The sequence below is a fragment of the Pan troglodytes genome, chromosome 12 (assembly GCF_028858775.2).
Source record: "Pan troglodytes isolate AG18354 chromosome 12, NHGRI_mPanTro3-v2.0_pri, whole genome shotgun sequence".
Taxonomy (NCBI): Eukaryota; Metazoa; Chordata; class Mammalia; order Primates; family Hominidae; genus Pan; species Pan troglodytes.
Genome location: NC_072410.2, coordinates 38,415,261 through 38,487,349, shown reverse-complemented (window position 1 = coordinate 38,487,349; position 72,089 = coordinate 38,415,261). Strand labels below are relative to the sequence as shown.

At 41.6% G+C, this 72,089-nt stretch overlaps 1 protein-coding gene across 2 annotated transcripts; it reads left to right on the top strand.

Moving 5' to 3' along the window:
• Positions 1 to 41,701: 41,701 nt before the first annotated feature.
• LOC742550 (FUN14 domain-containing protein 2-like) lies at positions 41,702 to 44,766 on the top strand. Of its 2 annotated transcripts, none has more exons than XM_054677982.1 (2): positions 41,702 to 41,998; positions 42,268 to 44,766. In XM_054677982.1, exon 2 carries the CDS (start codon positions 42,604 to 42,606, stop codon positions 43,057 to 43,059), a length of 456 nt encoding a protein of 151 aa, XP_054533957.1. In that variant the 5' UTR covers positions 41,702 to 41,998; positions 42,268 to 42,603; the 3' UTR covers positions 43,060 to 44,766. The 2 variants fall into 2 exon arrangements, 1 of the variants encoding a protein (XP_054533957.1); XR_169260.6 differs by lacking the exon at positions 41,702 to 41,998 and having other exon boundaries at positions 42,425 to 43,619; positions 43,917 to 44,766.
• Positions 44,767 to 72,089: the final 27,323 nt, after the last annotated feature.

Sequence of the window (72,089 nt, the reverse complement as noted above, 5' to 3'; positions counted from 1 at the left end):
TTTAAGATGCAACTCAAAAGTCACCTTGTTTGGCTTCATTACTTCATTCATTTGTTTATTCATTCAGTTCTTCACAAGGTGAAAGAGCAATGGAAAATGTATCACATTAAGATTTCTTGATGGAGTCTGGACTATATCAACACGGTATCAAGCTAAGGAGCCATTCAGAGCTCTCTGATAACAACCAACTCAGAGGACATGGCTTGTGCTTCCATCTGTTTTGTTTATTTTATTTTATTTTTATTTTTTAAGACAGAGTCTTGCTCTATCACCCAGGCTGGAGTGCAGTGGCACAGTCTTGGCTCACTGCAAACTCGGCCTCCTGACAGAGTCTCACTCTGTTGCCTTGGCTGGAGTGCAGTGGTGCGATCTCGGCTCACTGCAACCTCTGCCTCCCAGGTTCAAGCAATTCTCCTGCCTCAGCCTCCCAAGTAGCTGGGATTACAGGCATGTGCCACTACGCTCAGCTAATTTTTGTACTTTTAGTAGAGACAGAGTTTCACCATGTTGGCCAGGCTGGTCTTAAACTCCTGACCTCAGGTGATCCACCCACCTCAGTCTCCCAAAGTGCTGGGATTACAGGCGTGAGCTACCACACCTGACCAAGCTTTCATCTTGAGTCTTTACCTCCATACACACCTACACACACACTAACATAAATAACTCCATCCCCTCCAACACCAAATGGAGATGCTCAGGGGTCAATCGAGAGAACCCCAGAGAACACCAACGTGAAGAATGAGAAAAGAGCCTGAACCGGTACACTTATAGGGGCAAGAAGTTCCAAAGTAACTACTACAGGCAGTGTGGACCTTCAAAACACTGTGGCCGTACTTGCAAATGATAAAATTCCATCCTGTGAACACTCAGAATAGCAGCTCCTCCACTCTTAGGAATAGGATGTAGGATAGAGGAAATGGAAAAGGAGATACACAGAAGGGCGTATATGTAGGGAAGAAAGAATGAAAAATCCACCTCCATAATACATAGAACAATAAGAAACAGGCTTTCAAAATGATCAAAATCAAATTGCAGAGACCAGAAGCAGAAAAGGATGAGAAATATACAATGGAAAATTAATAGTGTGGACAAAAAGTCTAAGAGTTCAAGGAAAGAACAAAAATTGGATGGAATTATATAGAAAGATTGCAGAAGAGAATGAGACCTTTTGCAGAAGTGGCTCAGAGGTAACTTTATAAACTGTAGGCCAGGAAAAAAAGAAAGTGATCTTGCCAACCTGTACGATTATGGCCTTTCCTCATCTCCTCCACAGAACCAGCCTGAGTTTACATGTGCTACCAAGAGAACCAGCCTGAGTTTACATGTGCTACCAGGAGAACCAGCCTGAGTTTACATGTGCTACCAGGAGAACAAGCATTGGTCTGTTTGCCTGTCTCAGGGATCAGCTGCCCTCGTGGTCACTCTGCTCAGGCAGAGTGGATCCGAAATGAAATGCTTTTTATCGCTACTTCTCAGCCCTTGATTAAATAATTGTCAACTCTCATATGCAGAGTGTGAGAACTTCAGCTTTCTCCAACCCCAGTGGAGCACGTGCCTTTTGTTTTTTCTTCAACCAAACACACAAAGGTGGAAAATTAATAAGAGATTGTATTTTGCAGTTTGTTGATAAAACGTCCAGAGGTAAATCCCCAGACTTTCCATCATGGCAGAGCCTTATATACGTCTGTCAAGCTAGTAAATCTCCTTAGAGAACTTTTTAAGACCATGTGTTCCTAAAGCTGGGGCTTTACGGAATTATGTCTGGCATCTAATTTATTCTCTTTGTGAACCAAAACATAGGCCCACTGTGTATCACATTGTATCACCATTCTCAGTCATCATACTAAACACCAGTACCAGCAAATGATACCCAGATCAGAGAATCTCTGAGGTCAGAGCTAGGAGGTTGTGAAAAGAAAAGAAAATCTCGAGACCCCAAACTCACTATACCAAAGGGAAAAGTTAAGCTCAGAAACTGAGTCACACAAAAAAGAAAAAATGCCTTTCCTTTTGTTCCTAAACAGATAGCTGTACAATAAAAGTCCACATATCTCCCCAGGTAGCTTCCCTCACTCTGATAATGTAAATTAATGGCTTACCTTCACAGGTACAGGACAAAGAAAAGACTAGAAATCATCCCTCCTCCTACCTCAAAATAAAGTAGATTCTCTATTTACTTATCTTATGTAAAATGCAGATTTATTGAGTGCAAGATATATGTATAATTGATTGTTCCTCTATGCCTTTCACATGCAACATGGATTTAGTGAGTGCTAATCAAAGCCTCACAAGAAATGTGAACAGTTACCTCACTACATACCCTCCCTTTAATTTTCTTTCTTCCTTCCCCTCCTGCCTGCTTTTTCTCTTTTAAATATTCAAACCCCCAAAACCCTCTTAGGAAAAAAGTACAGGCCATAGATCCCACTGAGACTTGCGTCTCCTTTTCTCAGGCGTGTCCTCAATCTCAGCAAAATAAACCTCTAAATGGATTGACACCTGTCTCAAACACTTTTTGTTTTATAAGATCAAAGTAAGGTTTGAAAATATAACAAATCAAGTGTCCAAACTCAGCCAGTCCTGAGATTTGAGAAGCAGGTAAAGTGACAACCAAACTAAGAACCACAGCTAGCCCTGAAATAGAAAGATAGCAGAAAGGTGGTGAATAGAACATAAACAGTGAACAGCAATAAAGCAAAAAGATCCTCCAGTGCTTTCTCTCCTCACTTCCTTGTAGGAAGAGAAAAACTGTAGCTTGGATAGGTTATCACAGCCTACCTGAGAGGCATCTGAATGGCAGCAGATATTCTGCACTAATTGGTGCAAATTTCCCTCTTGCAACTTAGTCTGGCGGCTGTGCTATTACTTCCCTCATTGCTGACTTAGGGAAGATCTCTCTGGAACTCTCTATGAAGGAAATAGAAAATCTTTCTAGGATTTTCCTTGAAACCTAGAGGATGCTGGACAAGTCCATCCAAAATGCAGTTTCTTGATCAAGTTTTACAACAGTATAAAGGGCTCAAGAGAAGGGAGCTCAATGGAACATGTGTTAATATATAGGGATCATGTATTAAATTGATCTCCTGCCTGGTTGAAAACCTGAAAGTTGCCCACAGAAGCCTCTAGGGGCCATATTGAATATGTCATCTATGAGACCAGAAACAGAGAAATAGAGTATGTCAAGATGATGACGACTTAAACCCTCAACATTTCTCAAAGTGTGGAGGACCATGGGCCTCAGAATCAACCAAGGGCATTGTTAAAAATGCAGACAGTCTGGGCCCTACATAAATCTACTCAATCAGAAGAACTGAATCATGAATCTGTATCTTAAGATTCTCCTACCCCCACTTTTAACCTCACTCCACTGACCTAGGAAATTCCATTCTTTTCTGTCCTTCTAGTATTAGTCACTTTCAAGGGAGAAGGGGGTTAAATCCCACAGTCTACTTAATATCATAGGGGAGAATACAAATCATCACTCACTTTATCCCTCTGGGAAGAATAAAAAAACAAGATACCAGCAAACCCTGCAAGAGGATATGAGCCAATTAGAGCCCCTAAACTGAGAAGGGTAGTATCATTAGGACCTGAATGATTTGAAGCTCCCAGGGTATGCTGGTACTCAGTAGGTGCTTAATAAATATGGAGAGGGAGGGAGAAAGGAAAAGAAGGAGAGACAGGGGTTGGGGGGGAGGGAGAGAGAGAGAGAAAGAAGAAAGAAAGAAAAAGAAGTAGGAAAGGAAAAGAAAGGGAAAGAAAGAAAAAGATAAGAAAGAAAGAAAGAAAGAAAAGAAAGAAAGAAAGAAAGAAAGAAAGAAAGAAAGAAAGAAAGAAAGAAAAGAAAGAAAGAAAAAAGAAATAGAAAGGAAGGAAGGAAGGAAAAAGAAAAGAAAAAGGAAAAGGAAAGAAAAAGAAAGAGAGAGAGAGGGAGGGAGGGGGAGAGAAAGAGAAAGAGAGAGGAAGGGGGAAGGGACAGACAGAGACAGAGAAAATGAATGACCAGCCTTAATCTTGTGTAAATTTTCATCCTCCGCATTCTGCCCAGGCCTTACTCTCAGCTCTAACCCACTTACAGTCAACCCCTTTCACTTTCATTTGGGATAATAGGACTTCTCATTCATCATGCTGACTCTTTTTGATGAAGGTCTCCTGGCCTACAGAGTTAAGAAACCCTCAGCCAATGTCAACTGCTATTCTCTCTGATTCTCTAATCTGACAGCTTCTTAAAGAAGAAAGCATTTTTTCTATTTTACATAAAAGGTACTTCTCAAGGTCAGAGCAGCAGAGGCGTACACACAGAGGACAAGGTGTGGATCAATCCACAGCACCAGAGCTCAGCTCCCCTCACTGTTTCATCAGCTCTTTAGTTCCTGTGCAAAGCCGAGCTCCTTCCTCTGGCTCTGGGTGTGTGTAGGGGGTTTGGGGAGAGCAGATAACAGGGAGGAGATGGCATCTGTGGTGTTTTACAGATTGTTCACACTCTCTGCCTATGTGGCCTCTGGGTCTTCTGGTCTGCCATGAATCTGGGGGGCCCAGTTCCTGGCACCATCCCCACTGCCATTGGCACTCTAATTTCCAGATTTTCCATCCAACTATTAAAATGTTGTAGGTACTCTTTCTGAAGGAATGCTGTATGCTGGGCACTGAGCGTTGACCATTGGAAACAGAATGTGTGTGTGTTTATTTTTAAATTTCAAATTATGTGTAGCAGATTTGAAAAACAAAGAAAAATACAAAGAATGTAATTAAAATAATCTCTAATCCTACTACTCATCAATAATCATTGTTAAGTGGATCTATGTGCTTGTTAAATTTGTAAATAAGTACAGAACTGTTTCATTTTTTCAAAATTAAAATAATGTTATATGGTCTCTTTTTTTTCTTCTTCAATGTAAATGAATAATATTTTCCATGGTCATTACAATCTTTCATAACAATTTTTTAGGCTATATAATGTTCTATGATATAATTTATTTAGGCAATTATCTTTTTGGAGATTTGAGTAATTTCCAATTCTTCGCTATTTTTTTTAAACCACTGGGATAAACATATGCATTAGTAAGCATATACGTACAATTTTGATCATTTCCTTAGGATTAATTCCTAGAATAGGAATTGCTTAGTGGGCATAAGTATGTTTAAGGCTTATGATGGTTATCATTAAATCACTCTCCATAGGTTATAAGCATTTAAATTCCCATTAACACTAAGAGAGCATTTCCATTTTTCTTACCCTTATAAATACCAAATAGTACATTTCCCTTTTTAAAAAATTTCATAAGCAAACAACAAATTTTGGAATGCATTTTGTCATCTCCTACCAATTGTCTATCCATTTCCTTTGTTCATTTTCCTACTGTGTGTGTGTTTGTTTTTGTTTTTTTACCTTTTGTATATTGATCAGTGCTATGTTCTGACTGTTTTTGAGAATGGACTCCTCAAGAAGGGGATTAATGACCTTACAAAAACAGCCCCTAGACTGCTAGCTAGTTCCTTCCACCATGTGAGGACACAGCTAAAGGGTGCTACCTGTGAAGCAGAGAGCAGCCCTCCCCTGACATGACTCTATCAGCACTTTGATCTTGAACTGTCCAGCCTCCAGAATGGTAAGAAATAAATTTCTGTTATTTACAAGCTACCCAGTCTATGGTATTTTCTTATAGCAGCCTGAATGGAGTAAGACAATCTGTTAAGACTTTTTATGTAGTAAGGACTGGATTATAAGTCACAAATATTTTTCCACTTTAAAAATTTAACTTATTCACAAATTTTATGTGAAAAATAAGTATGGTAGTCTATTTTTGTGTAATGTTTTATGCATCTTTGTTTTTATGTCAAAAGAAAGACTTTTCCATTTAACTCTTTAATCCATTGTTAATGTATTTTAGTATATTGTGTGTTACAAAGATTAATTTTCTCAGGTAACTAATTGTTATAGCACCGAAAATTAACAAATTTCTTCTTTAATCATGAATTTGAAATCTTTACTTAACCATATACTATATGTTTATATTTGCAAGTATCTGTTTCAGAGTTTTGCTTTGTTTTGTTTTCTGCTCAATTAACTTTTCTGTGTTTTTGCTTCAATATAAAGTAGTATGTATTTTAGCTTTAAAATACATTTTACTATCTAGTAAGATAGCATTTCTTTTTTTTTCAAACTTCTCTAATTGGCTGTTTCTATTCTAAGAGATGTAATTTTTTGAACTTGCATTCTAATATCTGCTCACAGAATCTAAAATTACAAGATATAATGAAAGAGGGCATTTTTTCTTAACCTTCCATAATATCCCTTTGTTCTTAATTTCACCACTTTAAAAAATTTTTTTAACTTTTATTTTAGGTTCAGAAGTATATGTGCAGGTTTGTTATATAGGTAAATTGAATGTCACAGGGGTCTGGTGTATAGATTATTTTGTCACCCAGGTAATAAGCATAGTACCTGACAGGTAGTTTTTTTATGCTCTCCCTCCTCCCACCCTCTACCCTCAAGGAAGACTTGGTGTCTGTTGTTCCCTTCTTTGCGTCCATGTGTTCTCGTAGTTTAGCTCCCACTTATGAGTGAGAACACGTGGTAGCTGGTTTTCTGTTCCTGCGTCAATTCCCTTATGATAATGGCCTCTAGCTCCATCCACGTTGTTGCAAAGGACATGATCTCGTTCTTTTTTATGGCTGTGTAGTATTCCATGGTGTATATGTTCCACATTTTCTTTATCCATCGATGGCCATTCAGGTTGATTCCATGTCTTTGCCATTGTGAATAGTACTGCAATGAACATAGGTGTGCATTGTCTTTATAGTAGAATGATTTATATTCTTTTGGATACATACTCAATAATGGGATTACTGGGTTGAATGACAATTCTGTTTTTAAATTATTTGAGAAATTGCCACACTACTTTCCACAATGGCTAAACTAATTTATATTCCCACCAACAGTGTATAAGCTTTCCCTTTTCTCCATGACCTCAACAGCATCTGTTATTTTTGACTTTTTAGTGGAAGTCATTCTGACTGGTATGAGATAATATCTCATTGTAGTTTTCATTTGCATTTCACTAATAATTAGTGATGTTGAGCATTTTTCCATATGCTTGTTGCCCTTATGTAGGTCTTCTGTTGAAAAGTGTCTACTCATGTCCTTTGCCCACTTTTTAATGAGGTTGTTTTTCTCTTGTTAAGTTCTTTATAGATTGTGGATATTAGACCTTTGTCAGATGCATAGTTCGCAAATATTTTCTTCTATTCTGTAGGTTGTCTATTTACTCTATTGATGGCTTCTTTTGCTGTGCAGAAGCTCTTTAGTTTAATTAGGTCCCATTTATCAATTTTTGCTTTTCTTGCAATTGCTTTTGCCATCATCGTCATGAAGTCTTTGCCAGGTCCTGTGTCCAGAGTTGTATTTCCTAGGTTATCTTACAGGGTTTTTATAGTTTTTAATTTTCCATTTAATTCTTTAATCCATCTTGAATTGGTTTTTGTATATGGTATAAGGAAGGGGTTAGTTTCCATCTTCTCCATATGGCTAGTCAGTTATCCCAGCACAACTTACTGAATAGGGACTCCTTTCCCCATTGCTTGTTTTTGTCAACTTTGTTGAAGATCAGATGGTTGCATATCTCTGTTATTATTTCTGGGCTCTCTATTCTGTTCCACTGGTCTGTTTTTGTACTAGTGCCATGCTGTTTTGGTTACTGTAGCCCTGTCGTATAGTTTGAAGTCGGGTAGTGTGATGCCTCCAGCTTTATTTTGCTTAGGATTGCCTTGGCTGTTCAGGCTCTTTTTTGGTTCCTATGAATTTTAAAACAGTTTTTTCTAGTTCTGTGAATAACGTCATTGGTAGTTTGATAGGAATAGCACTGAATCTGTAAATTGCTTTGGGCAGTATGGCCATTTTAATAATATTGATTCTTCCTATGCTTCAGCATGAATATTTTTCCATTTGTTTGTGGGTCATCTCTGATTTCTTTGAGCAGTGTTTCATATCAATAATTCTCATTTTGTAGAGATCTTTCACCTTCCTGGTTAGCTATATTCCTAGGTTGATTTTTTGAGCTATTTTGAATGGGATTGCTTTATTTATTTGGCTGTCAGCTGGGATGTAGTTGGTGTATAGAAATGCTACTAATTATTTATATTGATTTTGTATCCTGACATTTTGCTGAAGTTGTTTATCAGATCAAGGAGATTTGGGGCAGAGAGTATGGGGTTTTCCAGGTATATAAAACCTAGAAAAGAATTGATGATTCTTTTTCTATTCTCCCCCTGCTTTGTATAACAAGAAAATTTTCATGCATACTTCTGGAGTTTGGTGGGTCATATCATCTGCAAACAGGGATAGTTTGACTTCCTCTCTTCCTATTTGGATGCCTTTTATTTCTTCCTTTTGCCTGATTGCTCTGGTTAGGAATTCCAGTACAATGTTGAATAGAAGTGGTGAGAGAAGGCATCCTTGTCTTGTTCTGGTTTTCAAGGGGAATGCCTCCAGCTTTTACCCATTCAGTATAATATTGGCTGTGAGTTTTTCATAGATGGCTCTTATTATTTTGAAGTATCTGACAAATGAATTTTTATCATTAACAGTTTCTAAAAATCTTGGTGGAATTTAATTGGAATCACATTAAACCCATAATAATTTGGGAACACACAATGTCTTTACAAATTGAGGGTTCTCATTCATAAACTCTGTTTTCATTTTTCTAATATTTTGCTCAATTTGGGGGGTGGTATATGTGATTTTCTGATATATGTATATAATATGTAATGACCAAATCAGGGTAATTGGAATATCCATCACCTCAAACATTCATCTTTTATGTTGAAAACATTCCAAGTCTTCTAGCTATTTTGAACTACACATTATTGTTAACTGTAGTTACCCTACTATAATGCCGAACAGTTGATCATATTCCTTCTAATGTATTTTTCTATCCACTAAACATCCTCTCTCCATCCGCTCTCCCCTCCCCTGTTTGCAGTCTCTGATTTTTATTTATTTAGTCAAGTTATTTTAATAATCTTAAAAATAGCTTCTATGGCATTTGCAGTTTTATCTAGGCTTTGCACTTAATTTCAAATTAAGGTAAATCACAGGTATTTTACATTTGTACTGCTCATATGGATAATAGTTTCCCATTATATCTTTGAGGCCATAATAGATGTATAGACAAAAGTTACAAAATTTCTTATATCTGAAATTTTTTTTACATTTTTATTACTCTATATTTGTTTTTATAGTTAGTGTTCATCTATTTTTGATGATTCTTTTTCTATTCTCCCCCTGCTTTGTATAACAAGAAAATGTTCATGCATACTTTTGTAGTTTGGTGGGTCTATGCTCTGTGGCCCCCAGGGCAGATGGTTTGGTAGAGGTGGCCTAAAGGAATGTTTGCATTTTTCAATGTGAGCATATCCATCAGACAGAGACACAAAAGGAACATTCCTATTTTTTCCTCCTACCTTCAATCACTCTGACATCCTTCAGATTCTTCTCCAGCAACTCATTCTGCCTGGAACTATCTCCCTCCAATCCATCTCAGCAATATTTATCCCTTTAATTCATTTTCTCCTAAAAGGCTTCTCCTACTCCATGATCAGAATTGTCCAGTGCTCTGAAGGAAATTAGTTATTCCTTTATTATGAAACCGTATGCATGTCTGTCTCCACACCAAAATCTAAAACAGAAAATGATGATCCCCAGCACCTAGCACTGAGTCTGGTACACAGTAGGTACTCAATAAATGTTTGTTAAATTGAATCGAATTGCGTGAAACGTTCACTTATATATGTCTAAGCGAGTTAATAAGAAAAGAACCAAGAGGAACAAGAAGTAAACATATTTTCAGCCATATTGACATGTGCAAAAAAAAGTTTTCTATTTTCTTATTTCACTTTTTCAAAGCTAGTGTTTGCTTAAGTCACAGACACCGGCTGCTCTGCAGCTGTATCAGGGAATACATTTGTGCTCTAAATTAACAACTTAGAGCTTCCCAGTGGCTTTTCTACTAACAAGCTGCCAAGTCTAGAATGATGAGGTTTCTGTTTTAGCTGACAACCAAAACAAAATCTGGCTGCTCTGAACAGGCTCTTTCACTCCACCTGCTGTTTCTACAGCTAAAGTGTAGAAGGACATAGGAATCACCTAAGCCCAAGGCCAGGATTCTGATAGAAATCTAGAAATCCATGGATTTCAACGCAAGGCATTGTGAAATTGCTTGCACATTATGTGTTTATTCCTGTTGAAACCACCCATGAAAAATATGAGAAAGTTTTAAAACTTTAAAAGCTGTCCATGGCTTTTCCTGTCCAGGAACCTATCTTTGATAGCAGCATTAAGAGCTGGAATATGGTAGGGCTCAGGAATCCACCCATCTTCTCACCTCTAAAAGGGAGGAATAAACTAGTACAACTCACCTTTGCTTCTCCAAAGCTTCCCTTGCAAAAAAGAATGACTCATGGGAGAAATTTCAGAGACTGAGACAAGTTGTGAGGAGGTATTTGGGCACTAAGAGGGCCTTTCAGTCTCATGCACATCAATCTTGGCACCAACTGAGGCTCTGTCAGAGTGTACTGAGAAAAGTATAAATAAATCCATCATTCTCATCACATTGTGTCAACTTAATAAGACTCTCATCTGCTTTGGATGAACCCACTTGGTGGGGCAGGAGGTGAGAGACTAGGGAGACCTCAGAAGGCCACCGCAAACACACCAAACCATCCCCCACATTTCACAGCACCAGACACAGAGAAGACACTTTGAATTGCTGGATATTTTGAGTGAATCATGAATAAATGAAAATAGTGTTTTAATAATAATTTAAACATTATAAAACATCAGTTTATTGAATGTTTACTATTCATCAAGCACTGTGATAGCACTTTAAATGCATTATCTAATTAAACTGTCACCCCGAAATCACACAGTTGGTAAAGGATTTCAGAAGAATTTAGACCCAGGAAACATTACATTTATTTTCTCTTATTCATTCCCAATCTAGAAAACTTGTGAGCTGTCCTCCCAGAATATCCCAAATCACAGAAAGAAAATTCTCCTAATACGCAGGGAGAAATCAAAAACAGGAAAGGTTACGCAGATAGGCCAAGTAAAGTTCCAGGATGCCTGTCTTCCAGAAAGGGTTCTCACTGTAACAGGGACACCAGAATTGCTACCTCTACAAGAAGGGCACAAACCCTGGGTTCTATCACACTTTGCAGATATCCGATCCTGTAATAAATTTCTGAGGACATTTCTCCAGATGTAACTCCCTCCCTTCCCAACAAAATGTCAAGACTGCCTGCCTCACATATGGTGGCCTTCATAATAGGCATTTCAATGAGCTTTAGATTTAGATAAAGAAAATTGTATTACAGCATTTTAAAGCATCCTTAATATTGCTCATTTTAAAATACTATTAGATAGAAGCATATCTTGGGGACATGATTTCTAAGCTAACTTGTTTGGGCTAAGCAATTGATTTAGTTAAGTTGACAAAGATGCATGTACATATTTTGAAACAGTGTTTCCCAAAATACAGTATTTAATGTATTCTCCCTCAATTCTTAGTTTACTGCTGAGCTGTCCTTTGGTTCCTGACAAATAAATCTAATGGTAGAATTGATTCTCTTCCTAAAATGTTTATTTCCAGCTAATATTATTTGAACTTAGGTGGTACCAGTATGTATGCTACTCCCTAAGACTAGTAAAGGCCAGTTATTGAAAACCACAACTACTCAGAATAGGTAACGTTTGCTTGTAATATGGAAGAAAGAGTAGAGGTTATAAAATAGATATGATAAGTACGTGAACTAATATGATTCATGACTTAGAGAAATGCACCTGGGCCCTTAATCAGTCTGTCTATTCCTGTTTTAGGGACTACTCTAGTAAGTTTAGCCATTTAGTACCTAAGGTTATCCTTGAGTTTCAGCAAGAAATTAGGAGCATTTTTTGGTAAACAAATTCTGACAATGTGAGCTCCTGTCCCTAACGATAAACAAAAGTAAATATGAAAAGCAGGCAAGAGACACCCACAAGCAGAGCCGTCTGTGCCTACTGGGGGGCATGCTGTGCGTATATCAAAGGTCAGCAGGAATTATTCTACATCATTCCAAACACAAAACAAAACAAAGCAGATGGTGTTCACTGCCCCCTGCTCAAGATCAAAGAAGAATTTACACAGACTTAAAAAAAAAAATACTTAAAGGAGTAGGCTTAATTTATAACCTCCCTGCCCCAAAGCTCGCCTGCCAATCAAGCTCACTCTGAGACTTGAGCATTTAGTCTTCCAACTCCAGTTTGTCCTACTGTGCTGATGCCAGATCAGCTCAACTTCTACCACAGTCCACAAACTGCAGGAAGTGGCAGAGGATCTTCTTGAATTTGAACTCTGGTGATAGTCAACTAAATAAATGCCAAGGCTTTCTTTAAAATAGCAGTAAGAATTACTGAGATCTATCCCATACATTCTCTCCCTATCTCTTTTTATTTTTCTTTCTTTTTTTTGCACATGTCTCGGTTATAAAAAGGGAGAATGGTGCATCTCTTAGGGGAGACACTTGCCATCTCCCCCTCTTCGGCCTTTCTATTTCTGCAAAGAAGAGTTGCCTACCTCTCCCCAAAGCCAGAAAGTTAAAGAGCAGGAATGCGGGTTCCCTCACTTTTACTACTGCTTCCTGATTAGTGAGAACTGTCACTGATTGGGCCACAGTTCTATCGGGTGGGGCTAGGACTTGGCCTTCTACATTTGTGTCTCGTGGCCTCTGGATCTTTTGTTCTTGCTGGCAACAGTGAGTGCATATCTTCTACCAGGCTTCTTGGTCCCAGTTACAATTGAGCAAATAAGCGAACCTTCCATCCGGTGCAGGAAGCCCACTGCTTTCTACACCCCCTGAAAAGGTTTGGGAGTGTGAGACGTGCCTGCTGCTGGTGGCGGAACGTTCCTCAGGGTCTCCTAGACAGGATCCCCCCAAGCATTGGGTCCCAAGTCTTCATGAGGGTGGGAGTAAATCCCCATCTAAATTGCATTCCCCCATGCACATGACCGGGCATTTAGGAGATATTTTGCAATTGCCCAGAGAGTATCCCAAGTCTTTAATCACCATATTGCTAGTGATCATTATGCCTATGTTATCAATCAGAATCCTGAGAGATAAGAATTAGGCTCCCCTAAATCTGATGTCATCCAAGTTTCTCACTAGGAGGAGGCAGTGAAGGGATCTGAACTCAGGTCTTCTCATTCCAGATCCAACCATCCCAAATCTCACATCATATCAGGCATTCAGGGCCAACTTTGTAAGAAGCGGGACAGGGAGATGGGGATGGGAATAGTGAAGTAAAATATCCAATTGCTTCTAATTGTTTTTCCTGTGATTCAAGTCCCTGATTAAAACAGAGTTACTAATCTGTAAAAATAAGACCACAAAAGCACTGGCAACAAAGACAAAAATAAACAAATGAGATCATATCAAACTAAAAAGCTTCTGCACTGCAAAAGAAACAGTCAACAGAGTGAAAAGATAACCTATACAACAGAAGAAAATATTTGCAAACTACTCATTTGACAGGGGATTAATATCCAGAATATACAAGGAACTCTGATATCTCAACACCAACAACAGAAAAATGATCTTAAAAACGGGCAAATAATCTGAACAAACATTTCTCAAATGAAGACATACAAATGACCAACAAATATATGAAAAAATGCTCAACGTCTTTCATCATCAGGGAAATGCACATTAAAGCCACAATGAGGTATCATTTCACCCCAGGTAGGATGGCTATTATGAAAAAGACAAAAACAAAAAACAAATGCTGGTGAGGATGCAGAGAAAAATAAACTCTTATACACAGTGGGAATGCAAACTAGTATACTCATAATAGAAAACAGTATGAAGGTTCCTCAAAACACTATAAATAGAACTACCATATGATCCAGCAATCCCACTACTGGGTATTTATCCAAAGGAAAGGAAATCAGTGTATGGAAGAGACATCTGGACCCCCATGTTTACTGAAGCACTATTCACAATAGCCAAGATATGGAATCAACCTAGGTGTCCAACTACAGATGAATGAATAAAGAAAATGTGGTATAGATATACAATTACATATTATTCAATCATAAAAAAGAATGAAATTCTGTTATTCAAGGCAACATGGATAGAACTGGAGGACACTGAAGTGGTTCCAAGATGGCCGAATAGGAACAGCTCCAGTCTACAGCTCCCAGCCTCAGTGACGCAGAAGATGGGTGATTTCTGCATTTCCAACTGAGGTACCGGGTGCATCTCACTGGGGATTGTCGGACAGTGGGTGCAGGACAGTGGGTGCAGTGCACCGAGCATGAGCCAAAGCAGGGTGGGGCATTGCCTCACCCGGGAAGCACAAGGGGTCAGGGAATTCCCTTTCCTAGCCAAGGGAAGGGGGAACAAACGGCACCTAGAAAATTGGGTCACTCCCACCCTAATACTGTGCTTTTCCAACAGTCTTAGCAAATATCACACCAGGAGATTATATCCCGTGCCTGGCTCAGAGGGTCCTACACCCACAGAACCTTGCTCATTGCTAGCACAGTAGTCTGAGATCAAACTGGAACGCGGCAGCAAGGCTGGGGGAGGGGCACCCTCCATTGCTGAGGCTTGAGTAGGTAAACAAAGCGGCCAGGAAGCTCGAACTGGGTGGAGCCCACCACAGCTCAAAGAGGCCTGCCTGCCTCTGTAGACTCCACCTCTGGGGGCAGGGCATAGCCAAACAAAAGGCTGCAGAAACCTCTGCAGACTTAAATGTCCCTGTCTGATAGCTTGGAAGAGAGGAGTGGTTCTCCCAGCATGCAGCTTGAGATCTGAGAATAGACAGGCTGCCCCCTCAAGTGGGTCCCCAACCCCAGAATAGCCTAACTGAGAGGCACCCCCCAGAAGGGGCAAACTGACACCTCACATGGCAGGGTACCCCTCTGAGACGAAACTTTCAGAGGAACGATCAGGCAGCAACATCTGCTGTTCACCAATATTTGCTGTTCTGCAGCCTCCGCTGCTGATACGCAGGCAAACAGGGTCTGGAGTGGACCTCCAGCAAACTCCAACAGACTTGCAGCTGAGGGTCCTGACTGTTAGAAGGAAAACTAACAAACAGAAAGGACATCCACACCAAAACCCCATCTGTACATCACCATCAACAAAGACCAAAGGTAGATAAAACCACAAAGATGGGGAAAAAACAGAGCAGAAAAACTGAAAATTCTAAAAATCAGAGTGCCTTTCCTCCTCCAAAGGAATGCAGCTCCTCACAAGCAATGGAACAAAGCTGTACGGAGAATGACTTTGACAAGTTGACAGAAGAAGGCTACAGACGATCAAACTTCTCCAAGCTAAAGGCGGAGGTTCAAACCCAACGCAAAGAAGCTAAAAACCTTGAAAAAAGATTAGACGAATGGCTAACTAGAATAACCAATGCAGAGAAGTCCTTAAAGGACCTGATGGAGCTGAAAACTATGGCATGAGAACTACGTGATGAATGCACAAGCTTCAGTAGCCAATTTGATGAACTGGAAGAAAGGGTATCAGCAATGGAAGATCAAATGAATGAAATGAAGTGAGAAGAGGAGTTTAGAGAAAAAAGAGGAAAAAGAAATGAATAAAGCCTCCAAGAAATATGGAACTGTGTGAAAAGACCAAATCTACATCTGATTGGTGTACCTGAAAGTGATGGGGAGAATGGAACCAAGTTAGAAAACACTCTGCAGGATATTATCCAGGAGGACCTCCCAAAACTAGCAAGGAAAGCCAACATTCAGATTCAGGAAATACAGAGAATGCCACAAAGATACTCCTCCAGAGAGCAACTCCAAGACACATAATTGTCAGATTCACCAAAGTTGAGATGAAGTAAAAAATGTTAAGAGCAGCCAGAGAGAAAGGTCGGGTTACCCACAAAGGGATGCCCATCAGACTAACAGCTGAACTCTCAGCAGAAACTCAGCCAGAAGAAAGAGGGGGCCAATATTCAACATTCTTAAAGAAAAGAATTTTCAACCCAGAATTTCATATCCAGCCAAACTAAGCTTCATAAGTGAAGGAGAAATAAAATCCTTTACAGACAAGCAAATGCTGAGAGATTTTGTCACCACCAGGCCTGCCCTAAAAGAGCTCCTGAAGGAAGCACTAAACATAGAAAGGAACAACCAGTACCAGCCACTGCAAAATCATGCCAAATTGTAAACACCATCGAGGCTAGGAAGAAACTGCATCAACTAACGAGCAAAATAACCAGCTAACATCATAATGACAGGATAAAATTCACACATAACAATATTAACCTTAAATGTAAATGGGCTAAATGCTCCAATTAAAAGACACAGACTGGCAAATTGGATAAAGAGTCAAGACCCATCAGTGTGCTGTATTCAGGAAACCCATTTCACGTGCAGAGACACACATAGGCTCAAAATAAAGGGATGGAGGAAGATCTACCAAGCAAATGGAAAACAAAAAAAGGCAGGGGTTGTAGTCCTAGTCTCGGATAAAACAGACTTTAAACCAACAAAGATCTAAAGAGACAAAGAAGGCCATTACATAATGGTAAAGGGATCAATTCAACAAGAAGAGCTAACTATCCTAAATATATATGCACCCAATACAGGAGCACCCAGATTCATAAAACAAGTCCTTAGAGACCTACAAAGAAACTTAGATTCCCACACAATAATAATGGGAGAATTTAACACCCCACTGTCAACATTAGACAGATCAGCAAGAGAGAAAGTTAACAAGGATATCCAGGAATTGAACTCAGCTCTGCACCAAGCAGACCTAATAGACATCTACAGAACTCTCCACCCCAAATCAAGAGAATATATATTCTTCTCAGCACCACACCACACTTACTCCAAAATTGACCACATAGTTGAAAGTAAAGCACTCCTCAGCAAATGTAAAAGAACAGAAATTATAACAAACTGTCTCTCAGACCACAGTGCAATCAAACTAGAACTCAGGATTAAGAAACTCACTCAAAACTGCTCAACTACATGGAAACTGAACAACCTGCTCCTGAATGACTACTGGGTACATAATGAAATGAAGGCAGAAACAATGATGTTCTTGAAACCAACAAGAACAAAGACACAACTACCAGAATCTCCGGGACACATTTAAATCAGTGTGTAGAAGGAAATTTATAGCACTAAATGCCCACAAGAGAAAGCAGGAAAGATCTAAAATTGACACCCTAACATCACAATTAAAAGAACTAGAGAAGCAAGAACAAACACATTCAAAAGCTAGCAGAAGGCAAGAAATAACTAAGATCAGAGCAGAACTGAAGGAGATAGAGACACAAAAACCCTTCAAAAAATCAATGAATCCAGGAGGTGGTTTTTGAAAAGATCAACAAAATTGATAGACCCCCTAGCAAGAATAATAAGAATAAAAGAGAAAAGAATCAAATAGATGCAATAAAAAATGATAAAGGGGATATCACCACCAATCCCACAGAAATACAAACTACCATCAGAGAATACCATAAACACCTCTACACAAATAAACTAGAAAACCTAGAAGAAATGGATAAGTTCCTTGACAAATACACTCTCCCTAGACTAAATCAGGAAGAAGTTGAATCTCTGAATAGACCAATAACAGGCTCTGAAATAGAGGCAATAATTAATAGCTTACCAACCAAAAAAAGTCCAGGACCAGAAGGATTCACAGCCAAATTCTACCAGAGGTACAAGGAAGAGCTGGTACCATTCCTTCTGAAACTATTCCAATCAATAGAAAAAGAGGGAATCCTCCCTAACTCATTTTATGAAGCCAGCATCATCCTGATACCAAAGCCTGGCAGAGACACAACCAAAAAAGAGAATTATAGACCAATATCCCTGATGAACATCGATGCAAAAATCCTCAATAAAATACTGGCAAACCGAATCCAGCAGCACATCAAAAAGCTTATTCACCATGATCAAGTGGGCTTCATCCCTGGGATGTAAGGCTGGTTCAACATATGCAAATCAATAAACATAATCCAGAATATAAACAGAACCAATGACAAAAACCACATGATTATCTCAATAGATGCAGAAAAGGCCTTTGACAAAATTCAACAGCTCTTCATGCTAAAAACTCTCAATAAATTAGGTATTGATGGGACATATCTCAAAATAATAAGAGCTATTTATGACAAACCCACAGCCAATATCATACTGAATGGGCAAAACTGGAAGCATTCCCTTTGAAAACTGGCACAAGACAGGGATGCCCTCTCTCACCACTCCTATTCAACACGTGTTGGAAGTTCTGGCCAGGGCAATCAGGCAGGAAAGAGAAATAAAGGGTATTCAATTAGGAAAAGAGGAAGTCAAATTGTCCCTGTTTGCAGACGACATGATTGCATATCTAGAAAACCCCATCGTCTCAGACCGAAATCTCCTTAAGCTGATAAGCAACTTCAGCAAAGTCTCAGGATACAAAGTCAATGTGCAAAAATCACAAGCATTCTTATACACCAATAACAGACAAACAGAGAGCCAAATCATGAGTGAACTCCCATTCACAATTGCTTCAAAGAGAATAAAATACCTAGGAATCCAACTTACAAGGGATGTGAAGGACCTCTTCAAGGAGAACTACAAACCACTGCTCAATGAAATAAAAGAGGATACAAACAAATGGAAGAACATTCCATGCTCACGGATAGGAAGAATCAATATCGTGAAAATGGCCATACTGCCCAAGGTAATTTATAGATTCAATGCCATCCCCATCAAGCTACCAATGCCTTTCTTCACAGAATTGGAAAAAACTACTTTAAAGTTCATATGGAACCAAAACAGAGCCTGCTTTGCCAAGTCAATCCTAAGCCAAAAGAACAAAGCTGGAGGCATCACGCTACCTGATTTCAAACTATTCTACAAGGCTACAGTAACCAAAACAACATGGTGCTGGTACCAAAACAGAGATATAGACCAATGGAACAGAACAGAGCCCTCAGAAATAATACCACACATCTACAACTATCTGATCTTTGACAAACCTGACAAAAACAAGAAATGGGGAAAGGATTCCCTATTTAACAAATGGTGCTGGGAAAACTGGCTAGCCATATGTAGAAAGCTGAAACTGGATCCCTTCCTTACACCTTATACAAAAATTAATTCAAGATGGATTAAAGACTTAAACGTTAAACCTAAAACCATAAAAACCCTAGAAGAAAACCTAGGCAATAACATTCAGGACATAGGCATGGGCAAGGACTTCATGCCTAACACAACAAAAGCAATGGAAACAAAAGCCAAAATTGACAAATGGGATCTAATTAAACTAAAGAGCTTCTGCACAGCAAAAGAAACTACCATCAGAGTGAACAGGCAACCTACAGAACGGGAGAAGATTTTTGCCATCTACTCATCTGACAAATGGCTAATATCCGGAATCTACAAAGAACTCAAACAAATTTACAAGAAAAAAACAAACGACCCCATCAACAAGTGGGTGAAGGATGTGAACAGACACTTCTCAAAAGAAGACACTTATGCAGCCAACAGACACATGAAAAAATGCTCATCATCAATGGCCATCAGAGAAATGCAAATCAAAACCACAATGAGATACCATCTCACACCAGTTAGAATGGTGATCATTAAAAAGTCAAGAAACAGCAGGTGCTGGAGAGGAAGTGGAGAAATAGGAACACTTTTACACTATTGGTGGGACTGTAAACTGGTTCAACCATTGTGAAAGACAGTGTGGTGATTCCTCAGGGATCTAGAACTAGAAATACCATTTGACCTAGCCATCCCATTACTGGGTATATATCCAAAGGATTATAAATCATGCTGCTATAAAGACGCATGCACACATATGTTTATTGCAGCACTATTCACAATAGCGAAGAACTGGAACCAACCCAAATGTCCAACAATGATAGACTGGATTAAGAAAATGTGGCACATATACACCCTGGATTACTATGCAGCCATAAAAAATGATGAGCTCGTGTCCTTTGCAGGGACATGGATGAAGCTGGAAACCATCATTCTCAGCAAACTATCACAAGGACAAAAAACCAAACATTGCATGTTCTCACTCATAGGTGGGAGCTGAACAATGAGAACATTTGGACACAGGAAGGGGAACATCACACACTGGGGCCTGTTGAGGTAGGGGGAGGGTGGATGGATAGCATTAGGAGATATAAGTAATGTAAATGATGAGTTAATAGGTGCAGCACACCAACATGGCACATGTATACATATGTAACAAACCTGCACATTGTGCACATGTACCCTAAAACTTAAAGTATAATAATAAAAATAAATAAATAGATAATAAAGCTACAGATAATAGCCTACCAAAAAAAAAAAAGTACTGGAGGACATTATGATAAGTGAAATAAGCCAGGAACAAAGGTTAAACACCACATATTCTCACTCATATGTAGAAGGTAAACAAAGTTGATCTCATGGAATTAAAATGTAGAACAGAGGATACTAGAATCTGGGAAGGGTGGTAGGGGGAGGGATAGGGAGATATTTGTTAACGATACAAAATTACAGCTAGATAGGAGCAATAAGTTCTAGTGTTCTATACCACTGTAGGATGACTGTCATTAACAATAATATATTATTTCAAGTAGCTACAAGGAGAATATTGAATGTTCCCAGCACAAAGTAATGAAAACTGTTTGAGATGACAAATATGCTAATTACCCTGATCTGATCACTATACATTATCTGTATCACTATGTGCCCCATAAATATGTGCAATTTTTGTCAATTTAACAAATAATTTTAGAAAAAGACTTAAAAAATAAAAATGGGTAAGGAAAAATATTTTGAATATTTTGAAAAATTTTTTTAAATTTTAATTAAAAACAATAAAATAAAAATATTATTTTAGAGCAGTGGTTCTCAACCAGAGGTGATTTGGTGGCGTCCCTCTCCCTGTCCAAAATCAGGGGCCATTTGGCAATATCCTGAGCCATTTTTGGTTGTTATAACTGGTGGATAAAGGACAGAAATGCAACTAAACATCCTGCAATCCACAGGACAGCTCCCAAAACAAAGAATTGTGGCCCCAAAATGTCAATCATGCCAAAGTCGAGAAACCCTATTAAGGAGGCTCAGTGAAATATGGATACCAAATATAAATTCAGCATTGCATATAAATGCGTATAGCATGTAAATGCATAAGGGCCTCAGATTGGTAAGAAGGGAAACCACCCTTGTTGTATGATTACTGCAACTTTGCCATAAGCCTTTTGTGGATCTATCAGCCTGGGCAAGTCATTACCAAAACAGTCAGGTGGGGAAATCTTGTATTTGCCCTTTCCTATTCTATCTTCTCCCCTTTTTGAGGTCCTTAGCCCACCAGCATCTCCTACTCCTCCAGTCTCTGCTTGGAGACACTATAACTTCCCCATGCCTAGATGCTGTCTTGTGCAGTTCCTAACCAATCATGAGCAGGATGAGAGAAAAAAAGCATATTAATATCCTTTGCCCCAGTAGAAAGTTCCTGTAACTATTAAGGAATGCCTATATTTTAGCTAGCTGCTTTATATATTATAGCTCATAAATTTAAAAACAATCATATGAGGTAGGTATGATTTCAATTTTAAAGCTGAGGAAATTAAGGCTCAAAGAGGTTAAGTAACATGCTCACTTTCTTAGAGATAACAAGAAGCCAACATTCATATCTGTTCTGTGTTAATTTCAACGCACATCCTTATGCCACATTTAGTTAATACCTGACTTCCCTGTCCTAAAATCATATCAAGTTGGGTACAAGCAGTTTTTTAGATTTATATTTTAAATTATTGGAAATAAATCTACAAGCCAAATAAATTATCGGTGTCTTCTTTAGTCTGTATTTTAATTAGGATGCTTTGATTGCAAGTTACAGAAACCAATTCAATCGAGATAAAATAAATTGGGGTAATTTATTACAGGGATGTAGGGATTCTCACAAAAACCAAGGAGATAAAAAACTGCAAAGCTGCTACTGCATTTTCTCTTTTCTCATTCTCACTCCAGATCAACTTTCTCAGCTTTCTCTCCTCCTTTGATAGTAAGGAAATACAGTTTGGACTGGCTCTGCCAAAGTTTCTGAAGGAGGGCAAGGGCTATCTAAAAATGGACAGTTTTCTCTCTATAAGACACAAAAGATGCACCTTCCATAGAAGAGAATTTCAATTGACTATTGAAATACAACCTGAGAGTAATCCTACTGATGGGTACAGAGCTTTTCCTATTTCATGATACTGCCTTATTTATTCTTAATAAGAATGCTTGGCAACATAGAGATTTGAAAATGAGGATAAATTGACTAAAAGTTTCACCTCTAGGGTTTGAGATTCACACAGATAGATATTTCAGTCAAAACTATCAAATCACCTCCTGCCTTCTCTCCCATCTCACACTCAGATTGGCCTTCTAAGCTAACCTGTTTTTGGCTGTTGTAAAAATAAATGGAAATACCTTGGATGCCAACAAATGATGTTGAGAGATAGAATAAATGCACTGAACAGAGGATAAGTTGGGGCAAGTGAAGACACTTTCTCTTTTACCCTATAAAATGCAGATAGCTGAAGAGCTACTGCAGACATCATAAAGCAGCTATATTTTTAGTCCCTACTCATTACGGCTTTTAGTGAATAGTATCTCTGTTGTCTTAAGCCATTCATCTTTGGAGAAATATGGCCCCATTTCTCTGTTTCTTTATCTCTTTGGAAATGGGAAAACATAAACTGTTGCACTGTAATAAATTTTCTCACTTTTAATAGTTCAAATGGTTGAACAGTAAAATGAAAGTCAAGCATTATTTTTTATTCCCTGGGTTTTTGTCATTTTGAGTATCCTTAGAACCATTTAATGTCACGATCCCTAAGAATGGCCTCAGTTCTATTATCTGTCTTCTGAAGATGTTTTTCTCAAACTTTAGACATTTAAAAGTGGACTAGCAGACAGCCTAATCATCCTTTGTGTCTAGAAGTACAGAGAAAGCAGGTGTTTTTAGCTATCTAATTTCTAACCCACCCATGCAAATTTCAAAATGTAGAAAAGAAAAAAATAGGAAGGACTAAAATTATTCCAAAATAAAAATGTTTTCTAGGACAAGAGCTAAACAACCTCGAATTATTCTTAACATAAAACTTAATTTGAAAATACAAAGTTAACAAAATTTTAGATGCACCAAAGAATATGACACCTTTAGTGTCTTAGTGACACCTTTGCTATTCAGGCAGATAATTCATTTTCATATGAAGAGATCAGTTTTGGATTTATGTAATCCATCTGCCTCATCCTGGTTCCTGAGAATTATAGCACAAGAGATATTTCAGATAAACGCATACTCTCTATTCCTGGATAGAGCTTCTAACCTGAATCCTTGTCTCTTTTCCTATCCCAAATGAGCTGAGATGGGCAAGTTAGAAGGAAATCCAAAGGTTTTCTTCTTACCTTTGAAGTCAGCTCCACACCATGCAGTCTGCCTGCTTATCTTCCCTGAGCTTTTCCAGATTCAACAGGGAGTATCAGAAGGAAAGTAATTGAAGAAGGAAAATAGAAAGAGAGACAACCCCACAAAAGCACTCAGGCCAAAATACTTCCAAAAACACTAGCCAATAGCCACTGCCTTCCATCCAAAAAAAAAAAAATGCCAAGATTTCCCACTCCCACCAATTGAAACCAATGAGACTCAATTCCCACCTACAATATCTAGGATGAAGAAGCAAAGCAAAGAAATGTCCATTCACTCTCCAGATGGAATAATTTCCTATCTCCTTATTTTTCCCTGAATAAACCATAAACCTTGAATGAATTGACCTATGTTCTTGGCTAATATTTTCCCATGAGTTATGTCCAGTGTGCCATCAAAATGACATCTCACTTAGCTTCAGCATGTCTGCCTTTAGATTGTAGGCTTTCATTTCCTACTGGTTTGTAAACTACCTGGAGACAGAACTTTTGTCACCTGCAGCTCAACAATTAATAGCACGGACTTTGAAGCCAGACTATCTGATTGCTAATCACGGGTCTTTCCTTTACTGACTATGTGGTTTTGTTACTTTACCTCCTTATGCCTCAGCTTCCTCATCTGTAAAACCAATGGAGAAGTTGCTAGTAACCGCCTCGTGGCAAGGCAGAGAGGATCAAATGAGACAGTTTGTATAAAGAACTTGGAGCAAGCCAGGTGCAGTGACTCACACTTGTAATCTCAGCAATTTGGGAGGCTGAGTGGGGAGGATCACTTGAGCTCAGGAGTTCAAGACCAGCCAGAGCAACATGGTGAAACCCTGTCTCTACAAAAAATACAAAAACTAGGCAGGCATGGTGGTACATGCCTGTGGTCCCAGGTACTTGGGAGGCTGAGGTGGGAGGATCGCTTGAGCCCAAGAGGTGGAGGTTACAGTGAGCTAAGATTGTGCCACTGCACTCCGGCCTGGGCAACAGAACAAGACGCTGTCTCAAACAAACAAACAAAAACTTGAAGCACTATAAAACATATGACTAGCAGTCACTTAATGTTGGCTACTATTATTTCCCTAGTATGTTGCACATAATGGGTACCCACTTAGTGTTGGATGAATGAATGAATCCTGAGAGGCATTTGAGCTCCTTCTCAGAAGAAAATCTGACATTATTGTGGAATGTTACTCTATGGAACCCTTTTGTGGCTTGAGAAAAGCATATCCAGACAGAATGACAAAATATACATATCTTTCCAAATAAAAATTTTCAACTCATCCTAATAGATTCCATACTTCCCCTGCTGCTTCATTTATCACTGGTTAGGGACAAATAAAAAATTTTCTTTGAAGAAAACAGAAGAAACTCAGAGTTAGGGTGAAGAGAATGTGAAAAAGGAAAAGTTTGAGTCTTTCATAGGCTTTCTTCCCATCCCAGTCAGCCTGAAAAATTGTCTCTATCAGGGAAAGAAATGAGGTGCAGAGAAAATTAAGAATGCAAGTAGAAAGTTGATTTTGGTTTTACGGGCACTTGAGCGGTATCTCAAAAAATGTAGAGGCCATTTAAAGGTACCTTCTCTTATTTATGGTTGCACTTCCTGAATGAAATATTGTCTGCATTAATCCCATCTGGAATTACAGGGCCTTTCTATGTTTGATGCCTCCAGAAACTTAGAACACAAACACCAACCAAAGAAAAATATATGGACAAACATAAATTAGACTTTTTCCCCGCACTGGGATGCATCCATGCATCATAGCTTATAAATTTAGATTATATCTCTACTGCCATCTTGTGATAGAATGGTTTTTAGTGAAGATATCCTAAAAAGTGAGCCAAAAATTCAGAATACAAGGAGCTTTCAAGGAAAAAGGCTGCATGCTGCGTTTGCCTGCCTTCCAAGCAACGGCATGCTTTCTGATTACTCATGATCAAAGTAAAAATTGGGGAAGTGCTCTCTGTGTCCATGCAGCAACGGATCGGGGAGGCAGAATGGAGAACACTGAAAAGAACATGGCGACAATACCCAGCTATACTTCAGTCATGTGTCATAAAAGTGTGATCCTATTTTGCCTCACTCTAGATGTAAAACCTCTAATTTTAGAATGATATGCCCTCACCCATCCCCCAGGCCATTTATCCCCCAGCCTAGAACTCTCTGTCCCGTAATGGGTTCAGGTCATGGCAATATCACTTTTCCCACCTATATTCTCGAATGGCTTCCTCCCCACTGGACTTGGGCATCTCCGTTCACACCCATTTTTCTTTGGTTGCTTTCACCCCTGTCACATAGGAAATTTCTTCCATCACTTTGCATCACCTGGAAATCTGAGAAGTGTGCCTCCTACAACATTTTACAAATCATGGAGTCAATTTTTGACCTGACACTGAATACCGACTCCATTCATCCTCTGCCTGAATGTGCTGATTTCATGTTTCCTCAATTTTGGCAGAACTGTAACGTGTGGGAAGCTTGTCTTTGGTGCCCCTCAATGTGCTCCCTGTTTTCCTTTTCCCAAGCCCTAACCATCCATCCCAGCCTTTCACTACCCACAAAATGCCCTCTGGCTGCTCCTTCCTTCCACTCCACCTATTCTCTCTACTCCCCTTATCCCAAATCTGCCTCTCCACTCTCCTTATCAAGCCTGGTCTCAGAAATCTGTGTAAAGAAAAGAAGTTAATGTATTTCAAGTTGCTAATACAAACTGATGATGGATCCTCCATTTTGTTCCTTCCATATTTGTGTCCATCAGAGGAAAATGGACTTAAATAAAAAAAATAAGTGTCCAGTTGTATCATGGGGTCATTTTAGCTGTCGCTGCAACCTCCCACCTCCACACTTTCTGATCAGATTTCTCATCCACATCCCCTGAGTCAGTGGCAGGTGTTACCTACTGGGAGGTGTTGCCCAGAATATGAAGAAACAGAGGCTCACTATGCTTTTGAGCTTCTAAATAAATTTTGAAAAATTGTAGCAAACGCTTGAGAGTCATGAATTTTTATTTCCAAACCTATTGGGATTCTTTTAGTTGAAAACTTAATACCTAAAGAATACAGAGCTTGAAATGTTAGCTTCTTCAAATAAAAATGAAAATATATAAAATGCCAGGGTCCACAATGATCAAGAGGAGATTTGCCAGGGAGAATCAAAGTCAGAGAGTAGAAAAAGAAGTAGAAACTTTTCTGTGCATCTGTCAGTCCCATGCTGAGCTACCGGAGAGAAAGAGAAAGGGAAGGAGGGGACAGAAGTACCAGATACAACTGAGAAATTTAAGAACAAAGAGTCCCAATGACTTACATCCTACCAAAGTAAAAACAGCTTCCTGCACCAGCATGGTAGGACAGAAATTGAGTATAGCTTAGAGCACGATGTGTTTTGGTATTTGGGAACTTAAGATAGAGACCCCAAAAGACATGAACAGCTTTTCATGGAGGCTTAGAAGTAGGGTGAGAGAGAACCTATGGAACCTAGGAGACAAAGAAATGTAAATTTGAGGAACTGTAGCCATATGACAGAGAGTGAACATAGATATTTTAGTGGGTGTTGGTAGAAACAGAGACCAGTGACCTAGAGCCATTAAAGCTAATAAATATCTCATCCAAGGCCATTATAACCAAGGCCCAGATGACCTTTTCAAAATCTAGATACCTCATAAACCCCCCCTCTTCCATCTGCATCAAGACCCCGCATCTGGAGAAAGAGAATGAGACGAAATCCTGAATTGATTGGGTTTATACCCGAAATAACATAGAAAACCTGAAAATGACAGAATTTACCTGGAAATAACTAGACTAATTAGGCAGAATGGGAGCTTGAGGTAGAAACTAGGTTGTTATATACATTTTTTTTTTTTAAATGGGAAGTTGTACTTACACCGTATATCTGAGCTTGTGGTCAGAACCAGAACCATCTGAGGCATTAAGACATTCAGGAAAGCCTGACTGCAGGTTGGAAATACTGGGAGAGATACTAAGGTATTAAGGTAAAGGACCTTCTTAGTGTCCTTTAAAGCTTAAAGGTAGCCTACATGCCTGCATGCTTGGTTGATTCAGCCTCCACATCTGCCTACTTACCAGGTTTACCTGCAGAATTGCACCTGCCATACACTTTCATTCTTGCAACCTCATCAGCACAATAAAACCTCAACTAAGTGGAACACCAGGGAAATAAAAGTGTCTCACAAATTTAGCTTTCTGGTTAACTGAGGCTTATCCTGAATCTCAACACATATTGTGAAAATTATCCTGAAAATTCTAGTCTACTTCCTTCGAGTCTTCAGGGTCATGATTCTAAGCATTGTTCAGGACTTTTTCCTTTATTCTCCATGAATAGATTTCTTAGTTTCCTCAGATTTTCTGCAAACAACAAGATTCCATGGCCACTCTCATCTGCAAATGTCTGGCTTATCTATATGTCTTTGAATAGTCACTGAAAATGGAGCACAAATTCCCAGGGTCAGTTGATGTGAACAGGTTAAATATGGATTATCGCTAAACACTGTAGTGTATTTCATTAATTCACTCCATGATCCCATGAGATTTGGGGTGACTACATCATGCTGGTGACTGAATCCCCTAAGTCAAGTGTTCTTAACATTGAGTTCATGGATGGGCTTCAGGGACATATGAACCATTTGAATGCGGTATGCAAAAAATGTTATACGTATGCTTGTGTGTGTGTGTGCGTGCGTGTGTGTGTGTGTATACTTATATGGGAATATGTGTTTCATCAGTTGCTCAAGAGGGTCCATGACCCAAAAAAGTAAAAAAAAAAAATAGTGGCCTTGTCTTTCTCACATGCTGCTGACAAGCCCAGATCTCTACACATTTATACCTCTTAACTTAGGATTTTGAGAAGCTAGGAGAGTTTCACATCGCAAGTTGGTGTATACTAGGATAAAAATGAAGGTGAAGACGTTTTTCACCTTCATTCTTTCTTGCCATCTCTCTCACTCTTCAACCATACAATCTATATACATGCTTTAGTATCTTCACCCACATTATAAAGAAAGTTTTAGGGGAGGATAAAGAACTCTAACATATCATAAAGTACCCACTTCCTGGTAGATATCACATATAACTTACAGATTATCAGGATATCTCACCTATGACTAAACCACTGAACTGTGGTAACCACACCCACACTTTAGCATCTTATTCACAAGTATATAAACATCTCTTTATGTGCCATTGTTAAAGTCCAGAAATGTTAAATCTGTGGCATTTCTGTAAGTATCCTCAGCTGAAAGGGAATGTAGAAATTATCTATATCAATCCCTTCATTTTATTAACAGGAACAATGAGGTCTAAACTATGTCAAAGGTGACCTTAGAGCCTTCTCTTGATAATAAGCCCAGGGCTCTTTACCCTGTTCCAAGTAGTCCATTGGCCATGATTCACTGCTCCTACTGATGCATTGATCCCTATATTATCCTTATGACACTTCCAGCATATAGTTCAGACTCCTGGACCAGACCCTTAGCATTCTTGGGAGTGGGTGCATAGAAGAGAATCTCAGCTGGTTCATTTTTCCCTCCACACAGAGACTGCAATGATTGTGAAAATGTGGAAATATGTGCTTCCTATCAGAAAGGCAGGGTCCACCTTGCCACCAAGGGTAACCTGGATCTTGTGATTTTCAAATGCATGGAAAAATTCCTTTTAGTCCTCCTGCCTGGAATGTCATCATAGCCTGAAGTGCACTACCTATCCCTGACAGCAACTGACAGGTTTGCACACTGTGCGGCGACCCTGTGTCCAGCTTCTGTCAAGTTGGGCTAGCATTGCAGTGACCAGAGGTACAGCGGGAAGACCACATGTTGAGAACTTTTCACTTCACTCCTGTTGAGAGGAACATTAACATGTACGAATGGTACCCAAGAACAGAAGAGAGAGGACAATTAGTTCTGAGGTCTCTTCATCAGGCTGACAAGCCAGAGCTGGGGCAGGAGGAAGAGAGGCAGGGGTAGCAGATAGACACTGTACTAAAACAGAAGAAAGCAGAAACCTGGGAGTGGTGTCCCTGTCCCCTTGGCTTTAACAGCCACAGCAGAGCCTCAGACTTGGTGATCATTGCCTGCTCTCTTGCCTTTCCATTGGTGTACCTTCCTGCATATCAGCATAAAAACCCATCTGCATACCTCCACGGAGCTCCAGGAAAGGACACTAGGAAACTATTTGCAAGAGTGTTGCCAGGTCAGCGGGGACTCAGATTGAAGGTCTGGCTCTAGGACATTGGGATTATGACTTTTGGACAAAGAGGAAAGTGATGGCGGCCTAACCCACACAGAGGATCCCACTAAAGAGAGCATCCAGAAAGGCAGAGAGCACACTGCAATAGGAAAGAACTGAACTATCCAGGACCCAAAATCAGCCACTGGTATGAGGGTAGTTCTGGGTGGTGACACAGGCTCCCATAGACAAGTTCCCTTGAAAATTTATTTGAAGTATTTTAAGAGAAGTACAATCCCTGAGATCTGTGATTAGGTATCAACTCATGTCATGTTGGTAAAAGCTCTGCAATCTCCCGTAGGGCTTCTCTCCAGGTGAAGGAGAAATGGGGTCCTGGGGGCGTGAACAGAGTCCTCTGCTGAAAGAATACACTTACAATGATTTAAAAAAAATCGGAAAGACTGCTAGCCTTTACACAGTTCCTTTCTACCCAAAGCTACCAGCCCCCTTTGAAAGGCTCCCACCTTCTGCTGATCATTGCCTCAAAGATCTCCCCAGGCTCTTTTCCTGCCCGATCTCCTTAGGCAGCAAGCTCTAGGCTTTGCTTCCTACCCTATCTCTAAACTTTCCACCTTACTAGACACTGTGCCTGGGATGCTTCCTGCCATTCCCTTTTGCTGTACAGCACACAGCTGCCAGCTAGCCACAAGTCAGGCTGAACCCCAGGCCTCCTGTAAACCCAGCAGGGCCCTTCAGACAAGATCAAAGGAACAGGGACAGGAAACTACAGGAGCCACTGAGAAGCAATACCACTGAACAAGTGAGTGAGCCACCAGAAACCCAAGATAGACGTAAAGAGCCCTGGGAATCAAATTGTGCAAGTTATCAGAGTCAAAAACTGCAGTCATGATCAGTGGCAGCCAAGGGTATCCCAAAAATAGATAAGGCCAGGGAAAACAAGCATAGCATACAGAAGCATAGAGTACTCATTATGTGGGGTGGTCCTGTCTGTCCAGCTAGGTTTTCAGCTGCCTGAACACACAGTCCCTACCCTTAGAATGGAGTTATCCACATTCAGTAAGTCTTAAACATAATTCTGATACTTAAGTACCTGTTTGGTTAAGCCAATTCAGTAATTAAAATAAATTAATCCTTAGACTTATGGATTCCAAGTAGTTACAAGCTTGACTGATTTTATTTCCAATTGTTTATGAGATGCCAGACATGTGCATGGACAAGGGCAATTAAGGAGGGCACCTATCAATCAGAATAGTCACCATGGACCTATCAAAATGTGCGCTGGCTGGTTCACTGCTCCAGTATATTCTGTCAGCTAAATACCACTCTAAGTATGGGACTCTAAAGAGATTCGTCTCTTGCATGATGATTATATATTATGAGTTATCACAACTATTTATAACAGATGCATTATATGCCAGGAATTAATAATAATTCAATAATTCCCCTTTGCCATTAATAACAATTACCATAATTATTATAATAGCTATGAATTAGTAGATCTGTTATAAGTGAAATGGCAATGGATTAGTGGGTTTTAAGTGTCTTTTTTAAAGGACCAATAGGGAAAACATTTGGAACATAAAACCGAGGGTGAATATTTGAGAGAGTAGGGATCTGTGTGCCATATGGGAAAACATGTTACTGACTTTAAATATAGGAACTAGCTGTAATCATTTTCATATTCTGATAAAATTCAAAGAAGCAGGAAAGTTTGCTCTTTCGTTTAATAAGACATCTCGGTGGGCATTTTGCTTGTGAAAATGGGGGCTGTCTTGTGCTGGACTGAGTGGCTAAGACAGAGGGAAGACAAACAGCTCTGAGTAATAATGGAGTACTATTTGAGTTTTTGTTTGAACAACATGACAGGCAGGGGTGGAGGCTCTGAGTACCATAATGAAGAAGGCAGAGAAATTATCTATGAGAAGAAAGCTTTAACTCACCACCCCACTAGCAGGCTGGGGCCTCAAGTGAGGTATGATCAAAGAGAGATTCCTTTTAGTGATGACCAGTTGATTTGGGGAAGAGTTTGAAGATATTTCTGATCTGTGCTATAATTCTTCTCAGTAGCCCTAAGATTTCAGTCTGAGACTCTTGGTGTTACAATGGTGGTATTAAGGAGAAGCACAGAATGGGCAGTGTGTGATGTATGCAGTGGGGACATGACCTTCCCACACACTGTCCCCCAAATACACTCTGTCACTGGGAACAGTGTCGGGATAGTAGCATCTTATTGAGGGAGGACTGTAGCTCCCAAAATCAGGTTATCGGTCGACAAGAGCTGAGACTTAAGATGGACCTGAGACTGATAGTGGAGAAGCAGGCTAAATATGGATCAATTCAAGAGCTGTATTTGTCAGTCTTCTCCAGAGAAACAAAGCCAGTAGCATAGATAGATATAGATATAGATATATAGCTGTATAGATAGAGAAAGAAAGAGAGATTCATTATAGAAATTGACTCATGTGATTATGGAGTTTGAGAGGTTCCACCGTCTGCTGTCTTCAAGCTGGAGAACCAAAAAAGCCAGCAGGGTAAGTCCTGAGCTGTGTCTGAAGGCCTGAGAAGCAGGAGCACTGATGTCCAAGGGCAGGAGAAGATAGATGTCCCAGCTCAAACAAAGAGTGGGCAAATTTGCCCTTCCTTTGTCTTTCTGTTCTATTCAGGCCCTCAACAGACGGGATGATGCCCTCTCATGTCAGTGATCTTCTTTCCTCAGTCCATCAATTCAAATGCTAATCTTTTCTGAAAGCACCCTCATAGACACACCCAGAAATAATATTTACCAGTCATCCGGGCATCCCTTAGCCCAGTCAAGTTGACCCATAAAATGAACAATTACAGGAGTAGATATGAGAAGGTCCACTCTTCCTGAAATATGCTCGGAGATGGAGAATGGATTGGGAGTAAGTCAATGCTGCTGTGATGTGGACTGGGACCAGGCACTGAGAGGACACATGGGTATACACACGTATGAGAGACAGACTGAGAGCCCAGAGTGCCTTTGTGGTATAAGGTGGCCAAACACAAACTAAAAGTGAAATCTGACAAATGGAGGATTTCAAGTGCTTATCAAAAGACATTCTTTCACTGAGAGGCTTTTACAGAATTCAATCATACCTAAAAATGGAAGCAAAGTAAGCACTGAAAAAAAAAAAACTTCCTGCGTCCACATGATAAGATATCAGGGCTTTCCAGGAAGACTAGAAATCCTAGGCCTACAGAATACTAATGTGGACAGCAGCCATCAAAACAGCTGACAAAATCCTGGTAAGTAGCACACACCAGCTGAACACATATAAGAAAGATATGTAACAGCTTTGGACTTAAAAAAAAAATAGACATGAAATTAAATGAAATGTCACTGGAGCATAATGTCATAACTGCAACCAAAGCTGCCTCAACTTCTCTGTCACCTGCAAGACTACTTCCTGGAGGTCTGTTGTGTAACCAACCAAAAGTAAATAAATAAACTAGGAACTGGACCTGTATATACAAGAGAAGAGAGAGTCTTTGTGTTTGTGTGTGGGTGCGCATGCACAAAAATAAAATGTAGAAGCACGTAAATATATTTGCAAATCAGAATGTTGTTCCTGTTGGTTTTTATGTAAGTTTTTCTCCTTTATTCATTCACTCAATTAACATGTACTGAACACTCAGTAGGTGGCCGGCACTCTCCTGGGCAGCTTCTCATAGTCACAATTATTTCTCAGAACTCTGCAAGGTGTACAAACCCTCTTTTTTTCAGACAGAAAAACCAAAGCTCAGTGAGATTAAGTGACTACCTACTGTTGCAGCTACTAAGCGGCTGAGGATTTAGAGCCAGGTCTCCTGATACAGGGGACGCCAACTTGCATGCAAAGGACTTTGGGCTGCAGCCTGCAGGGCAACAGTTCTCAACTTCTTTCAACTGATTCCAAATTCAAAACCCTTTCCACAGCACCAGAGCTGCCTAAGTACAAAAATTATATATTATGTTTAAGAGCTCATTTAAGAAACATTTGTGAAATGCCATCTATGTGGCAGGCATAAATTTTAACATCAAGTTCTTATTCTCAAGTTGCTCATAGAGAAAAACATCAGAAAAAAATAAAATAAAAATGAGCACGGTGTACTAGACTGAATAACAGAAGTGCTAGAGACAATACTGACCAAAGTCGACATGATGACTTCAGCTCAGGGGTCAAGAGGGAAAATTAATCATTGAAAACAGTTACAGAAAAGGTGACGATTAAGTTTAGTCTTGATCGAAAGATAGGAATTTCCAAAGAGAACCCCAAAAAATATTCTAGGGAAAGGAAAAGCCTTGGCAAAGGCAGATGTGTGAAAGCTCTGGGCTGAGAGAATTGCAAGGAGTATTGCTAGGGTGAGATATGGTCTGAGGGGTGTGACGGGGAATGAGGCCGGTGGAGCAGCTGGGGCTTACGTAAGTGAGGAATCTGAGAGAGGTGTATTGAGACACTCTGGATCACCTGGAGCTTGTTCTCGGATGGAGCTGAAGGCTGGAAGTAGGTGATTTCTCCCCACATAGGGGCTCACAAACCTCCTGGTAAAAAAATGCTTAAACCCTGTCCCCTATTGGGGTTTGGACATGTGCAAACATGATTGATATGACCTCAAAAAGACAACAGATGGAATAAAGAAGTTTATTAGTATAAAGAAGTTTCCAGGGCTGGGCGCGGTGGCTCACGCCTGTAATCCCAGCACTTTGGGAGGCCGAGGCGGGCGGATCACGAGGTTAGGAGATTGAGACCATCCCGGCTAACACGGTGAAACCCCGTCTCTACTAAAAATATAAAAAATTAGCCAGGCATGGTGGTGGGGGCCTGTGGTCTCAGCTACTCAGGAGGCCGAGGCAAGAGAATGGCGTGAACCCGGGAGGCGGAGCTTGCAGTGAGCCGAGATCGCGCCACTGCACTCTAGCCTGGGCAACAGAGCGAGACTCCGTCTCAAAAAAAAAAAGTTTCCATTAAGGAATGAGGAGGCTGGCTGAGTCAAACAGCGCAGCCTGAGGACCAGAGTAGAGTGGGAATCTGGACTTGGTGAGGCGGCCTCTTTCAAACCCTGTTCTAACCCAGGCCTCCAGATCAGCCTGAGCCGTGTTCATTAATTGAAAGGACTGGGCCATATATTTATGAGACTGCACAAACTATTCTGGAAGTTTGTTCAAGTAAATAAGATGGAGGAACTGGTGTTCAGGATTAGAGAGACTTGCTTTTCATTGTTGTATCATTTCGTACTGCTGGGATTTTTTTGTTTTTAATCACATACCTGAAGTAGTTATTCTAAAAACTTAAAACAAATTTATACTTAAAAGAAAAAGTTGTATCACTTATATCACTTACTAAAAATATTTAGGACCCAAACAACACCAGTATTGAACAATTTCTGAATAAAACAGAAGAAACACCTTTCTCAGTGCACAAGGGCCTTTCTAGGTGTTGAATGGTTTCCTGCACTAGGTTGATTAAAATCTCAGCAGTGGAGCAGATATTTCAGCTCCCCTGGTGAAGACAGTGTTAAGAACAGGGTTCAACTCAGAGCAGTGCTTCTGAAGCCCATTAGAGACAGTGAGAGAGACAGAAAGACAGAGTGTGTCTTATAGTTATTTCCAGCAGGAAGCACAAGAGTTTTCTGCTGTAAAACTTTTGCATTTAGCAAGTGTCTCCAGAAAGGATCACTTTCCTTTTTAATCTGAACAAGGAAAGGGGTATTTAACACGTGCTGGGGGTGTGAGGAGGAACAATAAATGCTGCATGGTGGTAGGAGGTGGAGACCATCATCAGGGGACCTCCAGGTCTGCAGGCTGCTAGGCAACATCAAGGGGAAAATAGTTCCAGCTGAGAGCAGTATGGCCTGGAGCCTATCAGATCTGCGGGACTATAGGTCCTGCCTTAGGAAGCAACAGTAGTAAATAATATTTGAGAGTGATTTGCATGCACTTAGAAGCCCTGCTGGAGGCTCTCAGAAATGAATAGGGGAAAGTCTGGTTTGGGGGTGAGAATTATAGAGCATACAATAAAGCCAATAGGGACTCAAATAGTCACGAATATTAACAAAACTGCACCAGCTTTAAGGAAAAAACAATGGCTTTGCTCCTTAGGACAGTTTTTCTGCTTTTTTCCTCATTAAAAAAATGGTAGATAATTCAAGACTGGTATCTTGAATGTACCCTATTTTTTCTTTTTTTCTTTTCTTTTTTTTTTTTTTTTTTTTTTTTTTGAGATGGAGTGTTGCTGTTGTTGCCCAGGCTGGAGTGCAATGGCACAATCTCGGCTCACTGCAACCTCCACTTCCTGGGTTCAAGCGATTTTCCTCCCTCAGCCTCCCAAGTAGCTGGGATTACAGGTGCCCACCACCACGCCCAGCTAATTTTTTGTATTTTTAGTAGAAATGGGGTTTCATCATGTTGGCCAGGCTGGTCTTGAACTCCTGACCTCAGGTGATACACCCGCCTCAGCCTCCCAAAGTGCGAATGTACCTTTTTTTTTTAAGTGTTATGAACCATTAATAAGTATTGGCACCTTTTTGTAATAATTAATTACCCATGGGATCTCAACAACTGATGGGAAGCACCAGGGTACAAAACATCATAGTTAGAAATGACTTTTACCAGTTAGAAATGTGTTCAGCTTGAAACTGGTAATCAGAAATAAACTTGGGGATGTGATACAGTTTGGATATTTGTTTGAGTTTCATGTTGAAATGTGATCCCCAATGTTGGAGGTGGGACCTGGTGGGAGGTGTTGGGTCATGGAGACAGATCTTTTATGTATGACTTGATGACTTGGTGCCATCCCCATAGTAATGAGTGAGTTCTGGCTCTGGTAGTTCATGCAAGAGCTGATTGTTTAAGAGTGTGACACCTCCCTCCCTTCTCCTTACCTATCTGTCTACCTCTTTCTCACTCTGTCTCTTACCATGTGACATGCCTGCTTCCCTTCTGCCTTTAGCCAGGAGTAAAAGTTCCCTGAGGCCCTCACCAGAAGCAGATACCGGCACCACACTTCTTGAACAGTCTACAAAATCATGAGCCAAAATAAACCTTCTTTCTTTATAAATTACTCCGCTTCCAGTATTCCTTAACAGCAATGCAAAACAGACTAACACAGGGTGTCTATGGAAAATTCTCAAAATACTATCAGGGGATGTCTGGATTCTGCGAATTCTACCCCCTAAATATTTTATCTTCTATCCGTCCCTTCTCTTCTCAACCTCCAAGGCCAGCACCATTACTGCCAGCTCCATGTGACAAAAACAACCTCTATGGAAGCTACACATATAAGATTTATAGTTCTTATATAATAATAAGTCCAGCACTGGCATTATGACTCACAGTAACCATGGGGATCCAGGCTCTTCCCATTCTGATTTTGTGCTCTATGACAGACTGGTTGCAAAATGCCCATACCCATGGCTCCCATCCTGGAACACAGGCCCATTAATCTGAGCTGGTCATGTGACTTGTTTTGACCAATAGAATATGGCAGAGTTTCTTTGTGTGATTTCTGAGCCATATCCCTAAAGAAGTCTTGCAACATCTGCCCTCACTTTTCAGCCCTGAAACAATCATGTAAGGATGCCCTAGTCTCCTAGAGAAGGAGAAACCAGATGGAAAAAGAGGCACATACATATGATTGAAGCCATCCAGGACCAGCCACATAGATGACCCTAGGGCAAGAGGTGCAGAAGAACCAATTCAGAAGGCAGAATTGTGAGGAAATAAATGGTAGTTGCTTCAAAACACTAAGTTTTTGATGATTTGTTGCACTGCAATAAACAAATGAAACACCATCCTTTGTGTTTTTCTTCTATTCTCACAACCAGCAAGATGGCTGCCACATCAAAATCATGTCCCAGGGAAAAGAAAGAAGAATAAAGGACAAAAGGTTAATGCCAGTCAAGTCTATCCTCTTTAAAGCACTTTCTATCAGCGCCACCCAGTAATTTCTGCATATAACTTGTTGTTGAGTATTGGGCCACATGCTATAAAGGAGTCTGAGGAAGTGAATGGGGCACACTACCACCTGAAAAAAGTTGGGAGGTGGATATTCAGTAGGTATCTAGCAATGAGTACCAGATCAGATCACTGCTATTGGCAAAAAGAGAACTCCCTGAAGGGCTTGTGCATGGAAATAACGCGATCAGAGCTGCATTTCAGAAGGGTATGTCTAGAAGATGAATGAAGGAGAGATCAGAAGGGGCCAGATCAGAGACAGAGAGATCAGTTAGGAGGTTGACATATCAGTCTCGGCAAAAGATGAAGATCTAACTAAGGCTGTGACAATGGGAATGGAGAGAAGAGGATGTTTGAGGGGGAGCTTCAAACTTGTTTGATGTGAGGAGTAAGGAAGTTTCTATCTGGCTGGGGTGAGTCAGTGAATGGCAGAGCTAAAATTATCAAGATTAATAATACAAAAGGAGAACCCTGTCTGGAAGAAAGACAAGGAGTTCAGTGTATTACAAACACAGAGTTGATTCTTGTTATTTACAGTAACTATATTCTGTAGTCACTGTGAACACTGCATTGTGAATACTGAACCATTGCTCCTGAAGGAAATACAGGGATAGGTTCTGAGAAGCCTCTAGTCAAAATATTTTCCATCAACTCATCAATACATAACATTGTGTTATGTGTGTTTTTGTTTAAAGGCATCTTGTTTAATATAGACTGTTGATTCATTAACATTGAATTCACAGCCAGCCTCACTATAACTCATGCCTGAATGAAGCTTATCTAACATATGTATTTTCTCCATAAGGCACATCACAGCCTCCTAGTGCTTAGAAACACTAGACAGCACTGCAGCACTATGATTGGGGGCCATTTTAAACAGTGAAATAACCAAGGAAAAGCATAAAAATGCAAAAAAGAAAAAAGTGGCACTCAATGGACCACAAAAAGAGCATTTACTTACAGTGTGAGAGCTGAAACACGAAGTCAGAGCATTACTTTGTTCAGCCTTGGCTGGGAATGTGCTATCAGGTGACTCAAGCTTTTCATCACTCTATGCATGGCCACAAATGACCACAAAAGCATCTTACATATTGATTTGGGGATTACAAATAAATTTTACCTAGTAGGTACATTCCCAATTGCAAAATTTGCAAATAATGAGGACTGAGCATTTAACTTAAGCTGCCCACGGGATCTCCAAAAAGCAATCGAATATACCAGTCTGGAGGCAGGAGAGAGATGTAAATTAGATGGGTAACGCCTCTGCCCAAAGCCCAGCAATGCTTCCCTGTCACTATGAGCAACAGCCAAAGTCCTTGTCACAGCTCATAGGACCCTAAGGTAATCTACTCACCCCACATTTCCATTTGATCTCATTTCCTACTTTTCTTCCTTGGCTTCCTTGTCGTGTCCTTGAACACGTCAAGAATACAACTCAAGGAATTTGCACTGTAGTTCCCTCCACGTGGATGTTCTCCCCACAGAGAACTGCACAGTTTACCCCCTTGGCTCCTTCAGAGTACTCAAATGCTGTCATCTCAATGAAATCTACCCAGACCGCCCTATTTATACTTGCAAACATCCCCCCTGCCCGAGATGTACGCAGTCCTTCCAATACTGCCCATCCTGCTTTGCATTTCCTTTTTTCTTATAATGTACTACATAATTTTCTTATTTTGATTATTATGTATTGTCTTCCCCCATTCCCACCCAGCTACCAGACTGCAAGCTCTATGAAAGCAGTGATCTTAGTATGATCTGTTCAGTCTTATATCTCCAGAACCTAGAATAGTGGTGGGCATATTCCAGGCTCTCAGAAATACTTGTTAAATGAATGAATAAATGAATGGAGGAATTATGAATTGGGCATATAGACCACACTTAATCTACACATAAATACAGGCAAGAGCACTCACAGCGAGTAAACTGAGACGGTGGTCGAAGACAGAACCCCTGGCAATGCCATGCGAAAAAATGAAACAGGGACAATGAGCCAAGAAAGGAAGCAGCATGGAGAAAGGGACCGAGAGTGAGATTCAAAGCCAAGGGAATGGGGGTTTTCAAGGAGGGAGACTTGAACAGTGTAAAATATCACAAACAGGCCGAGCGCAGTGGCTCACGCCTGTAATCCCAGCACCTTGGGAGGCCGAGGCAGGTGAATCACCTGAGGTCAAGAGCTCAAGACCTGCCTGGCCAACACGGCAAAACCCCATCTCTACTAAAAATACAAAATGAGCCAGGTATGGTGGCGCATACCTGTAGTCCCAGCTACTTGAGAGGCTGAGGCAGGAGAATCGCTTGAACCCAGGAGGCAGAGGTTGCAGTGAGTCAAGATCGCACCACTGCACTCCACTCTGAGCAACAAGACCGAAACTCCACCTCAAAAAAAAAAAAAAGAAAAAGAAAAAGAAAAAAGCACAAACAAGTCATTGAGTTGAGAAAGGAAATCTGTTATCCATTTATGTACAAAAAAATTGCTGCACATCTTCTATGTGCCAGGCATTGTGGGCACAGGAACAAGCCATGGAAAGAGCAGGACTCTAATGACAACGTCAATGCTCCACCCAGGATCCCGGGGTTCACTTTCTGCCATTTTTGCACACCACCCACCTTCAGTATGCCTCGGCAGTAAGGTCACCCCTCCAGCTATTCAGAGGCTTGTCCACACACACTCACGCAAAGAAGAGCTGGAATCCTAGGAATTTACTTCCCCCAGGGCAGCCATTGACCAGTAACCATAGGTACTGGGATACTGCAGTCCATCTCCCTGGCCTTCCATGGGCAATTCCAAGGTGTAACTTATACTCCAAAGCTCCCCTGCAGGGTCAGGCTGTAGCTACCACCCCCAGGATGTTGCCTGAGGACACCCTCTTGCTGGGTTTCCTCCCTTCCACCGTCCTGCACCTCCACTCCTTACCAGGCTCCATGGGAGCCCTTCCTTAATATATCACTTATGCATGAACCCTAATGTTAGTCCCTGCCTCTGAGGCCCTCGGGTGTCCAGTCTCTAGAAAGGGAGATGGTCAAGAGAAGAGAAAAAGACAGTGGGAAAGAATGTGGAAAACATATCATGCTGGAAGGGAACATGGGAAGGACCCAAGATCAAGACTCCCAGGACTCGAGAGGGCTTCCAGGAGACAAGGGAGGCTGTGCTGATGCTGGAAAGACGAATAGGAATCAGTCCAGCAAAGGCAGAGGGCATTTGTGACAGAGAAGGCAATCAGTGTAAAGATCCTGAGAAGAGCAACAGCAGAGCTCCTTAGGGAAATTGCAAACAGATCAGTATGGCTGGAGGGCAGAACACCAGAAGGGCTGGGCAGGCCATAAGACCACAGGTGGGCACTGGCCACTTCAAATGGCTTAGTAAGCCAGGCTGGGGGATTTGGAGCATCCTGACAGCCTTGAAGTGCCTTTGAGCATCCCTTTGGCAGCAGTAAAAAGAATGGATTAGTGAGGGGCAAGATAAGAGACAAGAGGACCCATTAGAAAGCTGTTGAAGTAATTCAGCCATGAGATGACAGTGGCCTGCAATAAAGTAGCAGAAGTGGGGCCAGAGAGAGGAAAAGGATTAAAACTGAGAGATCAATTGTGATATCAGGAGGGCAAGGCCAGTGAACTGGGCAAGGCAGAAGGCAGACAGAGTAGGTGGGCAAGTTATGTGCAGTAAAGAGGTGGAGATGATGAATAGAGATTATTTTTGAACAGCTTAACCGTACGAAGAAGGAAACAATTCAGTGTCAAAAAAGGGTTTTGCAGGGGCTGAAGGGGGCAGCCTTTAAGATGAAAGAGAACTGGAACTCATTTATAAAGTTACAAGGAAAGTGAGATCTACCCATCAAAGTTTCTGCCCATTTCTCTCTCTGCCTTTCTCGCTTTTATTTTCCTTTTTACTTAGATGAAGACTTGTTGTCATGTTATCCTTAAGATGAGCACGAGAAATTCCAGCAGCAAGAAGATACCAGGACATAAAAACTATATACTTCAAAAGTTCAGACTTAATTCCTGTTCATATACTGCGTTGGATAAAATTTGTTTTTTTTCCAGTCCAGCCCTGGTAAAAAGGCCACAATGGCACAAGCAGTCCTGTTATGGCTGCAGAACAGAAGGTGGGAGGAAAAGTTCAATTAGAACCATGCCTTCCTCAGCCCGATAATGGGTTTAACATTTGCAGAGGGTTCCCAGGCAATAACCCCTGCCATTCCACACCCTACAAATTGGGAATGGCTTTTTGTTGCAGGCTGAGAAAGCACCACACAAAAGGTCCCAGGCAGCACAGCTTTTTCATGTTTGAAGGGTCGTCAGCCCAGCCCCATCTGCCTCCCAAAGCATATTCCCCTCTTCTCTTTACCTTCCCACAGATGACACTTCGGACAGCTCTTTTCAGGTAAGTCCAAGAGAAAAAGTAAATGCTAGGCCTGGTGAAGTAATTTCTCACTCAGGTTTTGCAAAATGCAGAGAGGCTACAGGTTTCCCCAAAGATACTACAAAAATCTTTGAGTCTCAAAAGGGGAGACTGTCGACAGTGTGAAGGGAAGTGTTTTCAAAGGTAATTCACCTGGACATTTGCCTAGGAGTTTTGCAATTTACAAAATATTTCACACACATAATTTTATTGGATCCTCACAATAATACTGTATTTTTCTTATTCTATAGATGAGAAAACAGACTCAGGTCTTCTCCTTGGACATGTGGTCCATTGCTCTTTCCACCATTCCACACTGCTTCTAAAAACAACAAAAAACCAAGATGGCATCTGTTGGGCGGGGCTACAGGGCTTGTGATGCCGCCCGCTGAACTTTGTGACGCAGCCGCTTGCGGAGACAGGAAGCGGTCGCAGCGCGTCAGGCCCGCCCTCTTCCGCGGCCGCGGTGGGAATGGAAACATCTGCCCCACGTGCAGGAAGCCGGGTGGTGGCCACGACAGCGCGCCACTCCGCAGCGTAACCTCGCAGATCCCCTGCGTGTGTCCTCGCAAGACTAGCTCACCGAAATGGCCGCGTCCAGTCAAGGAAACGTTGAGGGAGATATTGAGTCAGTGGACCTTGCAGAATTTGCTAAGCAGCAGCCGTGGTGGCGTAAGCTGTTTGGGCCAGAATCTGGACTCTCAGTCGAAAAGTATAGCGTGGCAACCCAGCTGTTCATTGGAGGTGTCACTGGATGGTGCACGGGTTTTATATTCCAGAAGGTTGGAAAGTTGGCTGCAACAGCTGTGGGAGGTGGATTTTTTCTCCTTCAGCTTGCAAACCATTCTGGGTACATCAAAGTTGATTGGCAACGAGTGGAGAAGGACATGAAGAAAGCCAAAGAGCAGCTGAAGATCCGTAAGAGCACTCAGATACCTAACCAGGTCAGGAGCAAAGCTGAGGAGGTGGTGTCATTTGTGAAGAAAAATGTTCTAGTGACTGGGGGATTTTTCGGAGGCTTTCTGCTTGGCATGGCATCCTGAAGAAGATACCTCATTTTCATTGTTCCTGGTTTTTTCCAGCCAGCAGCCTCTACATTCCATCATAGGACATTGAGTCCTTCCTCCTCTTCTCCCATGCCTTCCTCCCTGCTGTGGCAAATCTGAGTGGCTTCTATAAGCATCCGTTGGTACAAGTTAATGTGGCACCATGAGCCTGACTGGCTTCTATAAGCATCTGTTGGCACAAGTTAATGTGGCACCATGATCTTGATGGCGGCAGAAGAGACAATAGTCCTTAGCTCTTCTTCCAGTACACCCCCTACTTAGTCAGTCTGTAGGTCAGCAAGAAGGTCCCTCTACCCCTATGCAAGACACTTACAAGAACACATTGCAAGATAGCTGACCGTGGAGGATGAGTGGATCCTGAAATGTTGTCCCAAACTGTTGATTTGGAAAAGAAATAAGCACATAGATAACCTTATTGTGTGCTGCATGGAAAGGAACTGAATACAATTGCCTTTAAGCATTAAAAAAAAAAGGATGAAAAATTGGGGTGTCACATTTGCAAAATGGATGGACAAATGTGGTCAGGGCAGATCAAGGTAAGGGATGATCTGAGGCAAAACTGTGAAGGATAAACTTTGGTGACCCTTACATATTTTTTACCGTTACCCCAGGTGCCCCCTGTTTCCCAACCCCTAATGCCCAGGACCCTCATTCTCTACACTTTTGCTAAACAAGGCAACTCTTCTCTGTTGCCCACATGAGCAGAACCTCATACTTTGGCTTCCGTGACTCCTTCTATCCCTTCAAAACGTACCTATCCCTACCTGTGTTCTTCTCCCTCAATTTCTCTCTGGGCAACTGATCTACTTTAACCTGATCATTTGACTTCCTAGGAAGTACCTTCCACTCTGAGAGTCAGAATGCTCTGCATGTGTGCTAAGGCATTAAATGAAGATTGAAAGTCACTGCTGTGTTACCCCTCTCTGGCAGCACTGCTACTTTGACAAGGGTTCTGTTGACTCAACCTGAATTCCACAGTGTTGTGAGAGTTTCAGGCACTGCTGCAGCTAATAGGTACAGCTATTACTGGGTAGGGACTCCCTCAATTGGCGCACCACAGTCTATCCATCAAAAATTTCTCAACCATGGCCCTGGGATTGATTGCCCAAAACCCATTAGAGGACTGCAGGGATCTGCCAGAAGGTGGGACATGAGATATGAATACATTCCTTAAGGCTCTGTAGCCCTGAAAACTCAGCCCCAGAAGATGATCTGTGCAGGAGGTTTTGAGCCTATCCAGGGTACCAGAGACACCAGGAGTACCTCCTCCAGCCAAGACTGACCACAGTCCAGAGAACAAAACCCAGATATCAGAATCTATCTCTGACACTGGACTCTTCTTTCTTGCATTGTGGGAAATGTAAGAACTACTCTTGGAAAGAAACAGTAGAGACCAAGAGACACTGGGATGGAAGCTGACTGGTTTCAGGGTTCAAAGGTCTGTGTTCCACCCCAACTTGGCCAGTTATCAGCAGGAGGGGCCATGAACAATCCAGAAAAACCCTCTGGGCCTCTGGTTCCCCATCTGAAAAATTAAGGATAGTGAAACTTGCCTTGCCTACTCACAAGTCTGTCCTGAACTCATGAAACTCTAGCAGCTTTTCTATCTCCTCAGTTTTTCTATCACTTAGGTGAAAAACCTGTGGCCTAAGAAATTAAATGACCCACTTACCTGTTGTCTTAGTTTGTGTGTCCCCAGACCTTGAGTGTCCCCAGACCTTGAAACAAGCAATCAAATACAAGTAGTGTATTTAAGACAGGCAAGAAAAACTGTCAGAGGAGTGGAAAAGTGAACCAAGGAAGAGAAGGTAGCCAGTAAAATGATTTATCAGTCTTGCTGCCTTTGGGGACAACTGAAAGTTAATTCCCTGAGGAAATTCTGGAAATGGAGTACAATGCAGGCCTTGAAGTTATCCTGCCCATGGAATAAGGGAGCTTGGGTGTTTGCATGCCAGTCTTGCAGAGTCCTTGGTTGAGGCTGCTGGGGCAGGATGTGAGCAGAGTGGACTTCATGGCCCTTTAAAAAAAAGAAAAGAAAAAGCCTGCAGACAAAAGGAAGCAGAGTCTGGCTAGTGGAGGTTGGTCAGAATGCATGGAAATGGCAAGGCCCATTGGGTATGTGTGTGTCATTGCGATGGCTTCAACAGCTAACAGTCAACAAGGCTAAGATCTCAACTTTGGTTCCCTGACATCCCATTAGGGTCTTTCCTACTATCACAACTCCCTCTGACATTATGGCTCAGTTCTCCTGACTCTCCTCCTCATGAGGTTTCTGCCAATGCCCAGACTGCTTCCTGCCAATGTTGTTCTTCCCATACATGGTAACACCATTGGGTCAGAGCTGGGAGAGGGCATCCCTTGGCCAAACTGTCCTCTCCAGGCTCTGGCACTCAGCTCAGAATGCTCAGCATTGCAAGCCTAGAACAAGTTCCTTAACATGAGAATTCACAGATTTGGGTGTCTGTTTCCAGACCTACGATATCTGTCAACAGAATACTAATCCAAGAAGACATTTTGACAGGAGAGAGAATAGTGACCCCAGAAAAAAGGCAAGTAAGAGGAGAGGGAAGTCCTTGAGTCCAAGTGACAAGACCATCAGGGCAAGACAGGGTACAGGGGATTCAGTACCTGGTTCAGATACTAAATCTGCAAACAGTGAGCATCCCTGTTGTTTACAGAAGCACATGTCCCGGATGCAGGTCAAAAGCCTAGAGCAAGCTAGATCTGAGCTGTGCATACATTGGCAGGCATGTGTGAGTGGCCCAGTGCCCCAGGGACAAGGTTCTTTTCTTAGCTGGGGAAAAACGGGCACCAGACTATCTCCACCGAGGCCTCACCAAAGCAATCAGTGGAGTGCTAAATACCTATCTGACAATAAAGTCCAAAGTCTAGGTGAAGAAACACGGAAATGGTCTTTTCTCTTTGTGTTTTGGTGGTAGAGAGGGGCTGAAAGGACAAACAGTAAAATAAATATTTTAAAAGTCGCAAAACATTAAGGAAAATTCTGACCCATTAGATACAAATTCATAATTAAAATAGCCTAGCCTCACTGCTTCTGCATGTCATCAATTGTAAGATGCACATTTTTTTTCACATTTTAATGTCCCTGAAATTGGAGTTGTCTTTGCAGTAATGGTGGCCCTCAGTCCCTCCTAGCCAGAGAATAGTTACAGCAAAATTGTCATTGCCCACATGTCCCAACGTGCACAGAGATACTCCCATTTTCTTTACTCATGTACTGAGTTTAGTTATGCAAGATGTCTTCAAACCAGAAAAATGTCAGTAATTGTTGAAGTTAGATAACGGATTCACAGAGTTTATTATTTTATACTTTCCACTCTTTTATATGTTTAAACATTACTAAAATAAAAAGGAAAAAAGGTCTCCAAAATATGCAATGATTCAGCATTAAAACAAAATGCTTATTGTGTTTTCAGAAAGTGAGAAAAATAGAGCAGTGAGGTGTCAATATGATATTAGTAAAACAAATGCTTGACATTGAAGGAATAACTGAAATTTTACATTTTCTTAGAAAATAACAAGCAAGCCCTTTTCAGGACCTAAGAAAGAAAGCTGTCTACAAGTGGATGTAGCATGTAATATTTTGTTACTGAGATAGAAGGCAGGAGGAATTGCGTAGGCTTTTGGAATTTGTGTAGTAAAAATATGAAAAATTAGCCGGGCGTGGTGGCGGGCACCTGTAGTCCCAGCTACTCGGGAGGCTGACACATGAGAATGGCATGAACCCGGGAGGCAGAGCTTGCAGTGAGCAAGATCGCGCCACTGCACTCCAGCATGGGTGACAGAGCGAGACTCTGTCTCAAAAAAAAAAGAAATTTTGAAACAATGTAACCAAGTTATGAGTTATGGTAGACTACCATTATGCTGTTGTCATAGTTTAATACATAGAATAATGGTACACCTTCCCTTCTATAGTGTCTTAGAATCAATAAAACAGCATTTTCAATGTTAAGTATTCCCCATGTTGACTAACCAAGGCAAAATTTTAAAATATGCATATTTACAGAAAGAGATGAAAAAGTTTTTGTTTACCAAAGTTCCTCTTAGGAAGAATCCTGCATTTGTCTAGAAGAAATGCTTTAATAAGAGACAGTACAGTCTCGGGGCTGAGATCATGGGCTCTGAAACACGGCTGCGTATGTTTGAATCCCAACTCTGCTGCTTGTTAACTGTGTGACATTAGACAAGTTACTTAACTCTTCTATACCTCAGCAGATAATGAAAGTGGATCTTTCATTGATTGTGTAAAGATTAAATGAAATAATACTTGCAAAGAATTAAAACTAGTACCTGGAACAAAGGAAGTTTTCAATAAGCTGTTATGCCATGTTCAATAAACTGTTATGCCATGAAGGAAAGGGAAAGAACAATCTGTTTCCTCCTGAAGAAGAGATGGTCAGGAGATGGGTGGAGAATTCAGAGAGAGGGATCCCAAGAGACAGCAAAAACCTTTCCTAAACCATGATGTGTATTTATTAGGGAAAATTTGACATTTAAGGTGAATACTAAGTATAACAGGAAAAGCACATGTCACAAAAGTAGAAGGCAGAAGAGGCCCTGAAAAAGCAAGTCCTGGGAATTCACAGAATCAAGTGAGAAGCTATGGATCCTCGTATGCCTTGCATTTTGGAGCTAAACTAGGTTGCGCTAAGTTAAATGTGTATACCTTCCTCCTTCTCAAAGATGATAAATTGATCCTATCTTGGGTGCCAACTGTGATCAATTAGAGTGTTATACTGTGAAGGATTAGCAATATCTGCCCTAAGCATGGGGGGATTCAGTCACAATACATGAATAACATTTCAGCCACATTGGTTTTAGGGCAGACCTGCGTCCCCTTGACATTAGAAATACAGTCAAAATGAAGAAAGCCCCACAAAAACCTCTCTGTTCCATGTGGCTGGTCCAGGACCTAAGTATGTGGGACAGCCCTCTTCAGACTGCACCCTAAGGTCACACAACTGGATAGAGTTTGGGTGACTGATTCAAAGTGCATCGAACAAGTATCACCACATAGGGATTCTCCAACCCAAATCAAGCACCCAGCTGGTGTCCAGGGGATTCTCAACCAATAAAAGATACTGGTATTGCACCCATAGGCAGGGAATTGGTGGCAACCAAATGAATTGAAAGTTGTTAAAGCTATATGCTGGCTTGAATTATGTTCATTGAAATGTGTAGAGAGAAAGGGGAGTGTAGTTCAGAATTAACATTGACTTAACAATCATTCTGTTTAACTCTCTCATTATACAGAGAAAGAAATTGAGTTCCAAAGTTTATAAAATGTCAGAGGCAGGTCTAGAACCCTGAGCTCCTGAGACCTATCTAGCCCAGGGCCTTTCTTCTTGTAAGGTTGAAAACATAGGACATGCTGAGGGTTAACTATGAAAAACCAGCCCTTCACACCATCCTTGCTGTCCTCTCCTGCAACTCCAGGGAAAATTGGACCAATTGGGAAACTATCTGCTCCAAGAACATTGACTCCTCTAAAAGTTCAGTCACTCTCTGCCATGTTAGAACCATCCATGTGTGTTTCTTCTGAATTCCAAGCCAGAGGAAATATCTCAAATTGTGCCTGTTAGAACCCTGTCTCAGAGTTTATCAACAGACTGCAGAAGAGCTTCTAGGTTATATGGTCTCACAATGATCAAGCCATTCTTTCTGCTGCAAATGAAAGCTTGTCCCCAAGTCTATCCCCAGTGGCCCACTGTGGCACTCTTTTCGCTTTCTCCAGAAGACTCCTTTTAAATATGCATGCCACTTTTGAGAGCATCTTCATAACCCATTTGGTTTGTGCAATTCAGAGAGAACAGACCAGGCCCACGACCTTGGATGAAAGGTCCAGGGAAATTCTTTTTTATTTATTTATTTTTTTAGAGATAAGTTTCATTCTGTCACCCAGGCTGTAGTGCAGTGGCATGATCACAGCTCACTGTAACCTTGAATTCCAGGCTCAAGAGATCCTCCCACCTCATGCTCTGAAAATGCTGGGATTACAGGTGTGAGTCACCATGCCCAGCCCCAGGGAAATCGTTGAACCTCACCCACTTTATGGTTGGTGAGGATCAGAGGCTGCTTCTTGCCCCTCCCCAGTAGTAAGGAATGTGGTGTTAGGAGGGGGTGGGGTCTGGTATTGGCAATGGCAGAAGCAATGCCTTTCTTATGTTAATCATTCACGTTCATTAATGTTTGTAAAATCGATGCATGTCGTTGTGTGTAGCTATAGTGCATTCCTTTTCACTGCTGGATAGTATTTTGTTGTATGCGTGTTATGTTGCATCCAGTTTGGGGCAATTATAAGCAAAGCTGCTATGAACATTGTTTGTTTTTTCCATGTGTCCACTTGTACATATATTTTTCTAGGCATAGACTCAGCAAAGAATGCCCTGGGTGTTCTTCATAAAGTGTGAAAATCTTCAACTGAGTTTTCTGCAGCGTTTGCACCATCTTATGTTCCTACCAGTGTGACTGAGCATTTCTATTCTTCTGCATCCTCACCAACACAGGGTATTTCAGAGTGTTTAATTTTAGCCATATTCCTTGGCGGTTTTATTTTGCATTTCCTCGGTGGTTTTATTTTGCATTTCCTCAATGACTAATGAAGTTAAACACATCCTCACATATTTCTTGGCCATTTATATTTTCATTTTGTGATGAATGTATTAGATTCCTTTGCCAGTATTTCTTTTGTATTGTTTGCCTTTTTCTTACTTGGTGAAGGAGTTGTACATGTGTGCTGGGCCCTGGTCTTTTGTAGTGATAACTGTTGGAAATACCATTCCCACACCCGTGGTTGGTCTTTTCACTTTCTTGTTGGTGTGTTTTGTTGAACAGAAGTTCTTAGTTTTCACAGAGTTGAATTTATCTGTCTCTTCTTTAGAGTTAGTGCTTTCATGGTCTTATTTAAGAAATATTTCCCTGCTCCAAGCACATAAAGATATCATTTCATACTCACTTCCAGAAGAATTTAGTTCTGCTTTTCACAATTAGATCTTTTATCCTTCTGGCATTAAATTTTAAAATGTCTCAAACTTCTTTGTCAAATTATAATGGGAACCATAGCACCATGTTCTTGAGCACTGGCTTGGAGGCCGCCTGCGTTTCGGTCATGGCTCAGATGTTTACTAGCTGTGTGACTCTGAGAGTCTGCTTTACTTCTCTGTGCCTCTCTCCCAGCTGTAATAGTACCCACCAGAGCACTTTTCTGAGAGTTAAATGAATTAATATGTAAAAGCGCTAGAAGAAAGAATGTCTGGCACACACTTAATGCTTTATAGGACTTAGCTACCTCTTTTTTCTGCCCTTAATGTTTCTCCTCGGCTTACTCAGACCCAATGATCATGCTTGCCATGCCCTAACAACAGCCAAGAAACATGACCCCACGGAAGCTGTGTGCTGTCATGATCAATATTCTGCCTGAAGAGTTTCTTTTCACCATATAATTTTCTTGCATGTGTCAGTATTTATATGCTTCACTTGCCATCTGCAGGCACCTCAGCCTTCTAAGAAAACGTGCCTAGTTCTGTCGACTTTAAGATCAGAGAGATGTGGAATTCAGTTCTCCCCAGATATTTCTTATGCTCCCCGGGAAGTAAAATAGCTCTGAAAGTGGTGGAAAAGAGAAAAATTTCTCAACTTTCATTCAACTGGGATGTACATTTCTGGGGACACTGCATGATCTGTCTGTCTTTTTCCTGTTACTGGGTGACACCTTTAAGGCACCAAAAGTAGCTTCAAGCCAGAAAAGGAAAGAAACCAACATTTGTTGAGAGATTTCTAAGTTATAGTAAGTGCTTTACATATGTTATTTAAGCTACCCAATAAGTGAGAGAGGGAGGTAACTAATATGCAGAAGAGTCAGAAATTCTGTATTCAGAACAAAGTCCTTCTGCTTTCCAGATGAAAGCTCTTTACAGCAGGCAGCCTCCCAAGAGGCACCATCTAGTAGACTTAGAATCATTCTGGCCTTCTTGAATGCCCCACGTATTTTAGACTTTTTTCTATTTTGTCATCTCATCTGCATCCTGCTCCCTCCTTGCGCTAGCCCTTGGTTGTGCTTTCAGCACAAAAACCTGTTCTCCCAGTGAATGCCGGCACCTGCAGCTGACCACCCACCATGAATCTTAGCCTGGACCCCCTCTGCAAAATCTCATGCTAGCAGCTGCCCCTGTGGACTCTCTCTTAGGGATGGCAGCATATGAAGTTTCTCTTCTCTTACAGACATGTTTATACAGGTCAGTTTCTATGTCATTGTGCCTGTATATACATGTAAGCAAGGATGGGCATGTAACAGCAATGACTTGATTAATGAGAATGATCATTATATATAGTTATGCAATGAAACATGTATGATTCAAGTGAACACATAACATAAAATTTCATGTAACCTAACTGGTATTAACTTATATGAATCCTTCTAGTAAGTTGAAGTCCGTTTTTAGAGTAATACAAGTAACAGGACATGAGCTATTATTTTTAAGAATTTACTCAAATGAGCAACTTCTAGGTTGAGTCTCTAAAGAACCTACTGGGGTTAAGCTCTCCGACACAGCAGCCCTGATTCAGTATTCTCTGCAGGTCTCAGGGTGCATGACACAGGTCTGGCATCCATAATGAGATCTTCAATGAATGCTTGTTGTGTATAAATAGATGAAAGAATGGATTGGATCCATTGACACGCAGCCCAATCATCTTTCCACAGCCAGCTCCAGCCCTGTACCAATAATCACTAGGAATAAGAATTAGCACCCTGAGGCTGTCTAGAAGCCAGTCATCAGGTTCAGTCTTGCAAGCTAACTTAGACTTAATTAGGCAGAAACATTGACTCAAGCATCTCAAATTATTTAAACAGCAAGAGTTCAGATTGGCATCTTTCTTCACAACCCGTAATACAGGGCTTCACAGGCAGCAAACGTTCAATAAATACTAACTGATTACACTTCAGAAATCTAGATAATTCTATTAACCAAATTCCTCCTTTGCTGTATGTGTATCCATTAATCAAGGTAAACATCCAAAGACACACATCTGTGTGTCCATCTTACCGCCTCCACTGACCTCTGCCTTCACTGTCTGCATTTGTGGGCTGGCTGCTAAGGGACCAGATTTAATTATCAGATTTTAAGCACATTCCTTCTCTCCAAATTATGTGAGTTTGTTTTTCTATTTGAGAGTTTGGCAAAAGCTATATTCCCACCCTGTCACTTACTCAAGAGGAAATGTGTTACTCTTAGCAAGAGGATATCTCCCACAGTAGGAATCCAACAGCGTCTGCAGAGGTGGTCCCAGCTTGCGGCAGCCTCTACAGATTGCCAAACTCCCACCTCAGGCTGCCCCTACTTGCCTTTTGCAGTGAGCCTCCAGAAAATGTTCAGACAGCCCCAGCAAACAGCCAGAAAAGGCATGGTACTTGGATAGGAAGGTGACATAGGGACCTCAACTCCCTATGCTTTATGGTTTTTGCAGACCTGGAAGGGTATTTCTCAGAATGATTCCTGGCTACTTAATTGTTGGTCAGTCCAAGCACGTTGCTATCACTTCTTCAACTACCAGTAGGCAAGGAGTCGATGGTAAAATAAGCTAGTGCTTAGACTTTAAGCAATGATTAGACAGAATTATATCCCCCCCAAATTTTATTTGTTGAAACTCTAACCCCAGTACCTTAGACTGTACAGACTATATTTGGAGGCAGCATCTTTTAAAAGGTAATTAAGGTAAGTTGAGTTCATATAGGTGGGACCTAATACAGTATGACTGGTGTCCTTATAAGAAGAAGAGATTAGGATACCAAATGACACAGAGAAAGGACCATGTGAAGACACTGGAAGAAGACAGACATCTACAAGCCAAGGAGAGAGGTCTTAGAAGAAGCCAACTTGACTGACATCTGGATCTCAGACTTGCAACCTCCAGAACTATGAAAAAATTAATTTCTGTTATTTAAGCCTGTGGCAGTTTGTTATGGCAGCCCAAGCACACTAATCCAGGCAGCAAAGAGCCTGAGATAAATTGTGACCATTTGCCACAATGGTCAACATCTTAAATGGTCACTGGAGGCAAATTGTCACAACTATTGAAGAATAGAGGGCATTCAGGGGACAATGCACCCCTGTTCTTTATGTTAACTCATTACCAATATCTCTGTATCCGTTCTCTACCCCTACATAACAAACCACCTAAAACTTCGCAGCGTAACACAATCACCATTTATTTGCTCACAACTCTGGGCCAACAATTTGGGCTGGAGCATCTGGGCAGCACTTCTGCTGCTGTCTCTAGAGGCCATTCACATGGATGCAGCCACCTGGCGCTTGTCTCAGGGAGAGATGCTAGAAGATGGCCTGGTTCACATGCCTGGAAATTGGTGCCGGCTGCTCGCTGCAGTGCCTTCATTCTCATGCTCCAGCATGCTGGGCAGAATTGCTTTCCATTGTGGTCTCGGGTCAGCAATCCAAAAGGGCAATTGCAGAAACCCTAAGACTTTTTGAGGCTGAGATTCAGAAGTCTCACAATATCACTTCAACACATTCATTTGGGTAAAGTAAGTCACATGGTATCTTAGTGCATTTATCATTATTATAACAGAATACTACAGACTGGGTAATTTATAAAGAAAAGAAACGTATTTCTTATAATTTTGGAGGCTGAGAAGTTCAAGGGCCCTGCATCTGGCAAGGGCCTTCTTGCTGCATTATCCTATGGCAGAAGCCAGAAGGACAAGAGAGCACCGAGGAGAGAGAGTAAGAAAAAGGGAGTCAAATTTGCTTTTATAACAAAGCCATTCCCAAGATAGCAAAGCCACTCTCAAAATAATTAATCCACTCCTGCAACAATGACATTAATTCAGTCATGAGGGTAGAGCCCTCCTGACCCAATCACCTCTTATTAAGCCCTATCTTCCAACACTACTGCATTAAGGATTACGTTTCCAACACATAAATTTTGGGGGACATAGTCAAACCATCACACAGGGCCAGATTCAACTAGAGGAGAATTAAACCCACTTTTTCATGGGAGGAGCAGTAAAGTCACAGTGCCAGGGTGTATGTGTACAGGATGGGAGGAATAGTTGCAGCCATCTTTATAAACAGGTCACTACACTCTCTTTCTATCATCAGGATCATTTCACTGATTACAAGCCAGGTGCACGCCCTGTCCCAGGCATTTAGAAGAACAGGGGCCAGACTTACATGTGTGAGTATGCCTTAATGATTGCAACACTTGTTCATTATCCATTCATTCCACAAATACAAAATGAAAAATCTATTCTTGGAATACAAAGGTGGGTGTGATATAATGCCCACCTTCAAAGAAAGTTCAGTTACTAGGGTCATAGAGACACAAATAAGCAGATCAAAACAGAATTGTGTACAGAGTGGTCAATTCTAGGGAGAAGCAGGTCAAGAAAGATTTCATAAAGGAGGTGACTCTTGCCCTAAGTTCAGAATGGTGAGGTACTTGTGAGGTGAACTGTGATAAGAGGACAAAGGCCTGGGAGAGAGATGATTTTTGAGTAGGAGGTAGCACCACCTAGTGGCAAGGGAAGGGGGAGGCTTCTCTGCCATACTAAGGAGCATGAGCTTTCTCCACAGGAAACAGAGACTTTGAAACCTTTCAGGTATGGGCTTGTTATGGTCCTACTTGCAATTTGGGGAAATGTGCAGGGTGTTCTTGAGGCAAGGGGATCAGTGAAGGGGCTTCTACAATTACAGTTTTGTAGTTGCAAACAACAAAATGCTGACCAACTAAAGCAAAAGAGGAGTGAATCAAAGGCTATGGAGGTACTCACAGGGTTGAAGGGGAGGCTGGAGAACAAGGCTTGTAACTCTCAGAATATGGAACAGCTCCAGAAAGTGTGAAGACAAGATCCAACCATCTGTCTGTTCCCCTCATAGAACCTGCTGACAGATACGTAGATTCGAACCATTCCTCCCATTTCGATCCTTCTGTTTCAGGGTCACAGTTTTGGAAGAGAAGATCTAATTGGCTGAACTTATGTCATATGCTGCTTGCTGGAGGTTGTTGGAACTTCCATTTATACCCTTTTGATTAGAAGTACAGGTGACAACCTGGGACTTGTGATTTGGTTTCTGAAGTAGGGGCAGTCTTGTGGGACTCCAGGGCTGGAAGGGAATCCCCAGGGATCTCTCAGAGGAGTCTGTGGCAAGAAGCCCAGCACCCACCCTCATTGCTCCACAAGACAGAGGTAATTCCCAAGAAGGAAACCAAGATGCTGTTGGGAGGCAGAATGGAAGCTAGATAGCCCAAAATGAACAACACTCACTATAGAGCCATTCTGTCTGTCTTGATATCTGCCTAAGTGACAGACATCAAGGACAATCTGCCTCAGTGGGACAGCATAAGTCTAGAGTGAGAGAATGAACTCAAGGGCCACAGGTAGCCAGAGCCATAATTTGGCTACACCTAGATGCCTATGGCCCCAATTCTAGCTCTTTTCTAGTGGCACTCTCTCTTCTGTAACACAGAATTTAACTAATTTGTTCATTTTTTCCCAAAGTGAATCAAAAATTTCAAATGAAATAACTACTTCAGTAGTGCCTCTGTGAGTACTTCTGTTGATGAAGATTGAAGAGGTCACCCACCTTCCTCACTAACTTTCCCAAGCATCCAAGACCTAGGTTTAGACACACACACACACACACATACATTCATGCCCCAAGAACTCTACTAAGAAGAGGTTTCTTGCATAATATCTCATCTTTAAAATTCTTCTGACTCAAAGAAAACTTTTATTTCCCTTAAAATGGCTTCCATTATGAACCAAAAAGACAAGGGCTTGGGACTTTCCCATTAAAATAATAACCATATTAGCTAACAGCCCAAAGCTATGTCATGGGTCATCAGCTCCCAGCCACCATTAATTATGAGACAATATTATTCATATAGTGCTTTGCAAAGTCACTCAAAGGGTGAGACTCTCCAAATCAAATCTGAAGATATAGTTTATCCCCCATTTGGCAAATATTGCTTTTGAGGATGCAGAACATTTTCCTTGTTCCAACCTCTCCAGACATGACCAACCCAAACCCTGGGCCCTGTCTGATCTCTGCCACTGAAAGAGGTGAGGGTGAACCTGGCTTCTGGGGGAGACATGGGACCATAAACTTTAGAGGCCTGACAAACCTCAGAGTTTATGAAAGAATACTAGTAATGAACTTATGAACCTTGTTCAGACATTAGGCTGGAGCACAGAGTCCCAAATTTGACAGCAGAAGTTTTAGTTGTGATTTCTAGCTATCTCCACTTCCCAGCCCTGGAGTCTTGGGATAATTGTTTTTAACGTTCACGCACTTACTGATTTATAAAGCGGGGATAACAATACTGTGATGTTGTGATGTAATAATAAATATATATTTAATCTTCATTCCCAGCTCCTGACCGGAGCTCCTAAAACCCTTATAATTTCCTAAGAGATAAAAGCAATAGGAGCGTCTTTTGCTATGTTTTGTTTTTGTCCCCACTTCCTGAAATAGCTGCTGGGTGATAAAGAGAGAAAAACATCTTTTGTTATTCATAACAAGACTCCTTCAATCACACCTGAGTTTATGTTAATGGAGTGATCTCCAGAAAGCACCTAAGAATGGAGAGCTGTTTGCCAGGAGAGCAAACCTGTGGGTAAAGGGTTTCAGCCACACCCCCTGACCTCCAGGGAGGGGAAAAGGGCTGGAGGTTGAGCTAATCACCAATGGCCAATGATGTAATCAATCATGCCTACATAACAAAGCCACCATAAAATCCCCAACCAAAGGGTTTGTGAACTTCCGAGTTGGTGAACAAGACCATACACAGTTTCTGGGAAGGTCGTGCGCTTCAAAACTCCATGTGGACAGAAGCTCCCGTGCTCAGGACCCTTCCAGACCTCTGTGTATCTCTTTATCTAGCTGCTCATTTGTGTATTTTAAATATCCTTGTAATAAATTGGTAACAGTAGGTAGACTGTTTCCTTGGGTCCTGTGACTTGTTCTAACAAATTATTGAACATGAGGAGAAGGTTGTGGGAACTTCCATTTATAGCCTTCTGATTAGAAGTAGAGGTGACAACCTGGGACTTGTGATTTGGTTCCTCAAGTGGGGGCAGTCTTGTGGGACTCAGCCCTTAATCTGTGGGGTCTGTGCTAATTCCAGGCAGTTGGTGTCAGAATTGAGGTAACTTGTAGGACACTTAGGGTGTGTTCCAAGAGGTGGTTGATGTTGGGGGAAAAATAAAACCCACACATTTGGTTCCAGAAGTATTGTGTTGAGGCAGGATAGGTAGTCAAGAAGTAACCATGTTCTCAGGGCGCGGCAACCATGGTGGCCATACAGTCAGCACAATAAGCCCCAGCACTCACATTATAGTTAAGCTTATCCCAACAAAGCTATCTCCAGTAGGGAATCCCGCTCCTCACCCACTCCCAGACAGCATGCACATTTTAATTTCACCTGTCCTCAAACTCACCCTTTGCTCATGACAATAGTAGAAAAACATACCCCAGGGTGGAGATGCTAATTAGACATGCATTATCATCGGGGGAACCAGCCCCCAATATTTCAATGTAGGTTCTTTTCTATTTTCCCTAAGTGTCAGCAGGTCTGAGAAATAAAGAGAAAGAGTACAAAATAAAGAAATTTTACAGCTGGGTCTCTGGGGGTAACATCACATGTTGGCAGGTTCCGTGATGCCCCCAAGCCGCACAACCAGCAAGTTTTTATTAGCGATTTTCAAAGGGGAGGGAATGTATGAATAGGGTGCAGGTCACAGAGATCACATGCTTCAAAGGCAATAAAATATCACAAGGCAAATGGGGGCAGAGCAAGATCACAAGGCCAGGGAGAAATTAGAATTACTAATGAGGTTCCATGTCCTGCTGGGCACACATTGTCATTGATAAACATCTTAACAGGAAACAGAGTTTGAGAGCAGAAAACCCATCTGACTACAATTCGCCAGGCTGGAATTTCCTAATCCTAGCAAGGCTGGGGGCGCTGCAGGAGACCAGGGCATATTTCATCCTTTATCTACATCTGCATAAGACAGACACTCCCAGAGTGGCCATTTTCGAGACCACCCCCTGGGAATGCATTCATTTTCCCAGGGTTATTCCTTGCTGAGAAAAGAATTCAGTGATATTTCTCCTATTTGCTTTCTGAAAGAAGAGAAATATGACTCTTTTCTGCCCAGCCCCACAGGCAGTCAGACTTTATGGTTATCTCCCTTGTTCCCTGAAAATCACTGTTATCATGTTCTTTTCAAGATGCCCAGATTTCATATTGTTCAAACACACATGCTTTACAAACGATCTGTGCAGATAACGCAATCATCACAGGGTCCTGAGGCAACATACATCCTCAGCTTAGGAATACGAAGGGATTAAGAGATTAAAGACAGGCACAGGAAAATTATAAGAGTATTGATTGGGGAAGTGATAAATGTCCATGAAATCTTCACAATTTATGTTCAGAGATTGCAGTAAAGACAGGTGTAAGAAATTATAAAAGTATTAATTTGAGGAACTAACAGATGTCCATGAAATCTTCACAATTTATGTTCTTCTGCTGTGGCTTCAGCCGGTCCCTCCGTTCGGGTTCCCTGACTTCCCACAACACAATATATGAGAAAGCACGTATAGCTACTGTGCCTGTGCACCAAGAACATGCTTACTAGTAACACCTCTTCCCACCTACTTATGAATAGTCATGTAAGACTCCCATGAAGGGAGTCTCCCTAGTGCCAGTCTTTGCTGTCTCATCTTTATGAGCAGCTTGCCCTGAATCCTCTCTGTATTCTGCACCTAGCTTTCAGAATATTCTTCTCCTTTGCAATAAGTTGCTCTGTGCTGCATCTCCTTTGCTGTGCATCTCATGTGTAAACTCTTTTAAACTAAGAAACAAGAACTGAGGTTTCACAACAGCCATTGACAGTGTGAGTAGAGCAATAGTTTTGCCTTTTAAATACTTAATCTGCCTGCCTCAGAGGTTGCTTATATAAAGGTCATATAAAAACAGTATACAGAGCTGATAAACTGTAACTCCTATGTGAGTGCATGGAAAGTGGCATTTGTGTCTATTTAGCATTCCCATGGCTCTGAGAAAAATTTTTTAAAATATCATCTTGTTCTCACTACGCAGACACTACCTGTGTCCATTGCTCAATCTTGCATTGGTTTGCTTGCTAAGAAGGAGAAAAGTCACTGGTCCTCAGAATCTTGAAAGACAAAGTTCTATGAGGTGAATTAAGCCATTTATACTTTGAAATCCTCCCATGAGAACTGGTGTTACCAGCCATCCTCCAAATGTGTCTGAATTTCTCCTCTCTTTCCTGTTCTCTTTTTCTTCTTATCCCATTTTTCCCTCATTTTTTTCTGGATTTATCTTGCTGACTCACTGATTTATTTATCCACTCATCAATGCTTGTGCCCACCTAACTCCCTACTATGCCCTACTAAAACCCTGGACAGGTTCTCTTTCATGTAATGGGTCAACACCACCAGCTGAGGGACCACGGATGGGTTGTTATTCAGCAGGTGTTCCAGAAACATAATGTTTTGTTATTCTCCATGCCTTCCCTGTGCCTTGTACTTGAGGATGGTAACATGCGGCTTGTTGAGTCCTCCATGTATGTAAAGTCTAGTCCTTATGTTTTTGTTTGAAAGAAGCTGAGTAAAATCCCTATTTAGAAGCACATAAAAGATATAGCTAAATGCCACAGAGTGTCTGCTATAGGGATCTCTCAGGGGGGGATTTTCAATAACTTCTTCCCTAGTAGGCTAATGTAATTTGTCTAAACACAAAGAACTAGTACATGGCTAGGATTTGAACCTTGGTCTGACTCCAAGCCCTACACTCTCAATACTAAAATGAGGGCAAAGCCAATGAGAAAATCATGAGTGTCCTCTTGTCAGCAGCTGCCTCCAGGAGAGAGGGAAACAACCAGTGGAACCAGAGCTTAACTGCTCCTCCTACCAGCCCCCCACCACCCTGCCAAGCATCAGCAGCTCCTGAGTCCAGAACAACCACAGCAGACCTTTACCTTTGAAACTTTGAACAACACTTTACCCTCCACCAAGAAATTGCCTAACTTGCATCCTCACAGCAATGGAGAATAGGGGTTCCTGGTCCCCTTTCACAGGATAGTGGGTTGAATGGCATCCCCCAAAAATGCATGTTCATTAGGAACCTCAGTATGTGACCTTATTTGGAAATAAGGTCTTGCAAATGTAATTAAAAATTTCAAGATAAAATTATCTTGGATTTAGGGTGGGTCCTAAATCCAATGACTTGTATCTTTATAAGAGAAAGGAGAGAAATACTTGGATACCCAGAGAAACCCAGAGGAAAAGACCATGTAAAGGTAGAGGCAGAGATCAGATGGCAGCCCTAAGCCAAGAAGCACCAAGGATTTCCTGCAGCCAGAAGAAGCTGAAAACCAGCAAGAAGGGATTCTCCCTAGAGCCTTCCCAGGGAGCATGGCCCTGCCCTGTGAATTTCAGGCTTCTAGCCTGGAGAAATGTGAGAGAACATGCTTCTGTTGTTTTAAGCTACGAGGTTTGTGGTCCTTTGATATGGCAGTCTAGGAACCTCACAAACGTGGTGAGAACACTGAGGCTCATAGATGCTACCTGACCAACCAAGAGCACAGGATAAGTGAGAAAACTCAGGGTCATAGCTTGGGTTCCCTGATGAGGATTAGGGCATAGGTAACTTACTGGGGTAAGTACAGCAATGAAGTAAGGGAAGAGAATAAAGTAGACATTATGAAGCCAGCAACCACAGTGGAGAACCGAATCATAATTTCACAGGCAGGTTCTAGAAACAGTGCAGATAACTCACCTCGTAATTATCACCCCAAGGGGTGAAGGAGCAATGGGCATTTATGCCTCAACTCGCATGAGTCATGGGTGAGGACTGCTAGGGCACGAGTTGCTGCCCAGCCTTTCTGGCCTGACATAAGTGCAGGTCCAGTGGCTTTCTGTCGCTTTGGGGCAAGCTCTCAGACACAGAGAGAGTGGCTACTAGGAATCAAGTCAGGAGCACCCAGGCATGGGAAGGTCTAAAGGGTCCAGGCAGTGTCTGGACCTCTTTTATTCCATCTGGGTCATGGATAAGGAGAAGCTGTGTACTCAGACACCTTTGCCCTAAATGATAGACATAGGCAGAAATGTTGGCTACAATACCTCATAAAGCTGTTAATTTACACTCCTCCAAAGCACTGTGTTACTCACCACTTACAACCTGCTTATTTCCTGACTGTGCTGCAAATTCAGCAATCAGTGATTTCCACAAGTTAACACATATTCTAATTCTCCTTGCTGGACAAAGAAAGGAGTAAATCAATATCCAGTGACAAACAATACTGCGTAAAACAGATGGATACGTGTAGACCACAGGACATTAGTCCTCATCTGAAATTTTATTCATAAAGTTACAAAATCCCACAGCTACATCTGTTCACATGAAGCCTTCTAATTCCTAGGGACATAAGAAATTCCATACTGGGCATATCTAATCCAGTATGCCTCTCTCTAAATGTATAGCCTGGTGTGGATTCTGGGAAGTGAAAATTGCCCTCCATCTAAGTCAAATCATTAGGAATAAGAATACTTAACTTCCCTAAAATCCAGTTGCTATGAATGCTATATATAAATATTTGCTTAAATATTCTTTAAACCTGTTTATCATTTTAAGATATAACCCTCTTTATGAGAAACAAGTTTCATAAACTTAATCTTAACTTCACCTGACCAAGTCTTACCTCCCTTACAATATAAGGCAAAAACTCTTAGTTCTGGTATAAATAGCTAATAGGAAGAACAGTATCTTTAAAGCATTTAATGAGCACTTATAACGTATCAGATACTCTGTTAAACCATTTTCATATTTTATTTAATCCTTTCATAAACTATACAAGGTAGATACCATTACTTTGTTATTTTGCAGATGAGGAAATTGAGGATTAGAAAGGTGAAGTTGCTTGCAATCACTCAGCTAATGAAAGGCATATGCTTTTCCTGAGGGACTGCAGTAACAGACAGTCCTAAACAAAGTATAAAGAAATGAATAACACACACTCCCTGCCCTCAGGATCATTTATAGCAATGATAACAGCAGACAGACAGCTACCAACAACATACGGCAGAATGCCCTCCGCCTGCTTCTGTCGTAGTTTGCTTATTCCCCACCAGCATGGGGTAGAGTGTTTGTAAGAGGCCCGTAAAGCTTTAAAATCCCAGATACCCAGATTACACAGAGGACAAATTAAATCAGAATCTGGGGGAATGGGACAGAGTTAGTCCCAGCATCAGTAATTGTTAATGCTCGCCGGGTGACTTCAGTGAGCATCTAGGATTGAGAATTGCTGTGCTAGGATTGGTAATATACAATTCAGAAGTGACTTCCGTAGAGCATAGTATGGGGTTAATTTCAAACTCTATCTGGACATTTTATTTTAGCATATATCACAGCCAGAGCTTGTGTGCTTGATCTCCCGTGCTGAAATTATGCTTTTCCAGGAGACGAATGTGCAGCCAAGGGTGAGAAGCACTATCCTATTGTTGCAGGAAAGTGTTCTGGGATTTCTCGGAGGAAAGGAAGGAGGGCGAGGTCTGAGCAGGTCAGGCTCAGAGCCACATATCACAGCTTGAAACTGAGCATCTCTGTTTTTGTCTTGTTTATATCGTGGTTCTCTGCCTCAGGTTTCCGGAAAAGAAAGGGCTCTGTTGCTGCAGAAATAAGTATGAAAACCACTGTCTTAAAGTTCTTAGATGTCAAGAGTCCACAGGGTTTTTGTGTCAAGAAAACTATTTCTCAGCATCATCTTCAAGGTTACCTACTGGCACTTTGGTTACTGGAGTGCTTACGTGCAATTGCTGAAAAGCAAAGAATTGCTGGAATTAGAAAAATACCATAATTTAACGAAAGTGTCAATGAATACCATAAACTCAGAGTTTATAGGAGCCTTCACATATTCATACACTGCATATTTATTGTCTACTATGTTTTAGATGCTGAGGATACACCTTGAAGTTGACAGACAAGGTCTGGCTTTTAGGAAGCTTCTGTTCTATTAAAATACAATTTAATCAGGCACAGTGGCTCACACCTGTAATCCCAACACTCTGGGAGGCCCAGGTGGGAGGATCACTTGAGTTCAGGAGTTTGAGACCAGCTGGGCAATACAGTGAGACCCCATCTCTAAAAATAATAATAAAAATAAAATTTGTAGCATGCCATTGATTTGCATTGGGTTCCTAGCCCAACAGCTCAAACCAATATGTGGTAATTCATGCTAAATGAAACAAATTAATTTAGAAGTATACTCATGTAACAAACAGCTGAACTTCAGTCAATGGCAGGTGGTCAGCTGATTCAAGTAAGACAAAATGCTGAGCGATAACTAAGTTGTTCTTTTTACCTCACTTCCCTTTTCTGTCCATAAATGCTGCTGTCTGATCATGTAGCACACAGAAGCTCTTTGACCCTGTTCTGGTTCTGGGGGCTGCCAGATTCACTTCACTAATCATTTTTGTTGTTGTTTTTTGGGTTTTTTTTGCTCATAGAAACTCTGATAAATTTAAACTTGAGATTTTTCCTTTTTAACAATTCTAATGGGGAAGACAAGCAAGGGACAAATGTATAAACGAGATAATATGCATAATACACATCTTTCGTTCTCAGGCCTATCTGCATGGAGCCCTGTAGAGGAGGGGCTCTGCCAGGTGGTGCTCCTGCTCAGTCCCCCCTGCTTCAGAAGAGTCACTTTCCTTTCTAGCAAGGCCGGCGGGTCCTCTGCAGCTCAGTCCATGGGGATCAGCTGGCATGTGCCACCACTGCTGCTGCTGTGGCCCCCTGTCCTCAGAAGCTTATCTGAGATCTGATGGAGTCTGAGAACCAGCTTGCCTTTGAGGGGCACCCAAAGGTCTTGGTTTCTCTACATCAGAAGGGTCCTTTGCTAATGAGGAGTTCACCTTAAGAGGTCTTTACCTCCCCAAGGCTACTTGGCTTCCATACATTTTTGAAGTATCCAAAAGCCCATCCTGTGAGAGAGGATCACTTAAACACATCTTGTTGCTTCATATCTGCAACCTCAGATATCCAAGCCATTGGAGGTGTTCTGGGATTCACCCTAGAAAGAGGATTCCTGAACGTGTCATTTCTGTATGTGTCTGAATAAACAGTCACAAATGATTAGAGCTTACTGGGTATACTAATATATCCCACAGTCTGATTTTAAAGCTACAGATAGGTGTTAATGTAGAGAGACACCATCTATAATCCGATGAATGAATTGAATGAATATATAAGAAAAAATTTGTAATAAGCACATCAGTGTTAGCATATACATGAGAATGTCAAAGGTAGTTCAAACTCCATTTAAACAATCTGCTCTCCTAAACATTGCCTTGTTCTTAATATCCTTTTGTAACCTCAGTAAAAAAAACAAACAAAAAAATACCACCTATCTCCTATGGATATAAGCACAAATATCAAATGAATAAGCTGAAAATTAATGAGTTTTCTTTTTCTTTAAATGGCTATACAAAAGCTTCAGTCTTCCCTTGTCAAATCATCAGGAATTTCAGGCACATAACTTTCATTCTGATGGGTTCATCTCACAGAATAAAAGACTTGTTTATAAAACAGCATTATTTTCTTCTCTTATTGAAAAATGTGTACACGCTTCAAAGTTAAAAACAAAAATTTCTTAAAGCACAAAGAAGCAACTTAAAATCACTCCAAAATTCTTAGCTAAAATACAAAGACTAATTATATGGAGTCTTTCCCTCCAGTCTTAAATGTTATATTTTTACAGGAATAACAATTTTTGCTAAGAACCTGAACTAGCACACACTAGGACAGAGTTGCATAATTAGTGGCTTGGAAAAAGATAGCAGTCACTCTTTAGCTACCAAATTGGCAAGATCAGAAATGAATGGCACCATAAAGATCTCATGTCTTTCATTAATGCTTAAAGCTGAGACTTTATTTATAAGGAGATTCTAAATTCCAGGCCAGTCTCACCGGGCTGTCCTTGATAGAGGTAGCCTGTTTGTCATGTTAATGAAGAGAAAATTTCCAGTTCTGAGTTCCACAAAGACTTTTCTCCCCCACCTACAGCTAAAGAGGGAGAAAAATGTCAGCAGGTAAGGGGTAGAATTGGAGTGAACCACTTCCTTACCTTTGGGAGCAGCTGGCCTAATGTCAAGGTCAAGGGTGGGGCAATTCCAGCTCCATCAGAGGTGACTGCACCATGACAGGCAATGCTCATAGGCAAATCCACAGCTCAGCACTTGACAGGCTGGAATATTATCTATCCCAGTGCTTCTCAAACTGGAGCAGCATCAGAATCCTGGCAGAGGGCTTTTAAAGCACAGATTGGGGCCAGGAAGGGTGGCTCACATCTGTAATTCCAGCACTTTCGAAGGCCGAGGTAGATCACTTCAAGCCAGGAGTTGGGAACCAGCCTGGGCAACATAGCAAGACCCTGTCTCTACGAAAATATATATTTAAAATTAAAACACACACACACGCACACACACACACTCACACAGATTGCTGAGCCCCACCCCAGGGTTTCTGATTTAGTAGGTTTCAGATTTTGCATTTATTATTATTATTATACATTTTTTAAAAGATGGAGTCTCACTCTATTGCCCAGGCTGGAGTGCAGTGGCAGAATCTCAGCTCACGACAACCTCTGCCTTCTGGGTTCAAGCAATTCTCCTGCTTCAGCCTCCCATGTAGCTGATACTACAGGCATGTGCCACCATGCCCAGCTAATTTTTGTGTTTTTAGTAGAGACAGGGTTTCACCATATTGGCCAGGCCTGTCTCAAACTCCTGACCTCAAGTCATCTGCCCACCTCGGCCTCCCAAAATGCTGGAATTACAAGTGTGAGTCACTAATGTGCACTATAACAAGTCACCAGGTGATGCGAATCCCAGGGGGTTCCAGGACCACACTTTGAGAACCACTAGTCTATCCTGATGCTTGCACTGTTTAACATAGAAGTTCAAAACTCGGGCTTTACAGTCTGTCAGACCTGGTTTTTATTCCTAATTCCATCAATTAATAGCTATGTGAACTTGGGCCAGTAACTCAATTAATCTGAGCCTCTATTTTCTCACAAGTAGAATAGGAATAATTGCAGGGTTGTTCTAAGAAATGGATCATGTAATGTGTAAGTGCTTACACTTAGGAAGCATTGCCTGCTTCATAATAAACATTTAATACATGATTATTAGTCTTTCTATTCAAGTCCTACCTCAAAACCCTCCTGGAATCTTTCTGCACCTGTTCCTATTGATCTCTTAGTCCTCTAAAATGTTGGTTCACTTGCTTTCCAACCCGCTCTGTGGTAGGGAAACTCCATTTCCCCACCCCCATAGAGCCTCCCGACTCCACTAGCAAGTGGGTAATCCTCTGCTGCCACCTTGTGGCCTTCCTTCGCCTCACACACTGCAGGCTAACCTTGTCAAGGTGGCGTTTCTGGGACTGCAATCCAGTAGCTGAGCATAAGCAAAGGAGCCAGACGTGGTGCCCGCTCAGGCTGCTCAGTCGATGTGAGGACTGTGAGGAAGGGTTCCCAACAGGACAGTCCGAAGGATACCCAAATCCTGAGGGCTACAGAATGACAGAAAGGAGCTGGAATCAGCACCAGGAGAGCAGGAGAGCGACCTGGCTGTGATCTCAGGTGAGTCTGGAGGCCCCGCTGAGCTCACTCAGGGCCTGGCCAGTGCCCTTCTATGCAGGACCCCAGGACACCTGCCTGTAGACATTTCTGAGGACTCCAGGGATCTCGAGCATATCCCTTCAGATCCCTCTTGCTACTGAGGTGGCCAAAGTCATGTGTGTCTAGGACAAGGCTATTAGAGGGTCCCCAATATTCCCATGTTGAGACCATAGTCCCAATTCCTAATGAAGACTACTCATTGTAGCTGGTTTGGAATAGAAACCCAGTACTTCGGTGAAGAAAGCAGCAGGACAGAGAGATGTGAGCAATGAAATGAAGACTCAAGTTGCTCTTGTCTTTTATTCCCATTACTCCTTTTCCCTGGTACAAGTGTCTTAATGAGGGGGGTTGACAGCTCGATGGTGGGGGGTGGGTACAAATACAAACTGTATTTTTTTTTCAGGGATAGTAGGAAACACCTCTTTCCAGGAGCACATCACACCTGAGGTTCACGATAGTGATAACTCTCTCCCCTCCTTGTGTTCTCATCCCTTAGAGCGATGAACAATGAACCAGAAGGTAGGGTGGAGAGTGAGGATGACACCTGGGATGGCAGCCACAGACCAGGAAGGCTGAGCTGGGAAATTGGTGCATTTTTTGGCTTCTCTCTTTAGAACATGGGTTATTTGGGGCCTTTTCATCCTCATTTTTGGGCCCCCAGGCACCAATTCTGAGAAACAGGAAAAGTTGCACTCAGCATCTCCTCCCTAGACCATGCAATCCGGCACACACTCAGACCCCTGAAAGAAATAAAAAGCAAAGCATTCCGATCCTTCTCCAGGGAATGGCATTTGTTCTCCTTCTACAGAGGCTCATTTTAGATTTGCCTCAATGTAATATGCATAAGAAGTTAAGTCACCAGGGGCACCCCTTCCCCTCTCTAGAAGAAAGCTAAGACAAGGAAGGGGTTAAACAAAGGAGTAGGGCAAAACAGACACAGGCAGAGGAATGTAAGTTCTGCTGGTGAATCTGGGAGTGGGGGGGGTTATCTACCAACAATTTTCTACCCCTTAACCAGACATAAGCCTTGAAAATTGACTTCTTTAAGGCATTTAATCATGCTATCTCACTTATTATAAAGCATGCAACAGTTTGACCAAGGTCTTTTTTACATTCATTAATTCACATGGGTTTTAAATCTTGCAACAATCCTCTTGCATTGGTAGAGCAAACATCACTTATTCACTGATAAGAAAAATGGAAGCTCCAAGATACTAAATGGCTTGTCCAAAATCACAGAGCATTAGTCTCTCTCCTAGGGCAAAGTATTTATATCCAAAACTATAAACTTATACAGCATCTAGCTACTTAACCAGCTTCAAGCACTTCAAGCAAGGCCTTGAAGGAATAAGGGGTTAGGTAGTGTGTGAACATTGTGCATGTAAGTTTGGGTGAAGGAAGCAAAGTTGCAGAATCAAGACTGATGTGCAGGAGAGTGGCTTGATTTGCTAGCAGTGGGCAGTCAGAAAGGAATATGACTCCTGGGTGCTGGGACAGAAGGTGAGTGGAAGCTTTGTAGATTATCAACCAACAGAAGGCAAACTCTTCATTTACCTTATTTTACTTTTCCTCCTCATATAGATCCAAGTATGCCCAGTTGCACCATGGGAAAAATCTCTTCTCAAAGCCAAAACTATCTGAGGTGGGGGAAAAGATCCTAAAATACTTTTAACCATTTTTGTGTGGTTCTAACTTGTCTAAGCAGCAAAGAAACTTTCCTTTGTTAACTCGGGGGTGTCAAAGCCAGCTTTGTTTTCATGCCTAGTATTGATTTGGATCCTCTGGGGGGGTCTCTTGACATCTCTCCACACCTTGCCTGATGAAGCCAGCAAGTCCAATAGGCTTCTCACTCACTGACAGACAGAGATGTTCAGAGCCCCTGTCTGACATAACAAAACCTCTCTAGGGCAGAGTGAGGAGCTGAATGCCAAATCTCCACACAGGGCTTATGAGATCCTTCTGACATCATCATTTTTCTAGCCTGGAGAAAGGACTGGTGAAGGGAACACAGGACTTTTGTGTTCTCTGCTCCTAACAGACATAAACTCTTGAGAGGCAGCCCTTCGCCATGCGCTCCCTGAAAGAGGCTAGGCTGGACCAGCCATCAGCCATCCTAGTTCCCAGCCTGACCCTGCCCTCCACAAGCTAGGTTACTCTGCCACTTCCCTTCTGGCCTCAGTTTCCACATCTGTCCAACAAAGGCTGGATGGAAGATTTCTAAAGCCCTCCTCAGCTGTCTTTTCTCTTTGGTGCTATGACTGGTTAAATTCCTCATTTCTTTCATACCTGCCTTTGACACAATGTTTAGGTTTTCAGCCATTAAACCCTGGTGTGTCTGAAGGAGTAGCAAGGAGAGATCAGCCAGCCAGAGGGTTTCAACAAAAATACCTCACATGCTTGACAAATATTTACCAGCCAAAATGATATAAACTTATTCTACATACAAAGTCTGATGTTTTCACAATATAGTACTCAAAAGTGGTTTTCTTTTGAGATGGAGTCTTGCTATGTCGCCCAGGCTGGAGTGCAGTGGTGGGATCACAGCTCACTGCAACCTCCGCCCCTCCAGGTTTTAAGCAATTCTCTGCCTCAGCCTCTGGAGTAGCCGGGACTATAGGCATGTGCCACCATGCCCGGCCAATTTTTTGCATTTCTAGTAGAGATGGGGTTTCACCATCTTGGCCAGGCTGGTCTCGAACTCCTGATCTCGTGATCCACCTGCCTCAGCCTCCCAAAGTGCTGGGATTACAAGCGTGAGCCACCATGCCTGGCCTCAAAAGTGGTTTTCAATGTTTGATACAGACACCTGGCAACCAGAGCTCAGAAGAAAAATGTACTTTTTTTTTTTTTTTTTTTTTCTGAGACGAAGTCTTCACTCTCATCACCCAGGCGTGAGTTCAACGGTGCAATCTCAGCCCACTGCAACCTCCGCCTCCTGGGTTCAAGCGATTCTCCTGCCTCAGCCTCCCTAGTAGCTGGGATTACAGGCACCTGCCACCAAGCCCAGCTAATTTTTTTTTTGTATTTTTAGTAGAGACGGGGTTTCACCATGTTGGCCAGCCTGGTCTCAAACTCCTGACTTCAGGCGATCCACCCGCCTCGGCCTCCCAAAGTGCTAGGATTACAGGCGTGAGCCACCATGCCTGGCCCTAAGTGTGTACTCTTGGGGCGCTCGTTTAGCTTTGTGGGCTAGGGATTATGGTGCATTATCTGATAAATTAGAGGAAAATTTTACTTTATCTGAGAAACATATTTGCAGCCAGTCTCAGACACACTAAGTCACAGAAGAAAGAAGAATCAAAATAAAGAGAATTCTGCTGTCAGCTGTTTCCCCTCTTGCTTTACCTAAAAAAGCAGCCATCTGTGCCCTGAGGCAGACATGGCAGAATGTGCTTACTCAACACCTGACCCCCGACTCCTGACCCCTCAAAACACACACTGGGAGCTTAGAGCCTGCCCCCAGGCTGCCTCTCCCCATCCTTTACTCCTCAAAATACATACTGAGAGGGAAGGGGATGCCTGCAGCTGGTCCAAACTGCTTCTCTTGGACTAAGATATATTTACCTGGGGGTGTCAACAGTGTGGGAGTGGAGAGAGCAGGCAAAGGGGAGCAGGGAGGTCCTATGGCCTTGCAGAGGACAAAACCACAAACCCCTGGCAAGTGACCTGGGTTTTAAGACCAAATGAAGCAAGGCATTTATATTTTTACATTTTTAATGGACAAATAGTAATTGTGTATCTTTATGGGGTACAACGTGATGTCACAATATATGTATACACTGTAGAATGATTAAATCCAACTACTCAGCACACACATCATCTCACATACTTAGCATTTATTTGTGGTGCAGGCAAGGCGTTTAACCTCAGTTTTGTCATCCATAAAATAGGAATAAAAATAGCTATCATGAATAGACCCGCAATAAACATACGTGTGCATGTGTCTTTATAGCAGCATGCTTTTTAGTCCTTTGGGTATATACCCAGTAATGGGATGGCTGGGTCAAATGGTATTTCTAGTTCTAGATCCCTGAGGAATCGCCACACTGACAGCATGGCACATGTATACATATGTAACTAACCTGCACATTGTGCACATGTACCCTAAAACTTAAAGTATAATAATAATAATAAAAGAAAATAAACAATAAACAATAGTGAAAAAAATAGCTATCCCACAGGACAGTCGGGTTTCTCCTCCTTTCCTCACACTCCAAGCAGCGCCTGGCAGAGGGAAACGATTTGATCCATATTTAGTGAGTAAACTTCACATTTTGTCCAGAGCCAGGTCGGAGCCCACAGATAAAATCTCGTTATCTTCCCCTGGAGGCTCTCTCTCTAAAGCTGAAAGATGAATCCAGGGTACATCAGTTGGGATTTTACCTAGGTCTCTAGCTCCTGTGTCATCCTTTTCTCTTTTGTAGATCTCAGGCCTCCCAGCAGAAGCCTGTGTTTTCCAAAACAGAAGACAGATGAAAAGACCCGCAGGCTACAAAGAGGGCAGATGCTGCCCAACTGAGAGAACGGCCTTCTCTAGCATCTACGGAGCCCACGGTTTTCATTGTTCTGGATGTGGGGTAGAAGATTCCCGTGTGGTATAAATGTGCCATCTCACATCAGTCACAGGATAAATGTGGGCTCTCAAGTGCCAGATTTATCTAAGGGACAAAAATGAGAGGAAGAGAGGAAGAGGGAGAGAAAGCTCCAGCCTCCCCCCTGCCAAAGCCTCAAGAATCAGCAATTTTTGCCTTTTGCCATTTGATTGACTTTAAGTCACCATTTAGAAGGGAAAACAGAACATCAACAGAAAAACCTTGAACCACCTTTAACCCTTCATCTGGAGCTAAAAATGAATTTTATTTCACTCTCTCACAGCAGCCTGCAGGTAGAAGCAAGGTCTCTACTTCAAAGGGACTGAAGGAAAGATGGGGTGATTCTTCAGAAAGCCACACACAACCAGGCAGGGCTCCATTCAATAATATAACTGCAGGAAGAGATATACTCTTGTTCTCTGGCTGGACCTCAGTGGTGATACGGTTGTTAGTAATGAAAAAGCAATAGTCCTGCTAATTTCCTTTAATTCAACTCACCTGTTTTCCTAGTAACTAAAGCCACAGATAATTCTGTCCTTTGCCTGGAAAGCTCCTATTTCCCCTCCACCCTCCTTTGAAGTCTTCCCTGACTCTGTGGTTCCACTGTGCTCCCAAACCAGTAATGGGGCACTGCTCAATAAAAATATAATGTTAGCCGCAAGTAA

Bases quoted from the DNA above. Each gene is read 5' to 3' on its own strand.
- LOC742550 (XM_054677982.1), top strand. From the start codon at position 42,604: ATGGCCGCGTCCAGTCAAGGAAACGTTGAGGGAGATATTGAGTCAGTG.